Source organism: Hydractinia symbiolongicarpus, chromosome 2 (assembly GCF_029227915.1).
Source record: "Hydractinia symbiolongicarpus strain clone_291-10 chromosome 2, HSymV2.1, whole genome shotgun sequence".
Lineage (NCBI taxonomy): Eukaryota > Metazoa > Cnidaria > Hydrozoa > Anthoathecata > Hydractiniidae > Hydractinia > Hydractinia symbiolongicarpus.
Window position 1 is genome coordinate 22,769,155 of NC_079876.1, and position 63,917 is coordinate 22,833,071.

The 63,917-nt window shown below is 37.5% G+C and overlaps 1 protein-coding gene across 1 annotated transcript; it reads right to left on the reverse strand.

Annotated features, from left to right (window-relative positions):
• Positions 1-15,782: 15,782 nt before the first annotated feature.
• LOC130630219 (uncharacterized) lies at positions 15,783-34,897 on the reverse strand. The gene is made up of 6 exons (XM_057443621.1): positions 33,979-34,897; positions 32,610-32,930; positions 31,295-31,585; positions 30,605-30,626; positions 17,683-17,936; positions 15,783-17,177 (listed from the first exon to the last, which is right to left on the reverse strand). The coding sequence occupies exons 1-6, from the start codon at positions 33,992-33,994 to the stop codon at positions 15,913-15,915; spliced, it is 2,169 nt and encodes a 722-aa protein (XP_057299604.1). The 5' UTR covers positions 33,995-34,897; the 3' UTR covers positions 15,783-15,912.
• Positions 34,898-63,917: the final 29,020 nt, after the last annotated feature.

Sequence of the window (63,917 nt, forward strand, 5' to 3'; positions counted from 1 at the left end):
TTAGAATAAAGATGGCTACAATCGGCGTACTCGTAGCAGGTGCTGCTATAAATGCACTGGCATTTAGCGGCTCGAATTTTCTGTTCAGCAAACTCGTTGGCATGGGGAAGAGGAAAGAAAAAGACATGATAAAGCTATCGAACAACTTCAAGCTGCTCAAGCCCAATGGGTACGTGACAGACAGGCAAAGATCGACTGGTACAATCAGCAACGCAAGCTTAAGCGTCAAGTTGGTGAAAGACTGAAGAAGTTTGATGAGGGCATGAGAGAGTATTACACCGTGACAATCGAGAAAGCTCCAAAGCTCTCGGACTATTATATACCTTCAAAGCAACAGCAGGACGGCGAACTTGGCACTTCTTGGGTTGGCGGCGTATAGGTGGGCCTAGATGCAACGCGGGACGTTTTCGATATGTAATAAACATGTCGAAAGCAACAGAAAATATCGTTGCCCTCAAAGAGGACGAAAAACTAAGCAGTATCTATTACCAACCCGAACACCTTTGGTCTGGTCGAAAAGCGATCAAATTGCTCGCTGAACACTCTGGCTTTTTCTAGAAAGAGGGTTATTCACTGGTTGACTCGTCAACTGCTCTGGCTCAGACATATTCGAGGTCCTAAGCGTATCGACTTCCCACATTTCACAATTACAAAGCCGAATGAAATGCACCAATTTGACTTGCTTTACATGCCCCATGATAAAGTCTATGGAAATACGTATAAATACATCCTCACAGGCATCGACGTGGCTTTGAGGTACAAAGTATCTAGACCATTACAAAGCGGGACCTTTACGATACCCAAAGACCTTCCAAGTGAGATAATGGCTCAGAGCTCAAGTCAGACGGGAGCAAACTGCTGGAAAGCAAAGGGGTCGAGAAAAAGCGTGAATACCACCACACTTTCACGGCCTTCGTCGAATCGTATAACAAGGTGCTCGCGCAGAGACTGTTCAAACCTCAAGATGCACAAGAGTTGGACAGTGATGAACAGAGTGCCACTTGGGTTAAACACTTGTACACTATCGTGAAAAGTTTGAACAACACCAAAACAGCTATGATTGGTATGAAACCTTCGAAAGCGATCAAACTCGACGAAGTCCCACTTACAAAAAGCGAAGGCCATCCTGAAGAAAAGCTCCTACCCGATACTAAGGTGAACCACTGGTTCACCTTAGTATTGCAGCCCTGGCCTCTGTCGGTAAAATTGTATCATAACCCTCTATATATTAAACGAGGCACCATGATGGTGGAACCTATAATGGCAAACCTCCTGATCCAGTTTGCCTGGTCTCGAATTCGGCGCAAATCCCGCGCTATGTCGCCCAACAGCCACCAATGTTTAGCCGTTTCGGATGGTTCCTTGATTGAAATGTTATCATACGCGAGCTCGACCTCAATTCTCTTGATCCGTTCTATAAGCTGCTTAATTGTATCCTCGGTCATATTTTATTTAGGAGATGGGACTCCAAACAGGGCTAATGCGCGCCATTGGCTCACATTTAGGATTATACTCCAAGAGGAAGCAATAAAGGCCTGGTTCTGTCAGTAAAACATGGGTCCGAACCGCCATCCTCCCAATTTCATTAACTGTATACCCAACAGCTCTAACAACATCGCAGGGATCCCGAACACTTCACGTCATGAAATAGGGGTCGTTTGTAACGACCCCCTTGACAAAACTAAAAATCCCCACGATGCTTTCGTAACATTGGAAGGTGCCTTGGAGATAGTTGTCAAATCAAAAAGACCCAAGGCTTTGGGTGGACAGGGCCCACCCCTTGAAGCTTAACAACAGCGTCACCTTTCCGTCCTTGGATGGGTAGATTCAGATCACTCGAGAATCTCCCAAGTCCTTGGATGCGCAAGTATCACGTACAAGCACGCAAGCTTGGGCTTTTTCAGCAGGGTTTTGATCGACTCCCAATCCGAGATCATGTTAGTCTCCTCGTCGATAAGCTTCATGTCGCTGCGCTTGTGGGGGTACCACATAAACAATTGCTTCTTTTGACGTCTTCGGTTCTTTGGCAAGGCCGTATAACACTGCGTTAATAACAAAGCGCTGTGCCTCCTATGCCTCCCACTGATGGCCAGCTCGAGCAGAGGTTGACGCTTCTTGTCGAGGCTCTCTTCGGCGATCATATCATCAACGATAAACAGAGTCTCCTCTCCTGCTAGGAGCTTTGATAGTTGCTCGATCCAGTCGAACAACTGGTTTCGTGGCTCGATTAGGAACACATAGTCATCCTTCCAAAGCGATGCTCTATCGAGATAAGTCTTGTTCCAGCGAATTGTTGGGCAGAGGATGACAACGTTGTGGAAATGGTGCTTGTACTCATTCTCGAGCAAGTTTTACCACAGCTTGTAGGTCCCATGAAGATCGCCGTATGGGGTTGAAGAACCACATCAAGGGTCATATTTATTCTATCTGCCTTGGGCAGACAGAAACCTTGGATGTACCTACTTGGCCTTTGGTACTATGGAGGCGGGAATCCACCCTTTGGAGACGGCCACCTCACGGCTTCCTCGTCCAGCTGAAAAATAAGCGATCATCTTCATCACGTCGCTGGTATCCAGCTTGGTGCTGGGGCTCCAGATCCCGAGGAACCTCTTGCCAACCATGGCATATGCAAATGTAAACCCAAGGTCCACGACTGTCTTATACGGAACGTTGATTATCTCTTTTTGCAGGGGTGTAACGTTAGAACTTATTTATATTATGATTATTTCATCTTGAAAAAGTTGGTATTGGGCTGGACTGTAGGCTCTTGCTGAGGCTGCTTTGGTGCACGTGTTTCGGCAGGCTGTTGGGCCGCTGCAGGTTGCTTACGCGTAAGGTAGTAGACTCCGCAACTGCTATACAAACAAATACGATGCCTCCACCAATGTATACGTTGCCTGAATGTATAGAACTGCCTCCAGAAGAGGTTTTGACCGTAGATTCTACTGTGCCCTCTTGTTGCTTCAGTTTATTCAACTTGTAACTCCACGCGACTCTCCCTGGGTGCTTTGCTGGTTTTGTGAAGACCGTTACTTCTTGTGGTTGTTCAACGCTCATTTCTTTGTAAGTCGCGAGACTTACAAAATCACCTTCAAACCCATGACCTTGATCTTCAAGGAATTTCTTCTTGCTCTTTATCAACCTTCTCTTCAACTACCTTGGACATGAAGAGTTGGGTGTGATTAATCGTATGCGCAGCAATAAGCAGAGGTGTCAATAGCTTAACAAAAGCTGAGTACACTAGAACCCTCAAATCAGCCATACTATCCTTGATAATAGGATCCTCCTCGATATCTTGCCTCAAGCCTTCGGGACTATCGAGGGGCACTACGTTACCTATAGCCTTCGTGTACATGCTTATCGCGTGGGTTGGTAGTGCCTTGGTAGTCTTTAAGCCCTTTTCCTGAATCTCGCGCTGAACGAACTCGGTGTGTATCTTTTCGATCACTTCAGGTGATGCTTTATCAACAAAACCTTCTGTGCATTTCTTGGGTAGAAGGTGCTGTTTACCTTGACGTATTGCATCCTTCAAAGCCTGACGATTGTCTATAGGTTTTTCACGTTGCTCAAGCGCTTCTGCAGGGGTATCAAAACATCGAAAATTTCAGCTAATTCAGACATCTTTATTATTAGTCGTCTGTATCTCAAATAACCGAAGATGATCAAGACGTATGGATCAGTAGCAGAGCTTTCATCATTTATTTGCCGCTAAACGATAACGACCCCTGGCGAGCGTTGTGATCTGGTCCGCTTTCACCTGCCGTTTGTCACCTATCGAGTGCCAGCTTGTTCACTTCCTGTGTGTAGATTTGATGCCCCTTATTCTGGATACAGACCCAGGTTTTGTATATGTCAACACCATCTTCTAGGCAGCGCCGATAGTCGTCAAATGTAATGCACTTGGACGTGACACACTTCTTCACACACTTGGCCTTGCGATCACCACCCTCTTTAGTTAAGGATTTGTACACATAGGCCTTCGCTCTCAATGTTATAAATTCGTTTATGACCTTTCCGTTTAATTGATCCTTTAATAGACCTAGCACATTTTTCTTCTTGCCGATGGGGAGAGGTCAGTTGTCATCTTTGCTGTCGGCACTCGTATCGAAACGTGTCTCGACATCAACGGCAATATCACGATAAAAGTCCTCTGTTCTGATGTGGTATACGAAGAAATCCGTGTCCATATAGCAGATCCGCAGCTTGCTACCATACTTTAGCTGCATGTAATCATAGTGGAAGTTGGACATCACGATTTTCGAGTTGTCCAGAATGGCTTGGCCAATATACACCGGCTTGTTCATCTTTACCTCTGTTTTACACATCTCCACGGCCATGAGGTGGCTGCTGAAGTAGTTCCCGCCCTTGAAGTTGGGCTTTATCACGAGTTTCGTATACTTGTCCTCGTTGTTAACCAACTGGATGTTATGATGATTCCTCAAATTCTCCATTGTCTTTCCGAACACCGAGAGATTCATAAGCTTGTAAAAGTCCTTCCCGAAATCGTTTTTGGCGACCGTTCTAAGCCCCGTGTTGTGGTCGATATAACCCCGCAGCCATGGCTTCTGGTTAAACTGGATGACTCTATAACCTTCTTAAGCTCGAGGCCATGCTTTAAAGCTTGATGAAGAGCTCTGGTGTGCACCACGTACTTCCGCTTGTGCTCGAGATTTGGTATCAGTTTCTCGACTCTGTGAACCACCTTGCGCTCCGGTAGAAAGGGTAGCTCCTTGTGCTTGTCATGTAGGCTCTTTGGATAATCGATGTCAACCTCCAAGATGTAGCCGTGCTTGTTGTCAGCGACAAGTTTCTCGATCCTCTTCTCTGTAAAGGTCTCAACGCTCGACAGCCATTTGAATCCGTGCGTGGGTAGATCTTGACGCATGGCCCAACCATACAAATTGTTGGCATCGAGATACTGCAAGTATGACGACTCGTATTGGTCTCCCATATACTTGTTATTGGCTTTGGCATACCTGTGCACAGCTTGAATACCTCAAATACCTTTTTCAAACATCAGGAGCATGTCAGGATCCGTAAGGAGCTCCAGCTTGATTTCTGTGTACTTCACCGCTGCTTTCCATACCAAGCCTTGTGCGCTGTAGAAGTGGGCAGGATCGAGCTTGTAGTTATCCTGGCATACACTTCGAAAGTTCTGGACGATGTCAGTCAATAGCAGGACGTCTGCGACGATGTACATATCATGGTAGTCACCCATGTTGACCTTAGCACCCTTTGGATTGATGACATTCCAGACTTTTTGAGCGTGTTCATAGTCTTCCTCGCTTATTCCCTTCATGTTCAACTTGCTATAGAAGGCCTCCTTTGGAGGCAGCTCAGTCTCTTTGAATCGTCGCCAGCCATCCATGTACTCGTATGGATATACACCTTTTCTGCGCATGAGTTTAAAGGTGTCATCCTCAGCGAAATACCAACGGAGATTTTTGCACTGTTCACCATCGAGGTTGCTTGCCAATTTCTCCAAGCTTGATGCCATGAATTGACAGCTGTCTATGAATCTGATCTCGATCTTCTTGTGCGTTTCGCCATCACCATACCCCATGCCTGCAATGGGTACGGTGATTTTTACGTTGAAGGAGATATACTTTTCAGTGTTTTCAGCGATGCAACCAATGTCCTGGGTATCATACTTCTCCCCCAGTTCTCGAATGAACAAGTTGGCGTCGTACCCCGAAAGATTATGGAAGATCACGGGTACATGGCTGGGTATCTTGTACTTGAGATTGCAGGTGTTGTGCTCTGTATAGACCTGTGTAGTGACAGTGGTAACTGACTTTGCGGTTCTTTGGGTCATCGTTAAATGGTTTCATGCAGATGTGGCATGTCTTTGCCGCTTCGTGCTCTCTTTGTAACACCTCCGTTAGGGGCAGCATGTCATGCTGCGGGAAGGAAGCGTAGAGCCGCTTTACCTCATCCTCCAGGTGGTGAACGAACATCTTCACACAGTCCTTACCACGGTATCTCTGCAAGGGATATGATGTATCACCATATGCGAAGGTACTATATGTACACCAGCCACATGGTACATGCTTATTCAGATTTTTCGTCTTGGTCTTCTTCGCATCCTCTTTCATTGGGATCAACAGGCTCCCAAAGTCCGTATAGATGGCGAATGGTACCTTGAACTGCTGCTGACCATCCTTGTAGTAGAGCCACTTTTCCTTTTCGCTTGGCGTCGTGATCTTAACCGCTTCGTTGTCCCTGCAGTAGGTATAGTGCTTGTCTCTCGACTTAACCGTTGGAAAGGCTTGCAGACAGTTCATACAGAAGTGCATCTTTGAATGATTCTTTGATGTCTCACTACCCAGGAGCCGTGAGAGATTTTAGATGGCTATATAATGACTCTTTTTATCGTCCGTAAGGAATAGCAGATTAACCTGTTTGTGTGTACATCGACGCAGGATATTAAAAGTCTTCCCCGTCACGTACAAGACGTTCACCGCGATGTCTGGGTTGTTCTTCTCGAATTTAGTGATATCCTTGATGCTCGTGGGAAACTCGATGCCCTGCCAGTTATAGCGTTCCACATATGGTCTCAGCTTGCTGATTCTCTGTAGATCGCTGGTTATATCCTCATGATGCAGAGCAGTTATCATGCTCCACTTGAAACACTCCTTGTCCTTGTTCGCGGGGTTAATGATGGCCTTTTTGGTGGCTATCCACTTGGGTGCTTTGATATATAAGGAACCCCTTGTTAGTCGTAGCTTATGGAAGTCCACGTCGAGATGCATGATTCGACCGATCGTGAAGCCACTTTCGGGCAGCGCTGGGTTCTCCACATGCGTTTTGACTTGGGCAAACATCGCATCTAGCACCTCGTCCACGACGGTACCTTGAAAGACCGGTGTCATGTTGCTGTGGAATACTTTATCGACTTCGATGAACTCGCTGGTACCATCCACTGGCTTCTTCCATAAAATTTAAAGAGAGCACTGCACCTTAGCAGACCCCATGTCTTTAACCTGTTTCTCAACCAGGGTTTTCACGTGTGATCGCACCATCCCCAAGTACCCATCGACATCCGTACCGTCTATGCCGGGGATGCGGAAACTTCGGAAGGTTCTATGGTGAACACGCTTATGTTCTTGAGGTATAAAATCTTGGTTCGGCTGCTGCTCGTCTTCGACATGATCCTCCTTTGCCTCTTCTTCAACTTCACCCATCAGGGTCTTTCTTGCCCCATCATAAAGGGCAAGGATGCGATTATTTGCTGATGCATATATACCTTGCACCGACTTTCTAATACCCTCTGGTACATAGTTTACAAGCCAGTCAGACCACTCTCGCAGTTTACTCTTTACTACTGGACGTGTCGTTGTCATCTCTTGGCGCTCGAAGACATTCATGGCTTCGGGTGTGGGGAGTCGAGGTTCAATCTTGCTCTAAATTGGACGGGTTTTTGCCATCTCTTGACGCGCGAATATATCCAAGGCATCTGGTGTAAATGCTTGTGGCCTTGATTCTGGCGCAGGAACAGTTCGTGGAGATGCCTCTAATAAAACAACAAGGTCGGCTTTGCGTAGCTTGGAATAGCCGTAAGTCCACGGGTTTTCGCCATAGCGTATAACTGTTTCACAGTATATGTATTCATCTTTATTATATAGATTTTTGATTTCAATCAACAAAATTTCTATTTTGAGTAAGGGACTTTCCCCTTACTCACTTGCGCAATCTCTATTTTTGTTGATGTCATCATTATTCCCGTTAGTCGCTATTGCGCATGCGTGGGATTTTATCGGAATCGGATTTGGTTTTCGGAAGCGAAGTGGATGAGTTCATTTTCCTTTGATGTCGCCGAAAATATTACGTCTCAAATGTTAAATCTTCTGACGTTACGGCGCGACGTCAATAACACTACTAACGTCAATATCCTATATTCAATTAATGAAACCACTACAGTGCATTTAAAACTTTGAGGCCAAATAACTTGGAAACGAAGTGGTGACGTCAATGAATTTTCACCGCGTGGGTAGGGACCACCTATGAAAAATTTGGGTAATTTTGCCAAACCTGGGTCCCCAAATTGGAGTGGATGGGTTAATGACGTCATCAAAAAACCTTAAGCCCTAAAATCTCTGCAATCGTTTATCAAAAGTACATGATCCAATACATTTTCTTGATCAGCGTTTCAAGAGCTATACGACGAAGGCAACAGGTATACGAATTTCAAAAAAAAATTTAGGTTCTCAGGGGCCATTGCTGACGTCAGCTAAATTTTTAAACCCTTTTATCTCCTTAGGCGTTTGTCGAAAACATATAATCCTATACATTATTTTGATTAACGCTTTAACCTATACACATCACAGACAACGAATAAACTAAACTTCGCCAAATTTGTTTCGTATCTGCATTGCTGATATCAGCAAAAAATCTAAAACAGCCTATTTTTTATTGTCCTTCTGCCTAAGTGGATTTCTGCAGGGGCTTTATCAACTAGTAATAAATAAGACATAACAAAATGATTCGAAAAAATCAGGTAAAATATTTTATTAACTTCTAAACTACTGTTTATAATGAAAAATCGTTTCTTTTGTATATGTATTTCCAATTGTTGCCAACACGTTCATCTTCACTACAAGAAACTGAATTAAGGCAATTACCAAATGTCAGATGTTAAATTCAAAATATTTCCGTGCAGTAAATTATGCCGTTCAATCCTGGGAAATGATGACGAAATGTATTTAGTAATGTTCTTATATATGCATCATGGTCAGGCTATTTAATTTAACCGGACATCTTGATGTAAAGGAGATCATTCCATTTCCAGAAGTTATCATCTAAGGATGTTTTGTTGCTGCAAAATTGATCTGCCAAACTTATCCATGGTGTATTGAGCCTTAGGTGTACCAATGCTATTAAAAGTTAGTCATTGCAGATCTAATATGAATTTCTGTATCAAAATCCACATCCGTTGAAAATTAACTTTGAGAAGAAAACATGGTAGAAATAATCACAGGAGGTGAAAGTGGTGTAACAATATTTTTGTTTATATTTTGCTTACGAAGTGGTGGAACAAATCTTGTTCTTTTTTGTGAGGATTCAAATCTCCTAATCTTACTTCCTATAGCTGTTGTGCAAAAATTTTATTATTTTTTACTAACTTTCCCGCAATTTTCAGTACGCGTCATCAGGTTGTTTTCACCGCAGCATTTGTTGCTATGCAACAACGAAAAGTCTGATTTGCTGCACGGAACGGAGAATTAGCTACATTTTCAATCACATCTCCTGTTTTAAAGCAGGAAATACAAATTCTTATCTCTATGAAATTTTACTGGCAGCTAAAATTTCTTGTATTACTTTGTAACTGGTAATAAAAAGTTCGAAAGTTGAGTTAAGCAGTACAGCGTAGCAAAAAAAGGTAATAAAAATAGCTGACTAGCTGGAAAGGGGTTGATTTCAAAGAAATAACATCTTCTTACCGTCAAACACACAAGTTAAGTTAATACTCACTTAACATAGAATTAGTGAAACTTGGGAAAAGAAACATCCACCCATCATTCCACCATGTTCTATTCTCTATCAAATTATTCAATGGAAAGTTCATCGAAAAAATATTCGGTTAAAATCCAAACGTTTTTAAAAAAATCCCGCCTTAAATGTCTTCAGGAGTTTTTTCCATTAGCAAGTAGCGATGGGACAGCATGAATTATCCTATTGGCGGTAACGAAATTTGCAACGTAAAGCCAGCTTAAGGCCCAAAATCTTCTTAGTCTGCTGGGTAGTATAGAAAAAAGAAGAAGTATGTAAAAAAATAAGTAGAAAAAAAAAATTCTAATTGGATTATTAATAACGCAGCAAAAAGTAGTTGTTTATAATTGGCGGGTTTCAATGTTACATTTATTATGATTTTTATTTATTACGATTTACTATGTATCTTTTGAATGAATTTGATATCCGCCTGGTGGCATTGTGGTGGGCCGTTCGATTCCAGTGCGGGAGGTCTTGGGTTCAAACCCCGACCGAGTCGTGAGGCTATATTAGTGTAAATAGATCCTTTCTGCTTTACGTTCAGCATGAAAATAGGATTGATATCTTAGGCAGTTGTCTAGTTGAGCGGCTGTTGTGCTTGTACGTCTTTCGTAGCTCAAATGGAAGCTTTAAATACACTAGGACACACTTCGCAGACCCTCATTGATAACAGTTATATTAGGAACTAAATAGGCTATCCTGGGTGAATAATAGTAATAATGATCAGATTAACAGAAGGATTGAAAATCGTAAAATATTTATTTTGCTGGAGTTTATTACGCAGTTGGAAAATTTTTGGTCTACTAGAGGCAATCTGTTCGATGAAGAAAAGAATTGCAAAAATATGATGACTTGGGCCTGTAAAACAACTATATTTAATATATGAAAACTTGCTACAAGGGGTAATCACTTCAAAGTACAATATATGGATATAAGCAAAAGCTCTGTCATAAAGATCTGTTGAAACAAAAATTAAAAATTATATGTACAGTAAAAAAACGCAAAACATAGGCACCATGAACAAAGTGGTGAAGTCTCAGTATATATCAGACTTGACCCTCTTTACAGGACTCCATGCATCTGCAATTAAAAAAATTCTCGAAAAGGTAAAAGGCCAGACTCGAAAGTTAAAGAAATGAGTCACTTAACAAAAATAAATAAATAAATAAATAAATAAATAAATAAATAAATAAATAAATAAATAAATAAATAAATAAATAAATAAATAAATAAATAAATAAATAAATAAATAAATAAATAAATAAATAAATAAATAAATAAATAAATAAATAAATAAATAAATAAATAAATAAATAAATAAATAAATAAATAAATAAATAATTAAATAAATCAATAAATAAATAAATAAATAAATAAATAAATAAAATAAAAATTAAAAAATAAATAAAAATGATAAACAATAAACTTAAACTATCGTATTTACATCATATGATAGACGATAGTTATACGAATCTACTTTATGTAGTGTAGGTGTGATGTCGTATTCGGAGATGAATTCGTCTTTATTTGGTACATAAAAACCTTCTTTACCTAAATGGAAAAAAACAACGATAAAATGCATACTTTGACTCTCTTTTTTACTTAAAAGTCGAGAGACCCAAGATCGTTTTGTGTGAACCATTGCTCGTGGTTTTCTTTTACTGTCAGTGCTTGCATTGTATTTGTCTGGAATAACCTTCCAAAATTATTTTATTCCCAATCAATAATTTTTCAATCTCTTTGAACTTGAAACAAGATACAATTTTGCAATCAGTACGCTCCATCCCGCGTTACCACGAAATATAGTTTGCAGGTACTGATTCTCAACAAAAAATCGATTGAAGCTTTTAAAAATTTTAGCAGTTTCCCCAATAATTTGCGTCCGTTTTGTAGAAGCATCAAAAAATTGATGACCTACTAAGACCTGTTTCCTTCAAGTGTTCTTGTATGCATTTATTATTTGAGCATGCGAAATAATATTTTCTAGCCGCACCGCATGTATTTTGACAACTTTGGAAGTAAAAGAAAGTCAAATTTCAAAGCGTGAGCAGCAAAATATTTTAAAAAGACCACCCTTTGCAGTGTCAATTGAGCACATTGGGCACGCAAGGTTTCACAATATGCTTTGTACAGTTTTATGTGTTTTTTAAGTTAAACTTCTTTATGTACCTACACCTGCTAACTTCCTTGACTCAGAGGCAAGATTGAGAATAAATAGAAACTGACATAACGAACTACACCACTAATCATTTTTTTAACATGCAAAGATTTTTTAAGGAGTCAAGGATCATGCTTATTTGAAAAAAATATTAAAAAAGTTCGAGAGGTTTAAAAAGCAGGCAGGGTACACAATCTATGGATCATGGTGTCTACCAGTGCTTTACACCCAAAGAATTTTCTTTCTATTAACGTAACATCACCTTCGATGTTCTGTGGAAGAACTTGATTTTCAAAGTCGTTCCATTGTCCTGGTGAATATCTGGTCACAATTACCGTCGTTTGAGAGTCTGTGTCATAGGCAATAGCTGATCCAACTAGCTCAGTATCCTTCCACACAATTTGTGAAAAGTGTCCTGCCCGTTGAAATATTTTGTCGCCATTTGAATCAGCGTCTATATATTGGATCTCTGAATACCTGATAAAGAATTTTATAGCACTACTAGGTGAAAAAATCTTCGTAAGCTTGTTTACGTATTTTTAATTTCGAACGAGAAACTTTAAAGCTACTAATTTTTCTTCCTTTGGCATAATAAATGCGTTTCAATAATTCTTAAGAAATAAAATATGGGGGTTAAAGCGACGTCCTTATTCAGATGTACGTTTAGCAAAATTTTATACTAACAAAAATCAACTATTTTCATGTCAAATTTTGAACTTACTGAGCATGTACAGCATCGTATACACGATAAAAATGTTTTTCTTCAGTTGTTATCATATACAAATTCTCCCCTGCTGGAAAGCAATTAGGATTATGTTCAAACAAATCGTTTTCAAGCAGATAAACAGCCCAGTTTTTAGCACCCTCAGCTAAATTATCGCTCCAAGTAAGTGGTGGTACTCCATGATAGCTTCGTGCTTTGTTGTGCGCGTATAAACATGCATCTAAAAACACCAATCTCATTAGGTTCATTCAAACCGCAATGAAGAACCTGATTGCTAAAAAAAGTAAAAATTTCCTTATTGATTTTAAGTCATTTAAAAGAATTTCATGGATAACAATTCGTCGGTGCAATTACAAAAGGATTCATTGGATAATTATCTGTTGCAGAATTTGATTTTGTTTGTATTACTAACCACAGAGAGTGACATTTACAAGGATGGGGGAGCATCTGACACGTTTTTGTTCAAACGAAATGGATCCTTATAACTAAAATCTTTTTTCTTGTTGAGTATAAATTACTTTACTTTACCTTTATCATACGAAACGTGAATATTCTTGAACACTGTTTTCTTGTGCAGTACACCTAAAACAAGAACATTACTTCGTTTTAACAAGAAAAATGTCATGCAATATTGCATGATAAATTAGACTTTTAAATTCCACATCCTAGTCATTATTATAGGTGTTTTGAAAGCTCGACTGGCTTGACCAAAGACTATGCATAACGGTAGAATTTTTTAAGGCATAAAAAACACACATCGCGATTATTAATATAGCATCATATTTTATCATTAAATGTTTATAATACAATCCTGAATCAATTCAAAACCACTAGCCCACAAAAATTCAGAAGTACTAGCAAAGCTGGCTTCTAGGTTGGTATTTTACAATACGTTTCCAGTCGTTTCTAGAATTAAACGACCTGCTAGTTTTAATAACATTATCTGGTGACTGATCTTGTTATGAAAAAGAGGCCGGTACTAACAAATGGAATGGGCGGAATCATGAAACATCGTTGGGAAACCTTTTTGATTTGCAAATTTAATATAGATTTATTTTAACTGCCTACTTGTAGTATCGCTCTTTTCTGTTTCTTCTTTCTCTTCCGCGTTTCTAGAATATATATATATATATATATATATATATATATATATATATATATATATATATATATATATATATATATATATATATATATATATATATATATATATATATATATATATATATATATATATATATATATATATATATATATATATATATATATATATATATATATATATATATATATATATATATATATATATATATATATATATATATATATATATATATATATATATATATATATATATATATATATATATATATATATATATTTATATATATATATATATATATATATATATAAATATATATATATATATATATATATATATATATATATATATATATTTATTAAATCTTCTGCATCTTTACTGACGCTTTCCCTGGAAAACAGATGGCTGATGTTAAAATACCAGCTGTGTAGTATATATAACTGAATAAAAAGGAAATTACTTACGAATGAATGTACTGTATGTTTGACTCATCTTTACCAATAATTGTTTCAGAAATAACTGTGAAATAATATGAAGCATTCAATTTCATATTGTCTACTTTCAGACTGGATTGCTTTATTTTTACTGCCAGTCTTTCTGATTTGGTATTTTCCTCTTTCATCAAAACCGTGTAAACGCAGAATTCGTTTTTCCACGTTACCTTGCATGTATTTTCATTGTTATATACACACCTTAAATCTTGCGCCGGAATGGGAGGTTCATATCTGAAAGCGGAGGTATTGTAATAAATTTTTTAGGTTGCTCTAAACAAATCATTGGGAAGTTAGAATCATTTTTGGAATCGATATTTTTGCCACGTCAAGAAGTTGTTTTAGCGTGTTGAATATAAAATCTGTTAAAATTGTGTTATCATGCTCCTTGATAAAACAAGCGGCAGAAAAATTAAGTTAAAGTTTAGCCACTAGTCGTGCAAAATATAGTTATTATAATATTGGTGTTTTCCTATTTTCACGGCGCAAAATTTATGCGGTCAAGTAAGAGTCAAATTTTAAAAACGTAGGCTCGAAAAATTTTCGCCCAAAAAGTAATACTCTGCACATTTACCGTCTAAGCATCGATAAGTTGAAATTCATGTCTTTGTTATCTTTCAATTCTTTCTGTGAGTTGACCTTTTCCAAATAATCCTCAAACAGTGTACCATCGTCCGAAATATTAATCATCAATACCCTTCTAAAATGTATATTTTTTGCTTGGCGCCCATCAATAACGTTGCTTTCATGCGCAACTCTGTTCCATTCTTTTCCATTCCATTCTTCAATCTGTTCTATGTATGGTGTAGAGCTGTACTCGTCAAGATATGTTTTAATCTTGACTGGATTGATTTTACGTTCCATCGCCAACTGACGCAGTGTGTTATACACTGAACGGTCTGCAATACGTTCCACATCATCGGTTTCTTTGCCAAAGCATATGAAAACTAGTTTTGATGTGGCTCTGCTGCTGTTTTCAACAATGACATGTCGCAGTTCATCCTTCTCATCCACAAAGACAATGACTTCTTCTGCTTCCAACCCCCTGCATCCCTGATGATTTGTAAGGAGAGTGTAGTAAGACGGCAAAACGTTAACTTTCATGTTGTCTTTGTCGACCATCTGCCAATTGGTATGTAAACCGCAGGAAAGATAATTTACCCTCAAGACGGCAAGGACATTCTCGATAATGCTTTGATGATATATGGACTCTACCAACATTAGTCTCGTGCAGTCATCTTTGAAGCAGTAAGCCTTCAAAGCGAGTGACAATAGTGCAACGCTTTTTTGGTAATCTTCTGAATCGAACTCGATGCTGAGAGATATCGGCTTTTGTCCATCAATATTGTGACCAACGATCGTAAAATTTCTGTAGACATACGATGTTTCAGTTTTGATATTATCACTGAAAAGTGACGTATCAATTTTTGAAACGATATAGTCAATATCCATTGTCCTGTCATACAGCATTTCATTCTCCGTCGAATTCGATTTCGGTTGAAATATTTCCGTTGGACGCCACATTTCTACAGATCCTTTATCCACTGGACTCACGTTGTTTTCGCCTTCTGGCGTGGTTAATACAATTTCTTTCTCCTTTGCCTCAAGATTCGGCCTTTCTTGATGTTTAATCACTGAAATGTTTTGGCAGGTCTCTTCTTGCAAAACCTTTAAGACTTCGCTTATATTTTTTGTTATTCTCATGCATTTCTTTAACTTAAAAACTTTCATTCCAGTAAATTTAAAGTTGTATTTCTTGTGTTCTTGCTTCTCTCCATAATGCACGAATGTCCTTTGCTTTTCCAAGGAATGCGGAAGAACAAGGACACACGATTTCGCCAGGGTATCTTTTTCTAGACGCTCTCTAATCGCCACAGCATCCTTCATATCTAGTGATTCGCCATCGAATTCATCAATAATAAGGTGAAATATTTTATCATAGTGCTTGTCAAGCAACAAATCGAGCAAGTAGGAAAGCGATGGAATGTATGAAAAGCCAAACATATACGGAGACATCTCCAACGTAGAAAAATTCTGCAATGTCATCATCGCGAGAAACTTCAAGTTGAAGAATGGAAAAAAGAAATCTTTTGACATCTGTTGTCAACGGACTCGTGTCACTCCAGGATATGTAATAGATCACCGTCTTTTCCGTTGCCAATTCCAAAAGGGCCTGTAATTGATACACACCAACTAACGTTTTACCCGATCCAAAATTTCCAAGTACAACTTTTTTATTTTCAGCACTATGTATTACCTTTAGTTGATTTGGAGTAAGCACAAACATTGATTTAACCTGATCTGTTCCTCCTCGATTTAGAGACGGTACAGCACTCTTAGAATTGCCATGCGAGAAGGCGGTTCTTGTTGCCATAAATGCGGTTATTGAGCTCAGGATCGTCATAAAGCTACCTTGGGAGATTGTGGATGGACTCAAAGCAATGGCTTGACTGATACTCTTTACCAAGTTGTTAAGGTATGATACACTGGATTCTTGGTCAATTAAATTTACCACGTCCATGATGTGGCAATTAGCACAGCTCAAATGATCGCTTTGTTTGATAAAATTAGGGGCAGCAATGATGTTTGCAAATACTGTTGGGCTTTTTTTCACACTATTGTTCAAGATAACTGATAGATGTTTAATATCTTCGTCTCCCTTCCTTATTTCGTCATTAATGGAGTTGACAACTTTTTCATCCGTATATCTGATGTTGAATATCATTAAAGGGTTGGGACAAATTACCAATATCCTTTTTCTGTAGTCGATAGGATTTTCGCTGATAAGACCTCTCAAATCAGAAAGTTGCATGAATTTAAGATGACTAATTGCATCATAATGCCACAACACCGCTCCGACTCCACCACCCAATGCAGCTGCTTCTTTTAGAAAGATCTTTGACCAATGTAAAAGTTTTGAAAATTTATCTCGTTTCACATAATAAGGCGGAAAGATTAGGACAGTTCTGATTGCATTCGCAGTGGGATGTCCGTAATAATCCTTTGTGTACGATTTGCAAACATTTAGCCATTCTTGGTAACTTACTTTTGATTTTAAGCCTCCACCGCAATTATACCATATTTCTGTTGGTAGGACTAATTCATCCAAAAGATCTTCTATTGCTTCGCATACATCCACGCTGAAATGACTTATCACTGCAACAGTTAAGGAATTTAACCTTGACTGATGATCCGAAAGTGCTGTACGTATATCTAATAAACAAAAAAGAAGAGAATTATTTTACTAAGAATAACCTTATCAGCTCTGATTGGTACTGTTATCAAGAAGATTTCTGCGAAGGGGATCTTAGGGCAATTAAAGTTAAATTTGAGCCGCAGAGGATTTACAAGCACAGAAACTGATCAGCTAGACCAGCGCCCAGGATACCCATCATATTTTTAAGCTAAGGATCAATTCACATTTTGATAAGTTCTGAAATAACACGATCGAGGAGGCAAATCTCTGTCACAAAGTCACCAGTAATAACACTCCTACTGCTTTCCCAGTAAAAAACTGGAAAAAAAAAACATTTGAAATTATGTGCAATGTTTTACGTTTTTTTATCATATACTTCTCAACAGTTTGTTTTTTAAGTTGATTTTAATTAATTTTGTTTAAGCATAAGGAATTTCTCTATTTTTGCAAAACGGTAGTTTTGAGAATGCGATTCCAACTGGGATTTCTCAGTGATAAATCTCAAAGGTATTTTCAACTTACTTGGAATTTCGTGAGAATATCTTTTCCCATTGCAATCCACAATTTTGAACTGCAGTTGACTCTTCATAAGTTCTTTGTTAAAGATAAAATAAAAATCGTTTTCGAATTTTCGTTCTTTATATTCTTTATTCTTTTCTATCACAGCGAAAGTGTCCTCTTCTCGTTCTTGTTTTTTAACTTCAATGCTGCGAATTTCCTCTCTCATTTTTAAGTTGATAATGATTTTAGTAGATGTATTCTGATATACGGAATGGCTAAGAATATAATAGGGACAGTTAGAAAAATATAGTTGTGAAAAAGCATTGCGATAGTTAATATTTTTCTTGAGAATATTTTTCTCTGCATTAGAAGGTAAATCATTATTTGTTTAATTACTCTTATTTATACGTATTTTTATTCTTTAAAGCATTCAGAATTGTATTTTATAACCAACTGCTACTGTAACTGCACGTACTTATTAAATGAAAAGATCTCTTATTAATAATACGAAGCTTTCGTCTGTCTGTGACTTTTGCATAGTCGATTTAATTTTTACAATTTTTTTTAACAAAGTCTATTAAACATCGCCTATAAAATTGTCCTGTGTTTTACCAAACTTTGACGTTAAAACAATAGTAATGCCAAAAGAAAGTAGATTAGGACTAGTCTATAAGGCGTGGAAAAATCCACTTGGTCAGGATAACCATGGAAAAAAAGTGTCATTTAAATTTTGATGACGTCAGCGGTGTCCCGTTCACAAGAAGAAAAAAATAGAAAATTGTTCTTACGTTGTATATGATCATATGCTTTTAATGAAGGGTTAATGAGATAAAAGGTTTAAAAAGTTTGATGGCGTCGGCAAAGCCGTGGGGGCTTTGCCGACGCATCAAGTTAAAGAATTTTTTTGACTTCATCATATCATATAGATCTTGAAAGGCTGATAAAAAAAATATATTTATGCGTTTATAACAGGATAAAGTTACAACCGTCATTTTTCATTTCAAAGTCATCATTATCTATGTTATCTAGTAAAGTTACAACTTTAAAAATACGATTGTAAAATCAACATTAGTTATTTTCTGTAAGCAATTTACTTAAACGATTTGTAAAGAAACGCCCTTACCTACCCATTTTGTGCACTTTGTATCCTCATTAACCTTACGTAAGAACTTTTTACTTTGAGCCTAACGATTCTAGAAAACCGACATTTTTAGCCTATAATTTTTAAATTGATTCTGAAAAAAGAGCGTGTAAAATGGAACAATAATAAAAACACTTTAGAAATAAAAAAATGAGATGACATTTAGAACATACTTAACACCATTCGGTCCGGGGGGGGGGGGCGGATTCCGCCCCCCCCCCCTGACGGTTTTTTTAATAACTCCTAATTGCTTTCTTATATGGCTACGATACTTACTGAGTTTCAACATTTATCTATTAGACACCTGTATGCTAAATTTTTAGGTCCCATACTTTTCAGAGGCTTCGATGTTGGCCATTACTCGAAACTACCCCTAAAATCTCTATGAAATCCTTACAATGGGGAAAATATAATAACTCCTGTTAGGATTATCTTTAAAACTTGAAACTTGCAACACAACTTTGTTTCATCAAGAAGAATCATTTTAAATAATTTTGACACGTGGCTAATCCGATTTCCCGATTTTGTCGGATTTTACCCGAAAATCGGAAAAAAACGGATTTTCGGGCAATTTTTGGCAATTTTTTTTCCGATCCATGTAAAAACCGGAAGATATGTTAATAAAAATTTATTTAGCTTTCAGAAACTTCAAACAGAATGTAAAAATTCGCTCTAGAACAAAAGTAATTATATTTTAAGCAGATAGTTGCATTTTTAACAATTTTCAAGCTTCTGATGACATCACAGAAAATGTGCTGACGCAAGCAAAAATTTTTGCCGCTATTTTGTTCCTTTTATGACGTACTATAAGTGTGCCAAGTTTAATTCAATTTGAACAATCCTATGAAAAGTTATTGAGGGGGGGGGGGCGGAATTTGCCCCCCCGGTCATAGTATATTCGAAAAACCCCGGACCGAATAGGGTTAAACGATGGAGGAATTATATCTAACGAAAGAAAGCAAAAAAATGTGAATATATTAAAGTATATCCGTGGGGATAAATGTATAATGTATTCATGATATTTCACCTTTATTATATAACGAACAGTAGTAGTAGGGAGTGATTATAGGTACTTTTCTTTCCTCATACACCTTTACCCCCAAAAAACCCGCTTCCACCACTTTCACCACCACCTCCACCCAAAATCGGCAAATCCGACGTCATCCGAAAATAAAATCAGAGAAATACCGATTCTGATAATACGCAAGCGCAATAGTGTATATAATATATATGCTGACATCAACAAAATTAGAATATGAGTAAGGGAAATTCCCACACTCAATGACCGCGCTAGAAATTTTGTTGATTGAGATCAAAAATATATAAAGATGAGTTGGAGGCAAGAAAGCTGGAAAAAATTGGTTGAAGAGAATCCCCTAGTGATAAGATATGTACCGGACTAATTCAAGATCCAGGAAATGTGCAACAAGGCTTTTCAATCAGATCCCCTTATGTTCAAATTTGTTCCCGACAGGTTCAAGACACAGGAAATGTGTAACATGGCGGTTCAAGAACATCCCAGGGCACTCAGGTATATTCCGGATCATTTCAAGACCCAGAAAATGTGCATTAGAGCAATTCAAGGGAGGGACTGGCTGCTGCGCTATGTTCCGGACTGGTTCGTGACCCGGGAAATGCGAAGGGATAATATTTATTCCCAATTGCTCGAGGAATATCGACAGAGGAAAGCGGCAAGGGCTGAGATTAAAGAAGAGATACTTCCTATTGCATGGCATCCCGATAGAGTGATAGACTTGTGTTTTTCAGAGGATGAAAAGGCAGACCTTGAGTTTTTGTGGAGTAAATAAAACGATGAATAAACGATGTGATGAATGTGGGATTAATCTTGATAAATATGACAGATGCGAGAAGTGTGGACGGAGGTTAATTATATGTGAAAAAATGCTGTGTTGGCAACACTATATCATGTGGCTCACCTACAACGGAGGAATATGTCCTTGTAAAAACCCTAGTTAGAGTCTAATTTTCATAAATAAACGGGATGTTTAAATTTTATGGAAATAATATTGAAACAACGGCTTTTTATAGCAACCTAGCTGCATTTAACATCTTTGATATAAAGATCGAAAACATTGTACTTAGCGATCCAATACAAGCCATCAAAGGCAAGGATGCTAGATTTGTGATAGGTTACAAAAATGATAATAGAATCACCGCCCTACTAATCAGAACACCAAGGGGGCTATATAGCAATGGAGCATCTCGTTATGATGATAGTTCCTCACTTACAATGTCATTTAACTTACGGAAACATCCAGAATGGCTTCAGAAATGCCAAAGCATATTGACATGGATTGAGAAAATATATGGTAGTGAATTCACTACCCCACCAGTTAAAAAAGGCTATGTTAGTACCGAAGTAAAGGAATGGAATAGGGAGATTATTACTGATTTTCATGCTCAACCAGTACCACTGAAGCAGCCCTGCGACTGCATCTGCATTTCAAAGCTATCAAGTATCTATCGGCAAGGGAATAAGAACTATCTGCAGGTTATGCTAGCAGAGTGTAAGTATAAACGAGTGCAACAATCCAGGACACGACACCTTGATTCAGATGATGAGGACATATTCGTCGTAGTATAATATAATAGATAATATATAATAATAATATAAAGAAGCGAGAGATTTAGGTATACGTGGATACTCCACTCTCAAGAGGGCTGATCTTATATCTGCGATTCATAAGGTACAATATAAAGATATTGCAACACAAACCCTTGGGCCTTATTGCAAGCCATGCTCAGATATCGCGGCAATGAAAATACTCGATGAGTACATCAGAGGCCTGGAGGCAAAACAAAAACAAACTGTCATATACGACGGCGATTTTATGGTTGACGCTAGGAACGGTGAAGTGCTTGGTGTGATTTAATGTTTTGTACAAAACATTAAAATTATGAATATTTAGGTGGTGCCTCTAGGTATTTCTTACATATTGTGCAGACTGCAAGTTTTTTAACAATTCTACTCTAGCCTCATCGCGGCCTTTGGCGAAAAGTGCTTGTCTCTCTTGGTCATTGATCTCGCTAACAATCTTCTTCGTACGTTGTCATATTTGTTCCTTGAGCAGAAGGTATTTTTGTTTCTCTTGCATGATCAAACTGAACTCGTAGTCGGATATAGTCCTTGATATGAGGTCCACAATACCATTCAATTTCGTTTCCGCAAGAAGTCTTATTGAGTCGTGTTTTTTCCATTTGTAATTCAGCTTTTTACCCCCTTGTTTTAAGGCCGTCTGCGCCAACCCTACAGCAATAGCGATTCCTCCCATTGCTACCGCTATCCCACTGAGCATGCTCCCTATACCTACGCCTGAGGTGATTACGCTTATCGCTAATAGCCCGTGATCCATGTAGTGTATCCAGGTTCCATGCATTCCAGATTTTTTAGCGAGTTTTTCACGTTGCTTAACTTCGCTTCGCAGAAATTGTTCGATCTCTTCAATTTTCTTCAATCGATACACATGCCCCTCATTTTCTTGATCCGGTGCACTAGGTGGTAAGCTCGGATAAAGCTTTGTAATATCTGTCATTTATTCTATGAGTAAGTGCATGGTTATACCCATAAATGAAACATTCTGATCGTGGTGATGCTCATCCGTCAGCATAAACTCTAGACGGTCTGTTGAACCTTTCAAAGGTAAGTACACGGGGTTATCGAAACTCCACGATAACATGTCTCCCCAAGCACCTACCTCCTTGGTCGGTAGGATGGCCATTATCTTGGATTTTTTACCATACAGCAAGCAATCATCCTCATCTAACTGAGGGCAAACAAGCCTCAGTCGCCGGTATACGTCAGTCTTGTTGACGATACTCGCTAAATCCTCGATCTTGTACAACCCATTCATTATTTCAATTCGAGTAACCGTCTGATCAGGCCCTACCTTACGGATGGTAAAATCGTTGTTGCTGTAGAGGTTCAGCCACGTAGGTCAAATGCTGATCGATTTTAAAGCGATCCTCGTGTCCTGCCCTAGGTAGTCCTAAAAAATCGTAGGCTTGTCAATATCAGTAAAAAACAGCTGCTTCATCTTTCTTTAAAGAAAAGATGAATATTTATAGCTATAAACCATTGGCAAAGTATGCTCCAATCATGGGCGATATCTTGAGAGACTCAAGGGCTCAGACCTTATCCAACAAGATATAGTAATAGACGCGAAGGGCTCGTCATTTAAAGTAAGGCTTCCCGATATCTTTGTGGACTATGTTTTCCATGCTAACCCTCAGGTCGATGAATATAGGACTCACCCTTTCAACCTCTGGTCTACGCAGTTGAATTTCTCTGTATCCGCTGCAACATCGGCTCGTAGTATCAGCATGCAACATCTAACGTCTCCATTACCCTTGTGCGTGCCGTGCATCGATTTCATGTATACTTCCAGATCCGGAAGATCCTAGAGGAACTTGAGGTATCGTTGCCTGGCTCCTCCCGCTTCAATTCAACAAACAATATGTTCAACATGAAAAAATTTAGACGTCTGGCCCATGAATTTGGTGTATCTCCAAATGAGCAAGAATGGAAAAATGAGAGTATTTTCAGTTCGTGGCAAGCCAAACGTAAAGATTTTCCTGGCAGTGGGCCTTCATATTTTAATGAAAATTCATGGAGTAGGTGGGTAATCGAAAATAGTCAGGATCTTACACGTGTTGGCTTTGAAAAGTTATCGCAAAGTGTACGATGCTACGCGTATTTGATTTTGGAGTCCCAAGCCAATGCGTGATCGAAATTATTGGTAATCAAGGCAGTTATATCGATGACCAACGAATATACTTGACAACCTCTGAACAGCTGGTGATTATACCTACAAATACAGGTAGAGAGATTAGTGAATTCGAGAACGTACTCGGATATGCACGAAGCAAGGTCGACTATAGTGTTGCCCATGGCGTCTACATGATCCCAAGCGATATGTCACTGAGGATCGGAAATGTGGCTGGATTTAACAACAAGATCCTGATCAATCAGGACCATTCCAAGACTGGTATCAATCCCAATATTAACGTTCCGCATGCTGTTGTACCAAGGAAGCAAGTACATGATATAACCCTCTCTCCACCACCCTCCGAGGAAGCTGCTGTTCACGAGGATACCAAAGCCCCGCTGGTTACGGTAGGAGTAGGACTTATCCTTGCTTTCATCTGGATGAAGAAATAGGTCTAATGTGTTGAACAACATATTAGACTCTTCATCGATTCTTACTCCTCCTGTTACTTACATACGCAACAACAATACCCACAACGGCAGCCAAGGCCATATACAAGTGCTTTGCTGCGAATTCAACAACTCTCGCGCAACTCTAAAAAAGAACGACACCACGCTGCCAATGATCCCTGGTAATGCAGCCCCAGCCTTGCCTGCTAGATACTTCAGGAGTTTTCCCAGTCTCTCCAGCTCCTTTTGAACAAACCCTTTGCCTGCAGCACTACTTCCTCCAGCACCAGCTCCTGCTGCCCCACTACCAACTGTGAGCGCCAGAACGATGGTAGAGACCAGTAGACCAACAGCTGAGACGATGCTCGCGTTAGTGAGCCCCTGCTCTTTGAACAAAATGGTCAATTTTTCCTATAGGGATGTGTCATCTCCAGCTATTTTCATGAGGGTCTCCTTAATCGCCTTCAGCTGATTGTGGATATCCTTATCCCAAAATTTTTGTTGCTCCTCGGATGCACTTGGTGTAGCTTTCTTTGTCTTTAACCCCTTTAGTTTATCGCTGAGAGTCTGAAAATCGCGCTTAAACCCCCTTCTTTCACGTTCGTCTAAGGCTTCGGTAAAGGGAGTATCTTCCATAAGGCTCTTCGTTTCATCTAGAACATTCTCGAGTACCGCCAACATTTCGATGTCACCAGGGCTGTTATCGACTGTATCAATATCATTCAGGAGTTTTTGAGCCATTGCTTTACCTTTGTTTGGTGTAATATAGTCGGTAAAACCTAAGGCCTTCAGACGCGTAGGTCCTAAGGCCTATAGATATAGGTCTCTATAGATGTAATAGCTCTTAACCCACCGGTCGTAGTCGTAAGCAATATCTCTTTATAGTCACCCAGCGTAACCGCCCTAAAACAAGCTTTTTACCTTCATTGACCCTAAAATAATGATAATTTTTATCGGTTGACAGCCTTAATCCTAAATGCTCGCTAAGTTTAGCATAAAGATCGTCGACAGTTTCCTCTAAATTCTGTTCCCCAAGCCCAACATCCAATCGCCTACGCGCACCTCCCTGCTGTTGTCCTGGTGTTAGGCTGACATCAGGCTCGGGTCTAAGGATCTCGCTCTCGCTACTAAACTCCTCGGCTTCGTCATGAATATCTTCCTCTGGCGTAAAGTCATCTTCATATCCTGGATTATCAGCCATTTATTTCAACCACCAGCTTACCTAAATAAATGAGTGTTTTTGGAGGACTAAGCCCTTATCAGGAAGTCAAGACTATGCTCGCTGTCAAAGGCAAGCGGCAGCGGGTTAAAGTGAGTCATGTACCGTCCACGATTGTCCAGAATGAGGATTTCTATGTGGAAATACCAAACATGGGTCGGGACGATGTTATATTTCCTGGGAGTATCCGGCTACTATTTGATATGGAACTGACCGGCACCGACACGAAAAGAACGATCGTTAGCAACATCGAAAAAACCCTTGTGAGGGACCTTCGTATTACTTTGAATGGTAACGAGGTGCAGCATATTGCGCATTATAATGTATTCAGTGTCTACCGTGATCTAAGGATTTCGAAATTTAATAGGGAGAACAATCTGATTTTGGAGGGAATCAATCCAAATGACGGGACAATTCGCGCTTTACAGGTAAAAGCGTCTGACCATGTAGGAACAAATGAGGAGCGTGCTATAGCCGCGGCGTATGGAAACACCTTTTGTATTCCGTTGGGGAAAATGTTCGAGTTGACGAGAGATCTCCCGTTTTATCAACATGAACTCCACGATAGGCTACAGTTCGTTCTACATTTCGCTTCATACAATCAAGTCATCAAGGATGCCGGTACACCAGCCGCGGGCTCAACCGCAGTCAAAGCAGCTGACGCTACATACAAAATCTCTAACATTTCGCTCGAGTTTGAAAAATTAGTAAATGAGGATCTGGCGGGCGCTATGATGTCGCGATACAGCCGCCTCGCCCTACCATATTAACGAGTATTAAGGAGTAAAGTGGTGACTATGAAGAAAAGTGATACATCCTACAGTCTCCAAGTCGATACCCCTGCTAAATCCTTGGTGGGTATATTACAATTATTCGTCGATCCTGGAGTATCCAAGGCTTATGCGGGTGTCAATGAGCAATTCTACAATCCCAAAATCGAGAAGATTTCTGTCACGGTGGAGGGTGAGTCCAATGAGCTGTATTCACATGCTATGTTCTCTCGAGATCATTTACAGCAGATCGTTGAATTATTCGGGTGCCATGATAGTGAAGTCACCATAGGTCAATTTTTCACCGAGCGCTATGCGCTATTCATTGATTTCAGGGCAACACCTGATCGGGGCCTACATGGTAGTGGGCGGCCTCTGCAAAGGTTATCGGACGGTATAGCGCTGCACATGACGAAAAAAGCGGATGGCAATGGAGATATTAGGTGCTACGTCTTCCTTATCCAAGACGCGCAATTAAACATCCTGGATGGCAGGTTTCACAGTGTCGAATATTAAGAGATCAAAATTTGTTTTTGTAGGCCTTGGGTCTACAAAATAAATGGCAACAATTGGTGTACTCGTAGCAGGTGCAGCGATCAATGCTCTGGCTTTCAGTCGGTCAAATGTTTTGTTCAGCAAACTCAGTGGGCACGGCGAAAAAGAAAGAAAACGTCATGATTTAGCGGTTGAAAAGCTTCAAGCTGCCCAAGCCCAATGGATAAGGGATAGGCATGCGAAGGTTGATGCATACAATAAGAGAAGGGAGGAACAAAGACAAGCTGGGGGGAGTCTTAAAGAGCTCGACGAGGGAATGCGGGAGTATTTCATTGCAACCATAGAGAAGGCTTCAAAGCTCTCAGATTTTTACACACCTAGCAAAGGCCAAAAAGACGGTGAATTCGCTTTTATAGTGGGATCGTTGGCCTTGCTTGGCCTTGCGGCTTACAAATGGGCATAGATATATGTTTTTCGACATCTAATAAAAGATGTCGAAAACAAAAGCACATATCATTACCAGGGAGGAAGCTGAAAAGCTAAGTCAAATCTACTATTCTCCAGAAAATCTCTGGACTGGACGGAAAGCGATCAAACTGCTCGCTGAAAACTCTGGCCTCTCAAAAAAGAGAGTTATGCACTGGCTGAGTCGTCAGTTGCTCTGGCTCAGGCATATTCGAGGGCCAAAGCGTATCAATTACCCGCATTTCACCATTTTATAAGCTTCTCCTCACCACAAGGGAAGTCCTGTAGCAGGGTGCTTGGCTAGAGCATATTGGCGTCATACCCGAGTATAGTCTTGCACTTGGTTGGCTCGGTATAAATATGCGATCTGATACATGTTACATCCCTCTCGTGGTACCTACAAAATACGATCGCGAGGCCACCTACCATGCCAGTTTGCAGGAGCTCATATGCCTCGTTCTTTGTACATATTGTACCTGTTTACAATCCTCGCATCGGACTTTGGTGCAACGAGCCTCACATTTATGTTTACAGGGATCACCCGGAGCATAAAGCTGTATATCATGGTTCAACCGCAAGGATTTTTTCAGTACATACCGCATCGAAACACCCGGAATGCTCACGGCATTATTTAGAATGTCAATCTCATCCTCGTAGTATGTATTGCGGGTCTTGTCGACGGCCTCGAAAAATGGTATTACGTCCGCCATATTGTATTCGGCTAACTAATCCAGCATCTTTTAAAAAAACTCATTTCTGAACGTCTAGTAATCTTCGGGTGATAGGGTGTTTTTACCACTGAGTGTGCTATAAAATGCCTCATGATCGACTGGGCCCACATAGTTCAACTTTTCGTAGCATGTTAGCCATTCGTATGGGAACACGAGCTTCTCGAGATTGCAATCCAATGACTTTCACCATTTTTCATAACTCAAGCCTGGTGCGAGAAAATTCTTAATATCGATAAATTTGAACCTCGAGGTGGTTAGACACATGTAATCATTATCCATTTTCGCTACTTTGATATTATCATCAATTTCGAAATTTTTTCTTGAATAACCTTTTAGCCTTGGGAGGCTTTTCGCACTCCCATGCAGTGACAAGATTGTACCCCAGCCCTCGAATGTGGTCTTCTTTAAATTTGGTACAATTGAAATTATTTTTATCTACGTTGGTTCGCTGTGGTTGACATGGGCATCCATGCCATTTACAGCCGTGATACTCGTATACTGTCTTTGTATGGGGCTCATACCCATCGATCTTGTATACAGCCTTACTACCCTCACGTATCACGCGTTCTCCTCCATGCCCACAGAGTGCGTGGTGTATATGCCTACCTGTTTGCTTTGACATGGCTTCAATCCATTGGCATGCCGCGTAACTGAAACCCGTATAGGGATAGAATACCTTTCCAGAGCTACTCTGCATGCGCTCAACCCTATCACCTTTGCAAATGATCTTTGTCTTGATACCTTCGCATTCGTTATTCTTGTGTCGTGTGATATTTTTGGATCTGGTAAATCTTTGTGTACAAACCCCGCATTCCCAATGCTGCGTCAATACATCCATCTTCTTGATATAGAAACAATGACCCTGAAGCATACCAATATTGATCGTGTCTAAGTCTTTTCTGTATTGGCTTGTCCATAGACGAGACGCCATGAAGCCTTGTCGGAGTTTGTCGTTGGTTCGAAGACTCTGATATTAATTTCAAATCTTTTAGCGATGCCCTCCAAATCCCCGAGCCTCGTAGCACGTACATCCTCCCTCTTTAGATTATGGTCCTCGTAGTACTCGCGGGCTAATTTGAGGGCCTCTTGCGTAATATGTTTTTCACCTGGCTTTCGATTCTCGCGGTAATAAACCGCCAAGCATCTCCAAAAGCATAGGCTGTCCGTTCTTTCGTCTGTCTTGTCAAAACTATAAATGCACCTCTTGATGCGCAACCAGCCTGGCAAAGGTCCACATCCAAGTAGGGGTTCCCTCGTAGAAATTATCTTGATCTGAACGTGCTTGAATATTATTTTACTTCATATGCTCCTGGTGTCTCGATAGTTCTATCTGGTGGCAAGTAGGCTTTCGTCCAAAATTCGGCATCTTCCAGATCCAGGCGCTTCATCTTGCATTCATCCATAAAAGCCTCGATTTCAGCCATGCTTGAGAGTGACCTGGAGCTCTTTGTTTTGTGGTAATTGGCCACATCTCCACCGCCTCGGTAAATTTCGCAGCTAAAGCTGTATACCACCTTCACACGAATGTCTACGTGTGGTGTGATTTTTCGCATGATGGTATCTGTCAATGGCTGGTTAATGTTTTTGTTGAACCTCCATGTTTTGATGCGGTTTCCGTCTTCTATCATTTCAGTGTCATCATCAAAAATATTATGGATATCCTCAATTACATCAGTATTGGTGGCATGCTTAGATTCTTTCCCGAACATGTGTTTGAGGTCCTCATTTCCTTGGTATTCATCTTCGATGCTGACCCGTTGAACCTCATCGTGGAGGGTTGGTGTTCCTGAAAATTTATCCCTGACCCTGTTATAATAGTAACTAACGGGATCCTTCACGCTCCTTATTTGGTTAGCGAGAGCTTCGCGAGTTGCCGCTACTGGTGCTGATACTGTATCATATAGTTTACTGATTGCCTTTTTGAAAAAAATTCATCCTTTTACTATAGGTACATTTTATTCCAACCAGAAAAATTTTTGATTTGGTCAAGGATTGAATAATTGGGGAATTTCCCGTACTCATATTCTGTATACTATTATTTATAGCGTATACGCTATTGCGCATGCGTATTATCGGAATCGGTATTTTCTCGGATTTTATTTTCGGATGACGTCGGATTTACCGATTTTGGGTGGAGGTGATGGTGGAAGTGGTGGAAGCGGGGTTTTTGGGGGTAAAGGTGTATGAGGAAAGAAAAGTACCTATAATCACTCCCTACTACTACTCGAATCAAAATTTTATCGTCAGCTTAACTTTTTTATAAATTCTGAAACCACTAAGAGTTATTTCAATAGGCAACAAACAAGCATTAATCGTTGATATTATAGAACATACGTTGCATGTCAATTTGTTCAATAACAGAATCATCGGTAAAATAATATTTCTTCGGCAAGATCAATTACCTCGAGTGGATAAATTTAATATTCAACAAATTGGCATGTAATGTCAACCTATTATTTGAATTTTTGCTAAAAAATTTGGTGTTTTATGGTCAATTTATAGACAATTCTTGACATATTCTAAAATTTTCTAAAATGTAACGTTAACGATTCTTGTCAAAAGAATTCCTATAAAAACATATGTGTATACTGATAATGTTTACATTTATAGCTACCATTTTGGTTGCTATGAGGTTAAAACTTAAAAGTTATACCGTGCTTTATAAAAGTGCCCGTAGGTTTTTAACCAATCCGCGAAGCGGATTTCCTGTTTAAACCGGTTGAAAATAACTGTTAGTTAATAAACTATGATATAACTAAAGTAAGTAATTTCTCGTTTCGTCTTGTGTGTTGTTATTAATGTTGACACTTAGAGCAGCTAAGACAGAGTGCCATGAGATTCGCCATAAACGATTTGCTGCTTTTTCATGATATGGAAAATAAAGAATTTATCAATTATTATTTATTTATTACCGAAAAATAACATTGCTTTTTAAGTACAGCTTACCTTATTATTTTTTCATGAATATCTATAAAAAAAGTAGAGAAATGTTATTTGTATATATAGTCCACAATCAGTGAATAGGAGTGCAAGTAAAGTCTTTTAGTATTTTTGTCTAAATAATGAGAGCAGCAAAATATGTTATCAATATTTTGATGTCAAATTGATTTTACTACAATACTTAGTACTTGTGTTATGCGTTATCGCCATTTGTCGATAATACACATGGCTGGTAGCCAGATTCTTACGGCTGATTAAAGCCATGTACCCTATTCCCCTTGCATATAAGCTCGCCCTGTTTAAAAGCCCATGGGATTATATCTCACTGGGCCTTTATACGGGAGACTTTTTAAATTAAGGAATAAAAAGGAAGGAGAAATGCATTTATTCCCACAATTTCTTCTCTTCTGCAAATATCTTTTTACATGTTCACCTTTTTTGAGAAAAGTTACTTTTGCTTTAATAACATATTCACACGGTACTTTCAAACCATTCCTTCTTTTGTTTTGCCTTTTTTCAAAAATAATAGCTCTTATCGAGCATTACCAACCTAGTCACATCTTCAAATTTTGACGGCATACTTATAAGCCCATGGGCCTTTATACGGGAACGTTTTTCAAATCGAAAAAAATTCAGACAAAAGCCCATGGGCATTTATGTGGGGGTTTAGGGTAACGATATTGTAGGGTATTTTACCTTCTACTTCACCCAACTGGATAGGGGTTTCCAACATTTGCAATACACCACTTAGATTTTGCCAGGTTTTGTATTCGTTTACCGTTCTTTTCTCCCAGCAATTTAGGACATCAAGTATTCGTTTATTAACATTATCTGGTGAATCGATGTAAATGTTTTCCACATCTTCAAATTTGAGTAAAAAATGAGCCAAATATCTGCACTGGCTGGCTGCTTTTGTTGATATCTCCCAATAAATTCTTTTCCGCACGATTTGCTGAGAGTTGAAAGCCTTTGCCTTTTTATCGTTATCTAAAAATTAAAAATAAATTTTACATTTCTGTAATCCTTAAACATTGTCCATAATTTTTTTTTATTCTGCAGATGTTAAAGTTTAATGAAGTACTGCTTCCATATTTGCCTCTTACACAACCACCATTGAGCGCGTGTAATAGAGATAACTCTGTATATGGAAATGCCAGTCTGTCCAGCCGCTTTCTAAATTTTGGACGTTTTTTCATGTAGCTCTTCTATATTAATACGAAAGCTGTGTCTGTCTATGATGGGCAAAGTTGATTATATTTTCTACATTTTTTTTTTAAATTTTCTTTAAAATTGACATACTCTATAAAAATATTCTGTATTTTATAAAACTTTTGTTTATGTTTTTAGAACAAATCACGTGATAATAAGTAATAATTTCTTTATCTAAGAATTTTGCTATTGTATTTTTTATTTGCCGTGACCAGTTCAAACCCTGGGGAATGTAATTGAAACAGGGAATCACGGGCAATGAAACATTGTTATTGTTGTTGTCGGTTTCGTTAACGTTTTATATGCTGTCTTAACCAACCCTTTTGTAATAAAAAAGTACTTTAACCTAAAAAAAATTTTAAACGGATTAAACATCAAAAGTACAAAAATTCGCGGTTTTAATTGATCAAGAAGCATAGCCACAATTAACTTTTTGCACTTTCCGACGAAGTACTAAATTGAAAGATGTGTTGAAAATTTTGGAAATGGTAATTTTAGTTGTGTAAGTAAAATTGTGAGCATTTACTGTTTATTTTTTAAAATCAGAAACGACACAATTTTTATCAAGCCAAGGAGCATTTATATTGAGTGAAATCCATTGTGGTTTTATATGCAATAACTTCTTGAGTTAGTTCCGATTTTAGAGTAAAACGATTTAAAGGGACTTTTTTAACTTTTTCTTCTGGGAACATGTCAAGCTTTGAACTGGAATTTTTAGTTCACACATCGGAAAGTATGTGCTAAAAAAAATTCAAGACAAATCAGAAATTTGAAAACACACGGGCATTATGTATTTACATACCGATGGATGGGGTAATTTCAGGCCAGTACAAATCCTCCTCCGTTATAATTTCAGAATCAAAATTACATTTTCCCAAGACCTTGTTGATTCTTTTTAACGGATCCGATTGGTCCACACTATATCGAAACAAAAACAAACACAGGACTTGCAAGACTGGATGGTGATGGTTGGGATTATCAAATATCCGTGTAATAACATCATATCTATCTGGCAACAACTCAAAAGAGAATCTTCTACATTGTAATTGACCGAGAGCTAAAAGCCGTCGTTCTGTGATGTACGCAAGCATACGTAGTCGATCTAACTGTTGTTCATAATAACCTGAAATTTAAAACATGTATGTAAACATTAGTACATGAAGTGTTGGTGATGTATACATTATGAAGACAATACCAGTCGCCTTTTAAAGAACGCGTCTTTTACATTAGGCTTCGCGATGTGTATTTATTCTTAAAATTTTATTATACTCATTTTGACTGTCATTAACACAAAAGCCGGTTATTAACAAAATTCCATATAATTATACGTCAGGAAACCCAGGATTTTTGTGTCATGGTTACAGCTATGTCAGCACGTTTTTGTGATGTTATCAAAAACTTGAAATGTTTTTTAAAATACTACTATCAGCTTAAAATTTATTTAATTTAATTCTGAAGCAAGTTTTTACATTCTGTTCCAAGTTAAAATATATTTTCCGGTTTTTACATATTTCGTATGAAAAAATGCTAAAAATTGCCTAAAAATCCTATTTTCGAGGTTTTTGGGTAAAATTTTAAAAAAATCAAGAAATTGGATTATTTACGTGCCTAAAACCTGCACAATGATTATAAGGATTTTGTAGAGATTTTTAGGGGTGGTTTCAAGTAAAAGCCAATATCAAGGACTCTAAGAGGTATGAGATCTAAAAATGTAACATGTAAGTGTCTTATAGATAATTATTAAAAGTCAAAAAGTATCATAACCATGCGGCAAAGCAAAAACCCCCTTTAACCCCCGAACCATATAGAGTTAATGTTTAATAAAGTTACCTGAATCAATTCTTTGCGTTTTTTTCATTTGAAAAATGATCTCCTTGCTGTATATTTACTCCGGGAGTATAACTGTGGATATTGATGGTTTAATTTTTGGGTATGCACCCAAGAATTAAAATTTTTGCATAAGCCTGACGTTTTATGCAAAAGTTGTAGTTTATTTACACTGAACGTTTTCGTACATTATATTTTCAACACATTTCCCTGTGCGATTTATTAGATTAAAACTTAAAGGTTAAAGTTTTGGCTATTTTCTTTAAAGGGAAATAGCAAAAAGGTCTAATAGTATAAGGTGTAAGGACAATTAATGTATTTATGAAGAGAAAGAAATAACTTACCATACTTTGATGCCATTGTGAAATATCCGACGATAAAACAACAATTTTTTTAACAAACGTCTGTATAATCTGTACCCTTCATATCTTCTCACGGCCTGTAAGCAGCATATTATATAAACGAAAATAAAAATACTGTTCAATAAACAAAAATTTATTCATGTGAGTTGAAATGCAATTCAAGTTTCAAAAGTTATTTCTAAGAACGAAATTTATAGAGAGATAGTAGTATTACATTGAACAATTCCTTTATTAATAAATGAACAATAAATACGAACGAAGATATTGTTCAGATTATTATAGTGAGTAACTAAAAGCGGTTAAAGAGATAAATAGTAAACTACTAAAACAATTTATTCGTATAAAAATTTGATGCGTTGTGAAAGCTTGAATGACAAATTAGGTGTATCACAAACATTAAATTGATGTTTAAACATAAAAATCATTTATAACCGATTGTTATATATACTTGCATATTCTTAATTTACATTTCTTTGCAATAACATCAAGTATACACTGTAACGAGGTGACATATTCTTATCTATGGATTTTAAAAGCCCATAAAATCTGTCGCGCTCTGAAAAATAACAAAATATTTACGTATAAATATTTTTCCATTTGAATTTAATTTTGTCTACCTTTGCGGAAGTATCCCAAAACTTTTTCGGGGTTCATTTTGCTATCAAACTTAACAAGAAGCCTAAAGGCTCAATTCCGCCTTACATAATGTAAAAACATTTCTATTGCAAAGACATCCAATTTTGTGCTGAAAGATGTGGCTGTGATGTGGGGAATTTTTTTTACATATATACTATTAGTCGTGAAAAATCCACGGGGTCACCCGCCCTTTATATATCGCATTTTGTGTTTCTGTAACAGACAGGAAAACAGACAGACGACGTGCTTAACGCGAACTAAGTGTAGGAACTTAGCATCTGCCAAATTAATTTTTGTTCTCTGCCAAATCTTTCACGAATGATAAAAACACAGTCACTACATTGTCGCTGTGTTTGTTGGTTGAATTCGCCTATTTTCGTTTTAAATTCGCGCGCAGATGTGTATAGTTTTCTTGCAGCCTTTTTTTCTTGGCCCTGTTCCGTTTTTCATTATTTGCCTATTGAATCAATTTCAACAAACCTTACCTAACGATGACGAGAGTATAACCCGTTCTGGTTTAGTTTGCCCAGTTGAACCTAAAGATGCCAACAAAGAGTTACGAATACTACTGGAGAAGCTTTTGGGTTCTGAAGATGCAGTTAATCAAGCTCTTCAACATGGCACTGTTGCAAATGCAAATTTAAAATATACATGAGAACGGCCTATTCGGGAATTAAAAACTCCTGGTTTTTTTTTACTATGGCATACCCAACGGTTTTTATTAATGGAAATTGTGATTTAACTGTTCCAGGATTGAATAAAATTAACTTTGAGGAATACATCGAACATATATATTATTGTTCTGATAATCGTGTAGCACGTCATCCGTACTTGAAATTTTTCTTATTAAATATGCGTTTGCATTGCAGCAGGGTAGCTTTCTTGTTTCCCAACAATTAAATGATGCTCATCTCACAATTGCTGAACTGAGAGATAATTTACAAAATGATGATGATTCAGTTCCACGAAAAATTATTAGTATTAGAAAAAACCTAGTAAATACCGATCCATACTGGAGAGACCAAAAAAAATTGGATGCCATGTTGTTTTTTAGACGAAATGAATTTGGCGATTTACCAGCATATTTTGATACCAACAGTTGTGGAGAATTTCATTGAAAACCATTGCATGAACTACTTATTAAGAATTATGAGCTAATAAACAATTTAAACGAAGATGATGTACGGCAGCAAATGGAGAGCGACAATAAATTCAAACGGGAAATGATTCTACAAAATCTTCATATTGTGACGCAGTATTTTGATGCAAGGACTATAAATTACTTTGCCACAGTCAGCAAGGAAGTATTTCAATATGATGACTATTGTTTGCGATATAAATTTGCTAAAAGTCGAGGTGAGATACATGGACATGCCATAATATCGTCATCTAAACATGCCCAAAAAGTAAAAACTATAATGGATAGCTTGTCTGATAACGTTGCAGACTCACAAGCATGCAAAACTGCAGCGCATGAACTTCAATATTGGTTACTAAAAACAAATGAAGACAGTAATGACATTTTTTCACCCATGTTTACTTCACTGCATCCTGCCGGTGGAAATGAAATTATAAATACTTCTGGAATTAGAGATTGGGTTCCTAACAAAGATCAATGGGCAAGACCGGAAAGGACTCAAGCTCCTCCAGATCATAACCCATTGGCACAAGAACTTTCAAATGTTGCTAGTCATGAGGGTGGTATAAAGGAGCAACATACCCATCTTGTGAACAGAATTGGCCTCCATAATTGTAATTCTAATTGTTTGCGTTATCGCCGTAAGAACAAAAAATATACTGCTCCACAGAAGTATTGTCGCTTTCATTTTGGCGATCTTGATCAACAAACCAAAAAAAAAGTGGTAAAATGATTCATTCTTTCAATGCTGTCATAACAGAAGGGGAACATCCTAGATATGAGGGAGCACAGGATCATCCTCGCTTGATGATGCATGTAAAAACACGCCTACTTAGTTGGCTAGCAAATTGTGACAGTCAACCCATTATCGATCAGGACCTTCTCGCTCTACAAAAATACATTGCCAGTTATTCTTGCAAAGGGGCTGCTTCAACCGAAGATTTGGTACATGTTTGTCGGCACCTAATTGAAAACACTACTGACGGAAGCACTGTTAAAAATTTGGCTCAACGACTGCTTCAAAAAATTGCTGGTCTAGTTGACGTATCAGGTGTTGCGGCAGATTTTATTATTAGTGGTGGTCGTTTGACTATATGTACCAGGAATTTTCGATACATTGGTATCAGTGGCTTCCAAGCCACTGGTACCAATGCCAACAGGTACCCAGCCATTACGTTTATTAATACAAGGAACAGCTGGTGTTGGGAAAACATTCATCATTACCGCACTCACTAGAATTGTTCGCCGTATTTTTAAGCGAAATTCTGCTGTTATGAACTTGGCCCCAACTGGTGCAGCATCAGTCCTCATACCTAATGGTCAGACTATACATTCAATGACTCAACCACCACACAAACTGAAAAAAGATAATAGTTTAAGTTCTGTCCAACTTTCTGACTATCCGTTGGGTGATGTATCTCTAAGAAAGCTCAGAAAGTATACAGGCATGCATGAAAACAATGAACTGAAATTATTTCAACTTAATATTGATGAACGTAGCATGCAATCAAAGCTTCTTGTGGCCTGGTGCAGCCAAAGATTATGTGGAAACATGAGACTTTGACAATTATTATGAAGGTGTACCAACTGTCAATTTCTTTGGGGACCTTGGTCAACTTGGACCAATTTGTGCTTTCGATCTACATCAGCCACCAAAACACGATGATTCCACAATCAACTTTGCTGGTTATGCAATCTATCGCTCGTTTCAACATGTTATCGTTCTTACAGAGACCATGCGCCAAGGCCCAGATCAGTTGGATCTTTTACAACCACTTCTTAGAATACGTAATGGTTCGATCACTCAACAAGATTGGCAGGATATAAATAGTCGTTACGAAAATGCTTTGCCCCATACTGAAAAATGTAACTTTCTTCATGGTCGCGTCCTTACATTAATGGAAACATGGAATGAAGTTAATGAAGAAAACCACAATAAATATATATATATATATATATATATATATATATATATATATATATATATATATATATATATATATATATATATATATATATATATATATATATATATATATATATATATATATATATATATATATATATATATATATATATATATATATATATATATATATATATATATATATATATATATATATATATATATATGCAACCTAAACAAGGTGCTTTAACATTACAGCATTATGTTTGTTACGATTGCAAAGAAATTCGACATTAAGTCTCATCTGTACCGTACCAATCATCAAAGCCCAATCACCCTACCATTACAACTTACAACAATCAACCTATACCAGCCATCCACACCTCAGTTACTGTAAGTTATTCAACATCAAGTAAACGATTACATCACCCAAATGAGGTAACTCTTTTTTACTTAAAATGTTAATTGCAACATAAATCTGTCCTTTATTTTAGGTGTGACCTGCTTAGTCCTATTGGCTACCTTCTCGTGGTGCAGGTAGTCAAGAAGAGCTTGTAGACATATGAAATTTTTACTTGGGATATTAAAGTTTAACAAATACATGTTGTTTTGAAGTAGAGTAGAAATGTGTCTACACGCTCTTCAACCAACAGCCAGGGCAATAAAACTCTCTTTGCATGAAATGTTTGCAAACATTCTTTTTTCTTTCAGTGCTTTTAACTCACATTAAAAGGTGTTATATTAGAAATTTACCTAACCGCTTAATGTTAGTGTTAAAATTCTGTTTAGTGAAATAATAAGATGGAGATTGAAGTTGCCAATGTAAGTATTTTCATAGTTTGCTTTTTCATTTTTCAATACTTTAATTGGAGAAACTTTAGCAAATTCGCAATTTTTTGCCGGTTACTTTATTCGCGAAAGTTAATCTCGCGAAATTTCCGGAATTTCTTCATTCGCGAAAGTTCATCCAAAAAATTTCGCGATATTTTTTTTCCCGCAAAAGTTTCTCTCGCGAAAGTTTCTTCAATTAAATTACTAAAATTGAATTGCTTTGATGCAAAATTTAGCATTCATATAAAAGGCTTTTTGTATTAAAATTTAATACTGAGGTAGGTTTCAGACACATTTGTGTCCTATGTTTCTGTATTATATCTTTAAAGCAATTGTTAAAGTTTTGCCACATAAAGGCAGTCTTCTATAGACTATCTGTTGTTATTTGGTTGGTCTCCTGATTGCCATAGATTGTATTATGTATATGAATTCATTTTCATCTCATTATACGTAATACATAAAATTATAATTAAAACAGGAAATAAATACTACTTTTAGCAACCAAATGAGATAATATAATACTTAGTTAGATTAGCATACAAGAATTAGCATATAAAAGTACAGTATTAAATTAATAGGAGAGGAATCTTTATGTAGGAGTTAAAACAGCGAGTTGAATTGTTGGAGGGAAAAGTTGCTGAATTAGAGGAGAAGGTTAAAGTAAGTTATGCACTAGAAATAATTGCTAGAATGTGGTAAAACAGTAACAATAACTTAGTGAAAGATTAGAAAAGTTTAGAATGTAGCATTTCCACAAATGTCTTATATTTTAGGAGTTACCAGCTGAGATAACTGATTTATCTTGGGACGCCTTCCGGGACTTTTGTTCCCAAAATAGTGGGAGAAAATTTTGGGAGCTTATATAAGCTCCCAAAATTACAAGTCCTGGAAGGCGTCTGGTGGCTCCCGCACCTTCACGGAGGAGGACGATGTGCGGGAGCGGATGAAGCTAAAGAGGGGCAGTGGAAGAGGAAGAGGAGGAGGAGGAGGGTGTCGCTGGTGAAAAAATAAAAAAAAATGCTAAAACTTGCTGTTCTTAATTCATTCCTCTCAACCCATCCCCAGACCTTTCTTCTTATAAAATTTTTCTTTTGCACAACAGCATGCGGTTTTAATATTTTAACGTAGTATATAGTTATATAGTCAGTTAGCAAGCCTAACTTTAGGTTATAAAATCTTGACTAAGCTATTATAAAACGAGTTTCTTAGCTAACATAAAATTCTGGTAGACTGGTGCGTTTTGTCATTAAACCCTATCAATAGCTAGTAGCTAGCTAATTAACTAGATATGCTAGCTAATCAAATAAAATATTGAGCAGAGGGTTCCGTTGGTATTGTATTTATAACCTATTTTTGTTGCTTCAGTTTTGTTCCAAGATTCTGCATAAAATGTACGTAATTATACTCTCTTGGTCTACCTTGTTCCATGAAATTACCGAGTCATGAAATTAACGCGGTTTTTCAATTTTCGCGTTAATTAATGACCGTTAATTAAATGCAGTGTTAATTTAAGGACTGTTAATTTCATGACTCGTTAATTAAAATACTGTTAATTAGTGACTTTTTTACAATATATAAAATCCCAAAAAACATAAAAATACAAATTATCTCCTCCTTGAACGATAGCTCAACAGTGTTCTTTTTTTTCAGAGATCTTTTTTAAATAGCTTTTGTATCATCTTCATACTCTGATCCAAGTGATAAAATCACTTCTTCTGTCAAAAACATTGTCTTTTCAAACAACAAAAACTTTTATTTTGATTTCCAAACCGCATTGTAATTGAGGAGACCGCTTCACTACGGTGGATTCGACTGTTGCGTATTTTTATTGTTAATTTAATTCGGGTTAGTTTCTTGACTCGTTGATTTCATGGAATAAGGTAGTTTGTTCTGATAATAGTCGTTCCTTTACATTGGGAAAATGTTCTATAAAAATACTTAGTTTCACCTCAAGTTTTGGGATTAAGCCTGAAATACACGATCCTTTAAAACGAAAGGTGAACCTGGATAATGGATGGATAATGACCAATCTTTTTTAAAAGCTTAGTTAATTAGACATAAGCGTAAACATTTCAGAATATGTAATTAACAAAATTACATCATTATTACGCCCTGTTGGTCTAATGGCTATGAGACTCTTGCAAACGAGAGATCCAGGTTCGAACCCTGCACAGGGTATGAAAAACAATTATCTTGCACCTACAACAACCAAGTTGTATTATATTGGCACATAACTCTGCGAAGATGATTCACTATATATTGACCTTATATAAATGTCATACTTTACATTGAGTATATCTTTGAGTTGTAGGGGAGAGAGTTTCTATTAACGTGCCTGCCCCTTCCTTGCCGTCCCCTTGCCATTGCCTACCCTTCCTATGCCTTTTCTGTTGCCTGCCTTTTATGGCCTTGCCTGTGCGTCCCATGCCTTGCCTAAGCCTGTCTTTCTGAATCCTTTCCATCTTTCCTTGGCTGCCTTTGCCGTGCCTTTGCCGTGCTTAATGCCTTTGCCTTGGCAACCTCTCCGCAACACTTTCTATATTGAATAAGCATTATGTGTTAATAATGTAAACGAAGATGCTGTACGCCAGCAAATGGAAAGTGATAATAAATTCAAGCGGGAAATGATTCTACAAAATCTTCATATTGTGACGCAGTATTTCGATGCAAGGACTATAAATTACTTCGCCACAGTTAGTAAGGAAGTATTTCAATATGATGACTATTGGTTGCGATATGAATTTGTTAAAAGTCGAGGTGAGATACATGGACACGCAATAATATCGTCATATAAACATGCCCGGAAAGTCAAAACTATAAAGGATAGCTTGTCTGATAATGTTGCAGACTCACAAGCATTAAAACCTGCAGCACAAGAACTTCAATATTGGTTACTAAAAACAAATGAAGACAGTAATGACATTTTTTCACCAATGTTTACTTCACTGCATCCTGCTGGTGGAATTAAAAATATAAATACTTCTGGAATTAGAACTTGGGTTTCAAACAAAGATCAATGGGCCAGACCAGAGGGGACTCAAGCTCCACCGGACCATAACCTATTGGCACATGAACCTTTTGATGTTGCTAGTCATGAGGGTGGTATAAAAGAGCAACATACCCATCTTGTGAACAGAATAGGCCTCCATAATTGTAATTCTAATTGTTTGCGTTATCGTCGTAAGAATAAAAAAGATACTGCTCCACAGAAGTACTGTCGCTTTCATTTTGGCGATCTTGATCCACAAACCAAAAAAACAAGTGGTAAAGAGATTCATCCTTTTAATGCTGTCATAACAGAAGGGGAACATCCTAGATATGAGGGAGCACGGGATCATCCTCGCTTAATGATGCATGTAAAAACACGCCCACTTAGTTGGCTAGCAAATTGTGATAGTCAACCCACTATCGATCAGAACCTTCTCGCTCTACAAAAATACATTGCTAGTTATGCTTGCAAAGGTGCTGCTTCAACGGAAGTTTTAGTACATGTTTATCGCCATCTCATTGAAAACACTGATGATGGAAGCACTGTTAAAAATTTGGTCAACGATTACTTCAAAAAATTGCGGGTTTAGTAGATGTTCCAGGTGCTGCGGCGGATTTCATTATTAGTGGTGGTCGTTTGACTAGATGTACCAGGAATTTTCGATACATTGGTATCAGTGGTTTTTGAGCCTTTGATATGTCTGGTGAAGATGGAACTGTTACAAAAAGTAGCGCATTAGACAAATACTTAAGTGATAAGCGGAGAGAAACTGAGCCAGAAATATCATTATGGAACTGGAGCAAGAAATGTAATTGTACCTGCAAAGTAGATCACGTCCCACAGTTTTAACAGGATTATCTACAAAACCTGTCTGGCCTGTTACTGAGGACTATGAAAAAGCTATGCTCATTATATTTTCTGTTGGAACGTGGCACAATACCGAAGATTTGAAGGGACAACATGAGTCATTTGCTGCCGCTTTGGTTTCCCTTGTTCAAACTGAAGAAAGCACACCAATATTAATTGATTCATTGAAAAAGGCTAAACAATCATTCGATAAAATAAGCGAGAGAACACAAAGTCACACCCGTGCAATCAATATTGAAACCAATACTCAGTCTTCGGATCAATCATCACAATATACAGATGCAAGTTGCCAATGTTCCCAAAATTCTGCCATTGCACAAATGAACATAGGTAGAGCAATAATGAAAGATATTGCTAGGCACCATGTTGCTGATATCAATGAGCCGAATGTACAAAAGGTTATTCCTGATGGTGGGCCTACATTTGATTGGAATAATTATGCAATTCAAAGTTTTGGTAGTCAATGACCAATGAATGCTGACATATGGTTACAATCTATATCTGAAGAAGCAGAAAAAAATGAATTGCAGCATAATACTGAAGATTGTACCTTACCCCAAATAAACATCTTAAATGCTAATGAATTACAAAGAACAGTCATTGGTATAAATCTTCAGCATTTTTCACAAGTCGCAAAAGGAACTTTGCCAACAGGTACCCAGCCAATACGTTTATTAATACAAGGAACAGCCGGTGTCAGGAAGACATTCATCATTACTGCGCTTACTAGAATCGTTCGTCGCATTTTAAGCGAAATTCTGCTGTTATGAACTTGGCCCCAACTGGGGCAGGATCAGTCCTTATACCTAATGGTCGCACTATACACTCAATGACTCCACCACCACAGAAACTTAAAAAAAATAAGAATTTTAATTCTGTCCAGCTTTTTGACTATCCGTTGGGTGATGTATCTCTTAGAAAGCTAAGAAAATATACAGGCATGCATGAAAACAATGAACTGAAATTGATTCAACTTAATATTGACGAACGTAGCATGCAGTCGAAGCTTCTAGTGGATTGGTGCAGCCAAAGATTATGTGAGGCAACAGGAGACTTTGATAATTATTATGGAGGTGTACCGACTGTCAATTTCTTTGGGGACCTTGGTCAACTTGGACCAATTCGTGTTTTGGATTTACATCAGCCGCCGAAACATGATGATTCCACAAACAACTTTGCTGGTTATACAATCTATCGCTCGTTTCACGATGTTATTGTCCTAACAGAAACAATGCGGCAAGGGCCAGATGAGTTGGCCCTTTTACAACGGCTACTTAGAATACGCAATGGATCGATTACTCAACAAGACTGGCAAGATATAAATAGTCGTTATGAAAATGATTTGCCCCATGCCGAAAAAGTATTCTTATGATTTAGCAAAATATGAGGGTGAAGTATTCTTAATGTATTCTTACTTTTCAGAGTAAAGTTTTTGTCACATGTATGAACAAGAATAACTATTTCGCGACAGCTGAATATGTTTCTTTTTCTAAGCAAACTCACCCTAGAAATATTCTTAAGATATTTTTACAATTTAGGCAATTTTGACCCTGATATTCTTATGGAAGTTGTTCTTATAAAAAAAAAACGTGCAGTTTAGCCATCTTTCTTTGGCACATACATTTTTTGTTAGATTTATTACTTTCATTGTTTAGTTTAGAGAGAAGATAGAGCTATATTGTGGTGTCCTTGATTTTATTGAATAAGTGCCTTATTTTAGAAAAATTAGCACCCATCTTTGAGAACTTAAAATGAAATAAGAGCCGCAGGTACTCAAATACGGTACAGTTAAATTTTAAAAATTTTGTTAACATTTATAAAAGAATATATAAACCATAAAATGTTGAAAAATGTTAAATATTATGTTATGTCAAAAAATGTTTAAATTTCTTTTTGAGAAGTTCCTTCTTTGTTTCACGTTACTAGGTGTCATTCATTTATACCAAAATCATAGTCTAAGCGGCAAAAAAAAATTTTATGGTCAAAAAAGGAAAATTTAAGAAACTCCAATTATTTGAGCCTGTATCTGTTCTCATTTTGTTTTTATTTTTTGGAAAAATTTGAGTGCTTATCTCTTAAGAAATTGTTCTTATAAAAATCCGTATATTTTTTTCGATATGCCGTTTTTACTTCCTAAAACAGTGAATAATTTTATGCCCCGTTGGTCTAATGGCTACGACACTCATGCAAATGAGAGATCCGTGTTCGAATCCTGGACGGGGCTAGGAAACACAATTATGCATCTAACAACGGCCAGGTAATCCGTCGGTATACCTTATGGAGGGAAAAAACGAGTAAATTCGAGGTTTGGTGGGTTTCCCCCGACTAACATTTCCTCCGTGTTTTTTCCCTGATAAGATACAAAGTTAGGGAGCCAGGGGTCAAAATTGGACAATCAAGGAAATTGACTTTGCTTATATTCAAATGCCCCAAATTTAACAAAATTAAATGTTGCCCATCGAACTTTACTTGTAGATTAATTTGTATTTAATTTGAAATTCCCGGACTATATATACCTTAGAAATATTGAGTATACGTAATCTTTGATTTGTAGGGGGAGAGTTTCTATTAAGGTGCCTGCCCCTGCCTTGTCGTTGCCTTACCAGCACTTACCGTGTCTTTGCCTACCCTTCCTATCCCTTTTCTGCTGCTGTCCACCTCATTCCTGTGCGTCCCATGCCTTGCCTACCCTTGCCTTTCTGATTCCTTTTCCTGTTTCCTTGCCTGCCTTTGCTCTTTCCTTTCCTTGCCGTGCTTAATGCCTTTGCCGCAACACTTTCTATATTAATTCTTCTTGGCCCTGTTCTGTTTTTCATTATTTGCCTATAAAGTACAGAAGTCGGTAACATCTTCGTATTGTTGTGGCACTTCCTCCAATGCTTGATCCACAGTCTATAAAATAAAGATAGAATGATATTTAATGCGCTAACACTGATTATATGATTTTGAACGACCACCTAGGTACCAGGCCCCACTCACCTCCTTAACATCCTTTTCTTTCCTCCTGCGTTCAGATACTTCTCTGACTTTTGGTTTTTCCTTATACGGAAAAATGGAAGGGATTGACCCAGGTAAAAATAATGCTTTTTTTCTCCTCCCTGTGTAGGACAATTCGTTCTGAATTCTCCAGGGTCAAAACATTTTTCTTCAAAATGATCAGAGCAAACGTATACTCTGGACGGTAAGCTTGGTCGATTAATCAACTGAATCCAAGCTGATTTGTTTATTTTCGGATCCTTAGGCAGAGAAAAATACTTTTATCCTGGTTTTTCAAACTGTTGTTAGTGCAATTCACAACCCTACCGAATGTGCGACCTGAGTTTAATCATCTCTCTGTGGCGGGACATCTAGTAAAGGGGAAAATAATTTTTAATTTTTGATTGATTGACTTTTAAGTATCTGGAAAGAACTATGCACACCCAAGGCTAAAGTTATATTGGACTTTAAGTTTTTTTAGCATATGATCCTTACATAAAGTTCGTACAGAATTAGCACAGTGTGTGTTCACCTTAAGGTCTTCGATTGTATGATTCCATATGAATAATTCATGAAAAGCGGGCTTTTACAATTCAGGGGGTAAAATTACATAAAGTTTTAAACGTATCTCTATAATAATAGCCGTCGTTTGTCTGTCTCTGCACGGACCCCCTGCTGAGTTAGAAAATCGTGCTACGGAAACACGAATATCAAATGCGATATATTTTATCCACTTTGTTGCCACGGGTAAATACAAAGGACTTTTCCACGGCAACGACTAGTCTCTTTAATAATGTGTGTCCGCGAAAGCGGCGTCCCGTAACGAAAACACGAAAGTTTTAAAATGCGCACGAATATTAAATGCGATACATTTTTATCCACTTTGTTGCGACGGGTAAATTTAAAGGACGAGCGAACCCGTGGATTTTTCCACGGCAACGACTTATCTATAATAAAAGCCGTATTCCGTCTGTCTGTCTGTTCAAAAGGGTTACCGATGTTCCTTTGATCTTTCCGCGACTTTTATAAAACAGGGGGTTGTTTAATCGCAAATCAAATTATTGATTAAAATAAATCCTAAAAATTAATTTATTTCTTTAATTAATTGAATTACTTTAATTTATTACCATAAGTAAGAAAAATAAATTTAGTGATAAAAATGAATGCATTACTTTAATACGCCATTTTTAATAACAATTACCCCCGTGACCTCAATCGCCGTTTTCGCTCAGGAGCTACAGAAAACAAATGGGACAGTTCCGCGAAATATGCATCGAAAATGCAAAATCACATGAAAACGAGAGTGGTTATAACCAGATTTCGGGATGCTGGTTCTTTACATGCAAGATTAAAGAATGTATCAACAAAATGTTCACTTTTATAGCTTTTAACTGGCAGTTTCACATAATCGTAGTTAACACAGTTATAAAGAGGATTTTTGGTAGTTGTAGTTTGGCATAAAAGTTAAAACATTGCAGGTTTTAAGGGCGTATCTTTTGGTATATGTATAGCTAGCTAAACTACCGTAGCCAATAAGTGACATCCATAAAAAGCGACTTGTTGTTATAATAACACGCAAAATATGCAGTATTAATGTGTTATATGATTAACATGCAAATATACCACTTATAACATATGGGAATGTTAGATTTAATATAAATCAGTAGAACGCAAATATTTCACTAGTATATTTAACACGCAAAAATGCGAGTCATTGTTAACATGAAAAAATGCTTGTTATTGTTAAGAAGCAAAAATGCGAGTTATTATTAACCCGCAAAAATGCGAGTTATTATTAACACGCAACAATGCGAGTTATTATTAACCCGCAAAAATGCGTGTTATTATTAACACGCAAAAATGCGAGTTATTGTTAACACGCGAAATTGTTTGTTATTATTAAGAAGTAAACATAAGTGCGAGTTCATGAATGGAACTATTGTTGCTAATGTCGTTCTTACAGGGTACAACGCTCCTCCTTACAGGGTTCCAGTTTATTCGGCGCACGTGGAACTTTATGGCGATGATTGTTTTACCCGATTCTGGCGAAAGTTTTCTACCACACTTTCCCTCACACCACATTCTTTCAGAAATGAACACATGTTGAAAGAGAAGGTAGGTTATTATGTACAGAAACAGAGAAGATCAGAAAGAACGTTTACTTAGAGTGAGAACAGTCACTTTTGGGAATAATTCTATCCAGTATCAATCCATCATCTCCTGGAACCTTCTTCAACAGTTTTTAGAAGTTAATATGGCTACGCTGCCGTTGGGTCATCTAAAGTATCTGGTCAAGTTTTATTTTTTTTCATCATATAGTAGTATTAACATTTAATCCTTTTATTGTTACATATATTGATCGTTATTTATGAGTATATAAAGTTCGTAATTATAAATTTTTCAAAGTTGTAACTTGGTTTGGTGGTCATTCCAACCTATCAGGTATTATCCTATCGGAATGGTCTCCAGAAATAAAAGAAAACAAATAAATAAATACTTACTTACTTACTTACTTACTTACGTAGATCACGACAAAGGAAAAGAGAAGCACCAATTACCTTTTCCACGCTTTCTACATCCGCCATATTTGTTTGTATCATTATCATATGCTCTCCATCACAAAACTTTTTCCAACCACGAGGGAGTGTTAACACGAATTTTTTAGTATCCGGTGTCACCTAAACACATACTCCCCTAACAGTTTACTCCCCAGTAATAATTTACTAGGAAAGAAGTACTCCCCAGTACTTATTTCCCGGGATATTGTTACTCCCGGGAGTATCTATTTATCGGAAAATTATTAGGAAATATTCCCCGCAGGAAATTTTTCCTCCCCTATCTTAATAAATAAACATGACAATTATGATGCTGATAAAAAGAATTTATTAAGAGAACTTACAGTGGACTACCGAAAGAGTTAAAAATCTGGTGAGGTGGGTCTGGCTTCTCTTTTTCAGTGGGACCATCAAAATCTATATACATACAAGCTTTTGTAAGAAGCAAGAGTTGTTTAAAGATATTTCAATACAAAAAGCTTTCAGAATCAAATGATTTTAATTGTTTTTTATAATGGTTGGTATATATCATAGAGATATCTCTATGTATATATGCAGCTAAACTTGACTTTAGAATAATCATTTCAAGATCATTTGATAATTTTTTTTCTCACGATAACTACAACCTTCAACAAAAAGCTGTAATAAAATGAATAGGAAAGATAGCTGTACAGCTATGAAGCTGTGGAACCAATGTTATGACGGAGCTGGGTTTTTTTTGTTACTGAGGATACCCAAAGCCTATTTCTAATCATCAACGCATTGCAAACCAATAAAAACTTAAGCCTCGCTTGCCTAGCATTTGCAACAGGTCATGCTAGACTAATTATTAAAAATCGTTTTTATTACTTTAGAAAAGTTACATCATTTTTTTAAGTAAATAAGGTTTCTAATAAAAGTTAAAAGTTGTACCAGTAAAAGCATGTTTTAATAACACAATATCCCTGCAAAAGAGCTAGTTAATGTCAATAAAATATATACAGCATTGAGAAAACACTTAAAGATAAGAAATTCATTAAGGCAACAAAAAGTTGACTTTGCAATTTATGTAGCATAACTAATGCTTGGTGCTTGTTTTACAGGGGAAAAATTAAACAGGGTGGCTAAATTGTAGAACCCTCCTGTTTAGTCACTGAGCAGTGACCTCAATAATAATACGCATATTTTATTTAAACTGGTAGCCGAATTGTTATTTTGTGCCAAGGACGCCTGTAAAAGGATGACAGGGAGATATATCATGGACGAAAATCTAAAGATATCTGGGATAGTCAACCGTTGTTTTATGGGTTGAAGGCTAGTCCAATAGAACACCCTTTGAGACATGGTCTGCAGAAAATTTCTACAAATCTGAGCAATTTCAGAATAGTTCCATAGTAATGTGGTGTATATTCCGAAGATCTTTTGCACAAATCGACAGGCAAAATAAGCATGCCACAAGCCGTAGACCAACCAGCCTATTACAAACTTTAATTTTCAGTGAAGGCATCTTAATTTGATCTTAAAATTAAAATCTAGTTTTTGCATGCAGATTATAATTTACATTATACATCAGTGAAAAAATGCTACTAGATACTTTTTAACCATAACTTGACCTGTCAGGGTGAACTGATAATTAGCCTTTAACTTTAGTTAGCCATTACAGGATAATTATACGATAAATGCAGTAAAATGAGCTGCTTGTGCGGCTATTTATACGGTAGAGATCTGATTTGCTTAAATTTCTGTACTTTTCTTCGATATCGATATTCCAATAGTCATCTACCTAGTTCCATAGCATGTTATGCTTCAATAAAAAGCAAGAAAAGAACAAGAAACGACTGCGCGTGAAAGATATTTATTTTTAAACTCATATATACCGGCTAATTAACTGTCTAAATTCAGACTTTGCTTTCATCACAACAAAAATGACAGCTGTTACTGTAATTAGCCATATAAATTTTGTATATATATTTAATTAGAAGATTCAATTTATGAATGCTCCTGAAACGACAACGCTGATTTTATGGAAAAACATTGAAAAGACGTAGTCAGGCGTGAAAAACATGGAGAAGTCATACATTATAATATCGACATATTAAAGAAAATTGTGGAAATTTAAGCGAAAAAGATCTCCACCGTATTATAGTCGTATGAGCGTGGACTAACTGTCCTGTTACATGCTAATTATCTGTTCTCCCTGAATGTTAACTTTCTTCTTCTATATAGTCTGGCTCATTTTATAATCTGTCGATTTTTCAGATTTTATGCACAAGCGTGGAAATTCCGTCAAAACGTAAACATCGAACCTCGTTTATATCACTAGGATAAAATATTTTATTCTATTGTTATGTTGAAGCAAACACAATAAATTATGATGATATTGAGTAATAGAAATATTGAGTATACGTAATCTTTGATTTGTAGGGGGAGAGTTTCTATTAAGGTGCCTGCCCCTGCCTTGTCGTTGCCTTACCAGCACTTACCGTGTCTTTGCCTACCCTTCCTATCCCTTTTCTGCTGCTGTCCACCTCATTCCTGTGCGTCCCATGCCTTGCCTACCCTTGCCTTTCTGATTCCTTTTCCTGTTTCCTTGCCTGCCTTTGCTCTTTCCTTTCCTTGCCGTGCTTAATGCCTTTGCCGCAACACTTTCTATATTAATTCTTCTTGGCCCTGTTCTGTTTTTCATTATTTGCCTATAAAGTACAGAAGTCGGTAACATCTTCGTATTGTTGTGGCACTTCCTCCAATGCTTGATCCACAGTCTATAAAATAAAGATAGAATGATATTTAATGCGCTAACACTGATTATATGATTTTGAACGACCACCTAGGTACCAGGCCCCACTCACCTCCTTAACATCCTTTTCTTTCCTCCTGCGTTCAGATACTTCTCTGACTTTTGGTTTTTCCTTATACGGAAAAATGGAAGGGATTGACCCAGGTAAAAATAATGCTTTTTTTCTCCTCCCTGTGTAGGACAATTCGTTCTGAATTCTCCAGGGTCAAAACATTTTTCTTCAAAATGATCAGAGCAAACGTATACTCTGGACGGTAAGCTTGGTCGATTAATCAACTGAATCCAAGCTGATTTGTTTATTTTCGGATCCTTAGGCAGAGAAAAATACTTTTATCCTGGTTTTTCAAACTGTTGTTAGTGCAATTCACAACCCTACCGAATGTGCGACCTGAGTTTAATCATCTCTCTGTGGCGGGACATCTAGTAAAGGGGAAAATAATTTTTAATTTTTGATTGATTGACTTTTAAGTATCTGGAAAGAACTATGCACACCCAAGGCTAAAGTTATATTGGACTTTAAGTTTTTTTAGCATATGATCCTTACATAAAGTTCGTACAGAATTAGCACAGTGTGTGTTCACCTTAAGGTCTTCGATTGTATGATTCCATATGAATAATTCATGAAAAGCGGGCTTTTACAATTCAGGGGGTAAAATTACATAAAGTTTTAAACGTATCTCTATAATAATAGCCGTCGTTTGTCTGTCTCTGCACGGACCCCCTGCTGAGTTAGAAAATCGTGCTACGGAAACACGAATATCAAATGCGATATATTTTATCCACTTTGTTGCCACGGGTAAATACAAAGGACTTTTCCACGGCAACGACTAGTCTCTTTAATAATGTGTGTCCGCGAAAGCGGCGTCCCGTAACGAAAACACGAAAGTTTTAAAATGCGCACGAATATTAAATGCGATACATTTTTATCCACTTTGTTGCGACGGGTAAATTTAAAGGACGAGCGAACCCGTGGATTTTTCCACGGCAACGACTTATCTATAATAAAAGCCGTATTCCGTCTGTCTGTCTGTTCAAAAGGGTTACCGATGTTCCTTTGATCTTTCCGCGACTTTTATAAAACAGGGGGTTGTTTAATCGCAAATCAAATTATTGATTAAAATAAATCCTAAAAATTAATTTATTTCTTTAATTAATTGAATTACTTTAATTTATTACCATAAGTAAGAAAAATAAATTTAGTGATAAAAATGAATGCATTACTTTAATACGCCATTTTTAATAACAATTACCCCCGTGACCTCAATCGCCGTTTTCGCTCAGGAGCTACAGAAAACAAATGGGACAGTTCCGCGAAATATGCATCGAAAATGCAAAATCACATGAAAACGAGAGTGGTTATAACCAGATTTCGGGATGCTGGTTCTTTACATGCAAGATTAAAGAATGTATCAACAAAATGTTCACTTTTATAGCTTTTAACTGGCAGTTTCACATAATCGTAGTTAACACAGTTATAAAGAGGATTTTTGGTAGTTGTAGTTTGGCATAAAAGTTAAAACATTGCAGGTTTTAAGGGCGTATCTTTTGGTATATGTATAGCTAGCTAAACTACCGTAGCCAATAAGTGACATCCATAAAAAGCGACTTGTTGTTATAATAACACGCAAAATATGCAGTATTAATGTGTTATATGATTAACATGCAAATATACCACTTATAACATATGGGAATGTTAGATTTAATATAAATCAGTAGAACGCAAATATTTCACTAGTATATTTAACACGCAAAAATGCGAGTCATTGTTAACATGAAAAAATGCTTGTTATTGTTAAGAAGCAAAAATGCGAGTTATTATTAACCCGCAAAAATGCGAGTTATTATTAACACGCAACAATGCGAGTTATTATTAACCCGCAAAAATGCGTGTTATTATTAACACGCAAAAATGCGAGTTATTGTTAACACGCGAAATTGTTTGTTATTATTAAGAAGTAAACATAAGTGCGAGTTCATGAATGGAACTATTGTTGCTAATGTCGTTCTTACAGGGTACAACGCTCCTCCTTACAGGGTTCCAGTTTATTCGGCGCACGTGGAACTTTATGGCGATGATTGTTTTACCCGATTCTGGCGAAAGTTTTCTACCACACTTTCCCTCACACCACATTCTTTCAGAAATGAACACATGTTGAAAGAGAAGGTAGGTTATTATGTACAGAAACAGAGAAGATCAGAAAGAACGTTTACTTAGAGTGAGAACAGTCACTTTTGGGAATAATTCTATCCAGTATCAATCCATCATCTCCTGGAACCTTCTTCAACAGTTTTTAGAAGTTAATATGGCTACGCTGCCGTTGGGTCATCTAAAGTATCTGGTCAAGTTTTATTTTTTTTCATCATATAGTAGTATTAACATTTAATCCTTTTATTGTTACATATATTGATCGTTATTTATGAGTATATAAAGTTCGTAATTATAAATTTTTCAAAGTTGTAACTTGGTTTGGTGGTCATTCCAACCTATTAGGTATTATCCTATCGGAATGGTCTCCAGAAATAAAAGAAAACAAATAAATAAATACTTACTTACTTACTTACTTACTTACGTAGATCACGACAAAGGAAAAGAGAAGCACCAATTACCTTTTCCACGCTTTCTACATCCGCCATATTTGTTTGTATCATTATCATATGCTCTCCATCACAAAACTTTTTCCAACCACGAGGGAGTGTTAACACGAATTTTTTAGTATCCGGTGTCACCTAAACACATACTCCCCTAACAGTTTACTCCCCAGTAATAATTTACTAGGAAAGAAGTACTCCCCAGTACTTATTTCCCGGGATATTGTTACTCCCGGGAGTATCTATTTATCGGAAAATTATTAGGAAATATTCCCCGCAGGAAATTTTTCCTCCCCTATCTTAATAAATAAACATGACAATTATGATGCTGATAAAAAGAATTTATTAAGAGAACTTACAGTGGACTACCGAAAGAGTTAAAAATCTGGTGAGGTGGGTCTGGCTTCTCTTTTTCAGTGGGACCATCAAAATCTATATACATACAAGCTTTTGTAAGAAGCAAGAGTTGTTTAAAGATATTTCAATACAAAAAGCTTTCAGAATCAAATGATTTTAATTGTTTTTTATAATGGTTGGTATATATCATAGAGATATCTCTATGTATATATGCAGCTAAACTTGACTTTAGAATAATCATTTCAAGATCATTTGATAATTTTTTTTCTCACGATAACTACAACCTTCAACAAAAAGCTGTAATAAAATGAATAGGAAAGATAGCTGTACAGCTATGAAGCTGTGGAACCAATGTTATGACGGAGCTGGGTTTTTTTTGTTACTGAGGATACCCAAAGCCTATTTCTAATCATCAACGCATTGCAAACCAATAAAAACTTAAGCCTCGCTTGCCTAGCATTTGCAACAGGTCATGCTAGACTAATTATTAAAAATCGTTTTTATTACTTTAGAAAAGTTACATCATTTTTTTAAGTAAATAAGGTTTCTAATAAAAGTTAAAAGTTGTACCAGTAAAAGCATGTTTTAATAACACAATATCCCTGCAAAAGAGCTAGTTAATGTCAATAAAATATATACAGCATTGAGAAAACACTTAAAGATAAGAAATTCATTAAGGCAACAAAAAGTTGACTTTGCAATTTATGTAGCATAACTAATGCTTGGTGCTTGTTTTACAGGGGAAAAATTAAACAGGGTGGCTAAATTGTAGAACCCTCCTGTTTAGTCACTGAGCAGTGACCTCAATAATAATACGCATATTTTATTTAAACTGGTAGCCGAATTGTTATTTTGTGCCAAGGACGCCTGTAAAAGGATGACAGGGAGATATATCATGGACGAAAATCTAAAGATATCTGGGATAGTCAACCGTTGTTTTATGGGTTGAAGGCTAGTCCAATAGAACACCCTTTGAGACATGGTCTGCAGAAAATTTCTACAAATCTGAGCAATTTCAGAATAGTTCCATAGTAATGTGGTGTATATTCCGAAGATCTTTTGCACAAATCGACAGGCAAAATAAGCATGCCACAAGCCGTAGACCAACCAGCCTATTACAAACTTTAATTTTCAGTGAAGGCATCTTAATTTGATCTTAAAATTAAAATCTAGTTTTTGCATGCAGATTATAATTTACATTATACATCAGTGAAAAAATGCTACTAGATACTTTTTAACCATAACTTGACCTGTCAGGGTGAACTGATAATTAGCCTTTAACTTTAGTTAGCCATTACAGGATAATTATACGATAAATGCAGTAAAATGAGCTGCTTGTGCGGCTATTTATACGGTAGAGATCTGATTTGCTTAAATTTCTGTACTTTTCTTCGATATCGATATTCCAATAGTCATCTACCTAGTTCCATAGCATGTTATGCTTCAATAAAAAGCAAGAAAAGAACAAGAAACGACTGCGCGTGAAAGATATTTATTTTTAAACTCATATATACCGGCTAATTAACTGTCTAAATTCAGACTTTGCTTTCATCACAACAAAAATGACAGCTGTTACTGTAATTAGCCATATAAATTTTGTATATATATTTAATTAGAAGATTCAATTTATGAATGCTCCTGAAACGACAACGCTGATTTTATGGAAAAACATTGAAAAGACGTAGTCAGGCGTGAAAAACATGGAGAAGTCATACATTATAATATCGACATATTAAAGAAAATTGTGGAAATTTAAGCGAAAAAGATCTCCACCGTATTATAGTCGTATGAGCGTGGACTAACTGTCCTGTTACATGCTAATTATCTGTTCTCCCTGAATGTTAACTTTCTTCTTCTATATAGTCTGGCTCATTTTATAATCTGTCGATTTTTCAGATTTTATGCACAAGCGTGGAAATTCCGTCAAAACGTAAACATCGAACCTCGTTTATATCACTAGGATAAAATATTTTATTCTATTGTTATGTTGAAGCAAACACAATAAATTATGATGCATGAAAAAGCATCATAGCTAAAATTTGCAGGATTATTATTACAAAATCTATATATGCCTCCCTACTACTTTGTGGCTAGCTTCAGGTTGGTAAAAAACAACACAAGAAGTAACAATGGCTAGCTCATAAAACATACGAAATACGCATGTCTTCACTTAAATCCCAGAAGATCAGGATTTTGTTCGAGCTTTCAGCCGAAACTAGAAGCTGTGTGTTCCACAGCTAATAAATTTAACAACTACACAAAAGTACAAACGGTTTTGAGTTTAGAAACAAAATGATTATAGCTAACAAATCACGAAAGAAAAACTTTTCGGAGCTTAAAATCTTATAAAATCTGGAAAACATCGAGCTTAAAAATTCATAAATGAAATAAATAATAGATTATTATAGCTTTTAATAATAGAAACAAACTTTTGAGCTTGAGCTTAAGAACTTATCGGATAAAGTAAATAATAGTATTTTGTTGTAGATAAAATAAACGTTTGAGATTCAAAAATGTACCAAACAAAGTAAAAATACCTGGAGCTTGACACTCTAGAAAAACATGTATAAGAACTGTTTAAGATTAGAAATCGATGAAAGAAAGTATAAAAATCTATAAAATAATACGCCAGTTCCGTGTGTCTGTAACAGGCAAAGTGGATATGTTCATTTTCCTTTGATGTTACCGAAATTTTCTTTGAAGTAACCGAAAAATGCATGTCTAATATGTTAAATTTTCTGACGTTACGGCGCGACGTCAATAACACTACTTTAACGTCAATATCCTATATTAAATTAATAAAGCCATTACAGTGCATGTAAAACTTTGAGGCCAAATAACTTGGAAACGAGGTGGTGACGTCAATGATTTTTCACTGTTTGGGTAACTAGGAACCACCTGGGACCAGTTTGGGTAAGTTTCGCTAATCCTGGGTCCCCGAATCCGTATCGGAATAGACGGGTTGATGACGTCACCACAAAACCTTTAAAACCTAATATCTCTGCAACCGTTTGTCAAAAGGTTACATTTTCTTGATCAGCATTTCAAGATCTATACAATGAAGGCAGCAGACATGCAAATTTCTAAAAAAAATTTTTGGGAGGCTTGACTGCCCATTGCTAACGTCAGCAAAATTTTGAAACCCATATATCTCATTAACCGCTCATCAAAAGCACATGAATATACACATTTTTTGATCAGCGTTTAAACCTCTGCACAGTAAAGCAACGAATAAACTAAATTTCGCCAAAATTTTTTGTATGGGACTGCTGACGTCAGCAAAAAATCTAAAACAACCTATTTTTCCATTCTCCTTCTGCCTAGGTGGATTACTCCACGGGCCTTATCGCGACTAGTCTATATCATAATACGCCAGTTCTGTCTGTGACTTTTGCAAAGTGCATAAAAGTTCTTTGACAAAGTCTATAAAACCTCCCCTGTAAATTTGTTCTTTAAATTATCAAACTTTGACGTTAGAGCATTATTGACGTCAAAGGAAAGTATATTAAGATTAGTGAAGCCATTGCATTGCACTTTTAAATTTAAGGCTAAATAACTTGGAAACGGGTGAAAATAACTGACGTCATCTCCTGCGTGGGTAATTAGGGACTACCTGGAACCAAGAATTCCAAACCTCGGTTCCCGAATCCGATTTAGAATGCCTCAGTGGATTTTTCCACGGGCTTTATCGACTAGTCTTATATAATAATATGGAGACTGTGTCTGTCTGTTTGTCACAGGCAAAGTGGATATCATCATTTTCCTTTGATGTCGCCGAAAAACCTTTGTCGAATATGTTAAATTTTCTGACGTTACGGCGCGACGTGAATAACACTACTTTAACGTCAATATCCTATATTAAATTAATGAAACCATTACAGTGCACCTAAAATTTAGAGGCCAAATAACTTGGAAACGAAGTGATGACCAATGAATTGTCACCGCGTAGGTAACCAGGGAGCACCTAGGACCAATTTGAGTAATTTTCTAAAACCTGGTTCCCCAATTCGTTTCGGAATGGACGGGTTTGATGAGGTCATCAAAAAGCCTTTAACCCCCACTGCAACCGTTTGCCAAAAGTACATGATTCTATAAATTTTCTTGATCATCGTTTCAAGGTCTATACGATGAAGGTAACAGGGATATAAATTTCTGAAAATTTTTTTTTGCATTCTAACGGGCCATTGCAGACGTCAGCAAAATTTTTAAACCCTTATATGTCCTTAGTCGTTCGTAGAAAAGATATGATCCTATACATTATTTTGATTAGCGTTTCAACCTCTACAGGCAACGAATAAACTAAATTTCCACGGGTCTTTATCGACTAGTTATGAATAAAGGAAGCTCGCGCATTCGAATTTGCAGTGGAATGTCTTCATGAGTTAGTTTTACTGGGAAAGTTATTTTTTACTGGGAAAAATGTAATCCTCCATTCATAAAAGAGTGATTTCAAGGGAGTAATAATCTCCGTGTGGGAGTAATAATTTCCTGGGAAATTACCACACCAGAAATAATAATTTCCCAGGAAAATATTACTAGGTGAGTAATTTTTTTCGGGGACTAATTATTTACCGTTGCACCGGCATTTGTGCGTGTTAAATTTTTTGCATGTTAATTTTTAAGACGCATTCTTTTGTTAAGTGGCATTTTTGCGTATTAACATTATTCGTTCGTAGCATTTTTGCTTGTGAATTGTTAACTCGTACTTTGCATGTTATTTGTTAAGATGCATATTTGTGTTTAATAACTCATATCTTTTTTGCGCATTATAATATTTCCAAGTCAAATCTTTGTGTGTTAATTGTTAACTCGCATTTTTGCGTATTATATTATTTGTTAAATCACATATTTGTATGTTAACTGTTAACTCGCATTCTTGTATTTTTGGTAGTTACACAATATAAAAAATAAAGTATATGTTATTGCCATTCTATTAGGCATGGACATATTTTGCGTGTTATTATAACAATAACTCGCTTTTTTATGCATGTCACTGATGGGTCACCGTACTAAACCTAAAACCTAGCCACGTTTTTAGAATGATGTGAATACATTTTTATTTTACTGTTTCCAAGTGAATTTAGAACTAAAACTCAATATACAGTTTACTAACGCTTAGTGGTACTCCATATTACACTGATCAGTTCAAAAAACTAAAAATTAATCTCCTGGTAGCTAGCCAAACAGTTCGGGAGTTGAGACGAAAAGGGAAACCACTACACATGTGGGAAACGGATTCCTATTTGGGAAACTTTAATACGGCAATGGTTTCCCACTCGGGAAACCACCAAAGAGAAAGGAATCCGCGCAAGAGCTGGTTAAGAAGCGCACTACAAATTTTTAACCAATAGAAAGGCCCGCAAATTTCCACCGAATGAAAAAAATTTTGTAGCCTCTTTCCGCAATTCCATAAAATAGTCTTAAGAATGGGTAACGGTTTCGCAAAAGGGAAACACAAATTAAAATAAAAAAATAGTTTAAGAAACGGTTTTCTCTATGGGTTAGATCCTTTTCAGTGTTAGATCCTTTAGAGGCCATATCTTCCATTGATAAAGAACCTTTTGCAGAAGGAACTTTTCGAAATGTTTTCCATGCCACTGATATTAAAAATGTGTATGGAAAATTTGTTTTAAAAATTACAAAGAGGGTGAGATAGTCCAATCATTAAATGAAGCTTTTAATTCAATTGAAGAGCACTCTCGAAAAGTGGTACAAATGCAGTCATTAACCCGAAATTTTACGCTTAAGTTTGAACAGGAGTGTCCAAAGGAATTTGGGAAAACAGAGATAGGGAAATGTATGTTCTAGCGCAGTTGCGTGCGCGCAATGCCGCGACGTCACGGCAAGTCACAACAATCCCCTAATAGTCACCGCACCATCCAAGACCTAGTCCCTATTAATCACTGGTGTGACGTCATCAAGGTTCTAGCGCAATTTCCTAATATTCTACACACATAAGGGAAATTCCCTATCATACAAAAATGAGTAAGGGGAAATTTCTTGAGGGAAATAACAGCGTTAGTTTTGACCATTATGAAATCTTCCGACAATGTTAAAATTCTATATGTTTCAAGACACAAGACGTGTGCAACAAAGCTGTTGAAAAGGAGCCCTGGCTGCTGAGATATGTACTGGACCGACTCAATACGCGAGACATGTGTAACAAAGTTGTTGAAAAAGATCCCCCCTTACTCGAGTATGTGCCGGACCGGTTCAAAACGCGAGACATGTGTAATGAGGTTGTTAAAACGTCTCCCCTTGCGCTCGGGCTTACACCGGATAGGTTCAAAATGCAGGACATGTGCAATAAAGCTGTATCCCACAGTACTCAAATATGTTTGAAACGTTATCTTACTACTATGTTGTAAGAAAGCGGTATAATAAAACATGTGCATTAACCGTCAATATAGTTTAAAAATTATGTTATTTATGACTTTCCTTACTGCCATTGGTCTCTCCCTACCACTTGTAACCCTAGCATGCGTACAAAAGGAGGAGAGGAAGAAGAATAATAAGCAGAGGATCAAAGACCTATGGGAACGTCTTGATGACCTAGAGGATCGTCTTGATGTCCTAATAAATTAATGCACAATGTAATGACTGTAAAAGGGTACTCGATGCATATGACAAATGTACCTGCGGACGTAGGTTTGTTGTAGACGGTAACATATTGCTACCATGAACATATCACATATAACGGAGGAGGCTGCGTATGTACCATGACATGCAATTTTCTGAAGTCGTTCGAAATATACAATAAACAAGATGCTGAAATTTGAAAATGAACTTATTAAATCTAATTCTACATTTTTGCTGCTACCTTCACGGATATCGATGATATCAATGTAAAAAACCTGACAGTATCGGATCCCATGCCTGCCAATAGGGGCAAGGACAAACGATATGTGGTGGGTTATCATACACAGGACCTTGTGGTAGCCCTTAGGGCAAAGACGCCTAAAATCTGGTCCCCGAATGGGGTGACTAAGTATAATGCAAATGCGTCACCGGCAATGAGCCTTATGTGAATGCTAAACTCCAATATTATAAGGACACAATTACCACCAAATTTTATGGTATGCCGGTACCATATGATAAACCCTGCCAAGCCAGTGCAATACTGGCCATTTCATTGGTATATGTACAATGTAAAAGCTACTACCCCTAGACACACATCACAGAATGCCGGTACAAGGACTTAAAAAAGAATGGCTGCTGGGCAAGGACTAAAAAACCATATTTTATAAGATCATATGGGCCTTATAAAATTAAGGCTTATACTCAGGCGGTGACTCTAGGTACCGCTCACATAGCTTACAGATTGAAGTTTTTTGAGGACGTCCTGTCTCCCCTCTTCTCTGCCTTTAGCAACCAACCGGGCTCTTTCCTGTTCGTTAATACTGTTCGCGATCCTATTGAATCGCTGCCGCATTTGCTCCTTCAGCAGCATATACCTTTCCTTTTCCCTGCTAATCAGGCTATACTTGTAGTCGCTGATAACGCCGTTTTCCATTGCCTTGATGATCAGGTCAACGATAGAGTTGAGCTTCGCCTCGGCGAGTAGCCTTATCCCCTCATGCTTTTTAGACTTAACACGCAAGCGTTTTGAAGCATTTCGAAGACCAGTTTGCCCTATTCCGGTAGCAATCGCGAGTCCTTCCATGGCACAGGCTAGGGAACTCCCAGGGCCGACACCATAGCCGCAATGCCAAGCCCTGAAGTAATAAGGCTTACTCCAAGCAGTCCGTGGTCACAGAGGCGTACCCATCCATTGTGCAACTTTAGTCTCATTGCCAGTCTATTACGTTCGTTTATTTCACCCCGGAGATATTGTTCAACTTCCTCAATTCTTTTAAGCCTGAAAACCTGTCCCTCATCCTAATCAGACCCTTGCGCGGGTGCACTCGACAAACTCGGATAAAGTTTGCTGTAATCACTTATTCTTTTATTCTATCAGAATGTACATCGTTATATTGGAAAACGTGGCGTTCTTCTCGTGATGGTAGACGTCCGTTAGCATAAACTCCAGACGGTCCATGGAGCCTTTTAATGGAAGGTAAACAGAACTATCAAAGGTCCAGGTCAACATGTCTCCCCAGGCGTTCAACTCCTTAGTGAGAAGTAGGGCCAGAACCTTGGATTTTTTATCATCCAAAAGGCAGCCGTCTTAAACCAATTGTGGACAAATAAGTCTCAATCTCTGATATGTATCGGTCTTGTATAAGGCATCATAGTCACCCTTCATATAATTCTTTTTTGCGGGGTCGTAAGATAGGCCTAAGAGCTCCTGCAATGGTCGATAAATCACCACCAAGTACCCATCGCTGAAACGGGGCCTGCAGTAGCCGTTTTTCAATACGAAAAGCTTGATCTTGTCCCCTGCCTGGCTGTTGACAATTGCCGCAATGTCCTCGATCCTATACAAACCCTTCATAATTACTTTTCTGATCGTAATGTCATTGTCACTGTATAGGTTCAACCATCCGGGCCTAATGCCGATAGATTTCAGAGCTATACGGGTGTCCTGTCCCAGATAGTCTTCGAATATGGCAGGTTTATCTAAGTCTGCAATATACAGTTGTTTCATCTCTTTTTGTTTTAAGAAATGAACAACATATATCAATACTACCCTGTTACAAAGTACCAAAAGTAACAGTGGGGAATGGCCACTTGGTGTAACCAACTTGGAGCACCAGGACCTCCACGTGAGTGCGGAGTCCCATATCTCTGTAGTATTCCCCAAATTCACGAAGTATGCCATCAAGGTCCCAACGTTTGGAAAGGACAGGCGTTGGGCTACTGAAATATCCAGGTCAATTTTGCCACCCATTGTGCGACCACGGCATTAGGCATCTGTGTCAAGCATATGACGGGCTCTGTACCCCTCATAAACTCGATCTTTAAATTCCATGTCTATTACCACATGCGTCGTATCCTAGCAAAAATGAAGCTACCTATGACGATGGCTTCTCACAGTACAAAACTCCCTACTCCACATCCGGGTATGCACAGGTATGCCGCGAGTATGGTGGAAATCCTAATAGCCTCTACAAATTCAGGGCTGTCATGTCGTCATTGACAGATGGAAGATGGTGGCCGCAGGTCAACGGTGATGGGCCAAATTCATTATGCCAACCAGCCAAGGTCTGACGTCGGAGGGCCTGACCAAGCTGAGAGTATTCGCGTCTACGTGGTCCTATTGCTGGGATCCCAGGTAGGTGCCAAAGCATCCCTGATTGGATCTAATGCAGACAATAATACAGCAAGGCAAATTCTAGTACAGAAATATGAGGCTATGGTCCAAAGGCAAGAAAATGTAAAGCATTTAATGACATCACCGAATTTCAGATTGTACTTCAGTATGCCAGGACCCAGTGAACTTTGCCGTAATGCATCACGTGTATATGCTGCCATCCGACATGAATCTGCGCATAGGAAAAATCGTAGGGTATAACAACAATACTTTGATTGCCCCTGCAAGTGCGATAATCGGTATACAGCTTGACCTGAATAATAAGCCTATTCCAGTGCATGCCGCACCCCTCAAGCATAGCATATCACCTACACCACCAAATCATACCACCGGACATTTGGTGGATACTAAATCATCCCCAGGCAAACAACACCTATTATGCATCCTATTATGCATCCTATACATACTCTCGATCATACCATACAGGCCCTACCATCTATACCTCCAAAGCATAGCATACCCGAACAACTCCAACCAAACCAACACGGGGATACAAAAACCACCGTAATTATAACGGGGGTCGGTCTCATCCTTGCCTATATTTGGTTTAAAAGATAGGGGTTATTTCACGTAAATCACGACAAACCCGACAGCGGCAGCAGCTGCCATGTACAGATGCTTAGCCGCATATGCAAAATAATCGACGCTACCCTCAGAAGAAAGGAGACTACTGTACCGATAATACCTGGCAATGCAGCACCTGCTTTACCTGCCATATATTGCAGGTACCTCCCGAGCCTCTCCATTTGCTTCTGCACGAACCCTTTTTCACCAAACCCTGCAGCACCTGTAACGGCAAAGACAATGGTGGAAATCAGTAGACCCACAGCAGAGACGATGCTGCCAAGGTAAGACCCTGCCCCCAAAAAAGTGATTTAAACATCCCCGGCAATCTTCATTAACTCAAAATTAATATTCCTCAGATGCTTAAAAACCTCGGAGGAAAGTAGACCATGCATGTCTAGTACAGCCTTCTTATCCCCCTTTAATTTTTTAATCTGTTTTTCGAGCTCGGCAATATCCTGAAATCTTCGAACGCCAGCCTTCT

Excerpts from the sequence above, each read along its gene's own strand:
- LOC130630219 (XM_057443621.1), bottom strand. Across the intron at positions 30,627-31,294 it reads CCAGTTGGGTGAAGTAGAAG|ATATTCATGAAAAAATAATA; the intron begins GTAAAATACCCT and ends CTTTTTTTATAG. Across the intron at positions 17,178-17,682 it reads ATATTCTCACGAAATTCCAA|ATATACGTACAGCACTTTCG; the intron begins GTAAGTTGAAAA and ends TTTGTTTATTAG.